The sequence below is a fragment of the Hyla sarda genome, unplaced genomic scaffold (genome assembly GCF_029499605.1).
Source record: "Hyla sarda isolate aHylSar1 unplaced genomic scaffold, aHylSar1.hap1 scaffold_1692, whole genome shotgun sequence".
Taxonomy (NCBI): Eukaryota; Metazoa; Chordata; class Amphibia; order Anura; family Hylidae; genus Hyla; species Hyla sarda.
In genome coordinates this window covers 1-72089 of record NW_026608333.1, presented here as the reverse complement: position 1 = coordinate 72089, position 72089 = coordinate 1, and the positions used below count along the sequence as shown (strand labels likewise).

Below are 72089 nucleotides of genomic sequence, written 5' to 3'. Positions count from 1 at the left end.
CCTGTATTGTTGTGGTGCACGCCTCCTGTATTGTAGTGGGGGGCACGCCTCCTGTATTGTAGTGGGGGGCACGCCTCCTGTATTGTAGTGGTGCACGCCTCCTGTATTGTAGTGGGGGGCACGCCTCCTGTATTGTAGTGGTGCACGCCTCCTGTATTGTAGTGGGGGCACGCCTCCTGTATTGTAGGGGGGGCACGCCTCCTGTATTGTAGGGGGGCACGCCTCCTGTATTGTAGTGGGGGGCACGCCTCCTGTATTGTAGGGGGGCACGCCTCCTGTATTGTAGTGGGGGGCACGCCTCCTGTATTGTAGGGGGGCACGCCTCCTGTATTGTAGGGGGGGGCACGCCTCCTGTATTGTAGGGGGGGGCACGCCTCCTGTATTGTAGTGGTGCACGCCTCCTGTATTGTAGTGGTGCACGCCTCCTGTATTGTAGTGGGGGGCACGCCTCCTGTATTGTAGGGGGGGCACGCCTCCTGTATTGTAGGGGGGCACGCCTCCTGTATTGTAGTGGTGCACGCCTCCTGTATTGTAGTGGTGCACGCCTCCTGTATTGTAGTGGTGCACGCCTCCTGTATTGTAGTGGGGGGCACGCCTCCTGTATTGTAGTGGTGCACGCCTCCTGTATTGTAGTGGGGGGCACGCCTCCTGTATTGTAGTGGGGGCACGCCTCCTGTATTGTAGGGGGGCACGCCTCCTGTATTGTAGTGGGGGGCACGCCTCCTGTATTGTTGTGGTGCACGCCTCCTGTATTGTAGTGGGGGGCACGCCTCCTGTATTGTAGTGGTGCACGCCTCCTGTATTGTAGTGGGGGCACGCCTCCTGTATTGTAGGGGGGGCACGCCTCCTGTATTGTAGGGGGGGCACGTCCTCCTGTATTGTAGTGGTGCACGCCTCCTGTATTGTAGTGGGGGCACGCCTCCTGTATTGTAGTGGGGGGCACGCCTCCTGTATTGTAGTGGGGGCACGCCTCCTGTATTGTAGGGGGGGCACGCCTCCTGTATTGTAGTGGTGCACGCCTCCTGTATTGTAGTGGTGCACGCCTCCTGTATTGTAGTGGGGGGCACGCCTCCTGTATTGTAGGGGGGCACGCCTCCTGTATTGTAGTGGGGGGCACGCCTCCTGTATTGTAGTGGGGGCACGCCTCCTGTATTGTAGTGGGGGCACGCCTCCTGTATTGTAGTGGGGGCACGCCTCCTGTATTGTAGTGGTGCACGCCTCCTATATTGTAGGGGGGGGCACGCCTCCTGTATTGTAGGGGGGCACGCCTCCTGTATTGTAGTGGGGGCACGCCTCCTGTATTGTAGTGGTGCACGCCTCCTGTATTGTAGTGGTGCACGCCTCCTGTATTGTAGTGGGGGGCACGCCTCCTGTATTGTAGGGGGGCACGCCTCCTGTATTGTAGGGGGGCACGCCTCCTGTATTGTAGTGGTGCACGCCTCCTGTATTGTAGTGGTGCACGCCTCCTGTATTGTAGTGGTGCACGCCTCCTGTATTGTAGTGGTGCACGCCTCCTGTATTGTAGTGGTGCACGCCTCCTGTATTGTAGTGGTGCACGCCTCCTGTATTGTAGTGGTGCACGCCTCCTGTATTGTAGTGGGGGGCACGCCTCCTGTATTGTAGGGGGGGCACGCCTCCTGTATTGTAGGGGGGCACGCCTCCTGTATTGTAGTGGTGCACGCCTCCTGTATTGTAGTGGTGCACGCCTCCTGTATTGTAGGGGGGGGCACGCCTCCTGTATTGTAGGGGGGGCACGCCTCCTGTATTGTAGGGGGGGGCACGCCTCCTGTATTGTAGTGGGGGGCATGCCTCCTGTATTGTAGTGGTGCACGCCTCCTATATTGTAGTGGTGCACGCCTCCTATATTGTAGTGGTGCACGCCTCCTGTATTGTAGTGGTGCACGCCTCCTGTATTGTAGTGGTGCACGCCTCCTGTATTGTAGGGGGGGGCACGCCTCCTGTATTGTAGGGGGGGCACGCCTCCTGTATTGTAGGGGGGGGCACGCCTCCTGTATTGTAGTGGGGGGCACGCCTCCTGTATTGTAGTGGTGCACGCCTCCTATATTGTAGTGGTGCACGCCTCCTATATTGTAGTGGTGCACGCCTCCTGTATTGTAGTGGTGCACGCCTCCTGTATTGTAGTGGTGCACGCCTCCTGTATTGTAGTGGGGGGCACGCCTCCTGTATTGTAGTGGGGGGCACGCCTCCTGTATTGTAGTGGTGCACGCCTCCTGTATTGTAGTGGTGCACGCCTCCTGTATTGTAGGGGGGGCACGCCTCCTGTATTGTAGTGGTGCACGCCTCCTGTATTGTAGTGGGGGCACGCCTCCTGTATTGTAGTGGGGCACGCCTCCTGTATTGTAGGGGGGGCACGCCTCCTGTATTGTAGGGGGGGGCACGCCTCCTGTATTGTAGTGGGGGGCACTCCTCCTGTATTGTAGTGGTGCACGCCTCCTGTATTGTAGGGGGGGGCACGCCTCCTGTATTGTAGTGGGGGGCACGCCTCCTGTATTGTAGTGGTGCACGCCTCCTGTATTGTAGGGGGGGGCACGCCTCCTGTATTGTAGGGGGGGCACGCCTCCTGTATTGTAGTGGGGGGCACGCCTCCTGTATTGTAGTGGTGCACGCCTCCTGTATTGTAGGGGGGTGCACGCCTCTTGTATTGTAGTGGGGGGCACGCCTCCTGTATTGTAGTGGGGGGCACGCCTCCTGTATTGTAGTGGTGCACGCCTCCTGTATTGTAGGGGGGGCACGCCTCCTGTATTGTAGTGGTGCACGCCTCCTGTATTGTAGGGGGGGCACGCCTCCTGTATTGTAGTGGGGGGGCACGCCTCCTGTATTGTAGGGGGGGCACGCCTCCTGTATTGTAGTGGTGCACGCCTCCTGTATTGTAGGGGGTGCACGCCTCCTGTATTGTAGTGGGGGGCACGCCTCCTGTATTGTAGTGGTGCACGCCTCCTGTATTGTAGGGGGGGCACGCCTCCTGTATTGTAGGGGGGGCACGCCTCCTGTATTGTAGGGGGGGCACGCCTCCTGTATTGTAGTGGTGCACGCCTCCTGTATTGTAGTGGTGCACGCCTCCTGTATTGTAGTGGTGCACGCCTCCTGTATTGTAGTGGTGCACGCCTCCTGTATTGTAGTGGTGCACGCCTCCTGTATTGTAGGGGGGGCACGCCTCCTGTATTGTAGGGGGGGCACGCCTCCTGTATTGTAGGGGGGGCACGCCTCCTGTATTGTAGTGGTGCACGCCTCCTGTATTGTAGTGGGTGCACGCCTCCTGTATTGTAGTGGTGCACGCCTCCTGTATTGTAGGGGGGGCACGCCTCCTGTATTGTAGGGGGGCACGCCTCCTGTATTGTAGTGGGGGGCACGCCTCCTGTATTGTAGTGGTGCACGCCTCCTGTATTGTAGGGGGGCACGCCTCCTGTATTGTAGGGGGGGGCACGCCTCCTGTATTGTAGTGGTGCACGCCTCCTGTATTGTAGTGGTGCACGCCTCCTGTATTGTAGTGGGTGCACGCCTCCTGTATTGTAGTGGTGCACGCCTCCTGTATTGTAGGGGGGGCACGCCTCCTGTATTGTAGGGGGGCACGCCTCCTGTATTGTAGTGGGGGGCACGCCTCCTGTATTGTAGTGGTGCACGCCTCCTGTATTGTAGTGGTGCACGCCTCCTGTATTGTAGGGGGGGGCACGCCTCCTGTGTGTGTGTGTGTGGGGGGTGCGACTCCTGTATTGTGGGGGGGGGGGGGGTGCGACTCCTGTATTGTGGGGGGGGGGGCGCGACTCCTGTATTGTGGGGGGGGGGGGGGGTGCGACTCCTGTATTGTGGGGGGGGGGGGCGCGACTCCTGTATTGTGGGGGGGGGGGGGTGCGACTCCTGTATTGTGTGTGTGGGGTACACCTCCTGTATTGTAGTGGTGCACGCCTCCTGTATTGTAGGGGGGGGCACGCCACCTGTATTGTAGGGGGGGGCACGCCTCCTGTATTGTAGTGGGGGGCACGCCTCCTGTATTGTAGTGGGGGGCACGCCTCCTGTATTGTAGTGGTGCACGCCTCCTGTATTGTAGTGGTGCACGCCTCCTGTATTGTAGTGGGGGGCACGCCTCCTGTATTGTAGTGGGCGGGCACGCCTCCTGTATTGTAGGGGGTGCACGCCTCCTGTATTGTAGTGGGGGCACGCCTCCTGTATTGTAGTTGTGCACGCCTCCTGTATTGTAGTGGGGGGCACGCCTCCTGTATTGTAGTGGGGGCACGCCTCCTGTATTGTAGTGGGGGGCACGCCTCCTGTATTGTAGTGGTGCACGCCTCCTGTATTGTAGGGGGGGCACGCCTCCTGTATTGTAGGGGGGGGGGGGCACGCCTCCTGTATTGTAGTGGTGCACGCCTCCTATATTGTAGTGGGGCACGCCTCCTGTATTGTAGGGGGGGCACGCCTCCTGTATTGTAGTGGTGCACGCCTCCTGTATTGTAGTGGGGGGCACGCCTCCTGTATTGTAGTGGTGCACGCCTCCTGTATTGTAGTGGGGGGGCACGCCTCCTGTATTGTAGTGGTGCACGCCTCCTGTATTGTAGTGGTGCACGCCTCCTGTATTGTAGTGATGCACGCCTCCTGTATTGTAGGGGGGGGCACGCCTCCTGTATTGTAGGGGGGGCACGCCTCCTGTATTGTAGTGGGGGGCACGCCTCCTGTATTGTAGGGGGGGGGGCACGCCTCCTGTATTGTAGTGGGGGGCACGCCTCCTGTATTGTAGGGGGGGGCACGCCTCCTGTATTGTAGTGGTGCACGCCTCCTGTATTGTAGTGGTGCACGCCTCCTGTATTGTAGTGGTGCACGCCTCCTGTATTGTAGTGGTGCACGCCTCCTGTATTGTAGGGGGTGCACGCCTCCTGTATTGTAGGGGGGCACGCCTCCTGTATTGTAGTGGTGCACGCCTCCTGTATTGTAGGGGGGGCACGCCTCCTGTATTGTAGTGGTGCACGCCTCCTGTATTGTAGTGGGGGGGCACGCCTCCTGTATTGTAGGGGGGGCACGCCTCCTGTATTGTAGTGGGGGGCACGCCTCCTGTATTGTAGTGGGGGGCACGCCTCCTGTATTGTAGGGGGGGCACGCCTCCTGTATTGTAGTGGTGCACGCCTCCTGTATTGTAGGGGGGGCACGCCTCCTGTATTGTAGGGGGGGCACGCCTCCTGTATTGTAGGGGGGGGCACGCCTCCTGTATTGTAGTGGTGCACGCCTCCTGTATTGTAGGGGGGCACGCCTCCTGTATTGTAGTGGTGCACGCCTCCTGTATTGTAGGGGGGGCACGCCTCCTGTATTGTAGTGGTGCACGCCTCCTGTATTGTAGTGGTGCACGCCTCCTGTATTGTAGTGGTGCACGCCTCCTGTATTGTAGTGGTGCACGCCTCCTGTATTGTAGGGGGGGGCACGCCTCCTGTATTGTAGGGGGTGCACGCCTCCTGTATTGTAGTGGGGGCACGCCTCCTGTATTGTAGTGGGGTGCACGCCTCCTGTATTGTAGTGGGGGCACGCCTCCTGTATTGTAGTGGGGGGCACGCCTCCTGTATTGTAGTGGGGGGCACGCCTCCTGTATTGTAGTGGGGGGGCACGCCTCCTGTATTGTAGTGGGGGGCACGCCTCCTGTATTGTAGTGGGGGCACGCCTCCTGTATTGTAGGGGGGGCACGCCTCCTGTATTGTAGTGGTGCACGCCTCCTGTATTGTAGGGGGGGCACGCCTCCTGTATTGTAGGGGGGGCACGCCTCCTGTATTGTAGGGGGGGCACGCCTCCTGTATTGTAGGGGGGGCACGCCTCCTGTATTGTAGGGGGGGCACGCCTCCTGTATTGTAGTGGGGGGCACGCCTCCTGTATTGTAGTGGTGCACGCCTCCTGTATTGTAGTGGTGCACGCCTCCTGTATTGTAGTGGGGGGCACGCCACCTGTATTGTAGTGGGGGGCACGCCTCCTGTATTGTAGGGGGGGGCACGCCTCCTGTATTGTAGGGGGGGCACGCCTCCTGTATTGTAGTGGGGGCACGCCTCCTGTATTGTAGGGGGGGGGGCACGCCTCGTGTATTGTAGGGGGGGGCACGCCTCCTGTATTGTAGTGGTGCACGCCTCCTGTATTGTAGTGGTGCACGCCTCCTGTATTGTAGTGGTGCACGCCTCCTGTATTGTAGTGGGGGGGCACGCCTCCTGTATTGTAGGGGGGGGCACGCCTCCTGTATTGTAGTGGTGCACGCCTCCTGTATTGTAGTGGTGCACGCCTCCTGTATTGTAGTGGTGCACGCCTCCTGTATTGTAGTGGTGCACGCCTCCTGTATTGTAGTGGTGCACGCCTCCTGTATTGTAGGGGGGGCACGCCTCCTGTATTGTAGGGGGGGCACGCCTCCTGTATTGTAGTGGTGCACGCCTCCTGTATTGTAGGGGGGGCACGCCTCCTGTATTGTAGGGGGGGCACGCCTCCTGTATTGTAGTGGGGGGGGGCACGCCTCCTGTATTGTAGTGGTGCACGCCTCCTATATTGTAGTGGGGGGCACGCCTCCTGTATTGTAGTGGTGCACGCCTCCTTTATTGTAGTGGGGGGCACGCCTCCTGTATTGTAGTGGGGGGCACGCCTCCTGTATTGTAGGGGGGCACGCCTCCTGTATTGTAGTGGGGGGCACGCCTCCTGTATTGTAGTGGTGCACGCCTCCTGTATTGTAGTGGTGCACGCCTCCTGTATTGTAGGGGGGGCACGCCTCCTGTATTGTAGTGGTGCACGCCTCCTGTATTGTAGGGGGGGGCACGCCTCCTGTATTGTAGTGGGGGCACGCCTCCTGTATTGTAGTGGGGGGCACGCCTCCTGTATTGTAGTGGGGGGCACGCCTCCTGTATTGTAGTGGTGCACGCCTCCTGTATTGTAGGGGGGGCACGCCTCCTGTATTGTAGGGGGGGGGCACGCCTCCTATATTGTAGTGGGGGCACGCCTCCTATATTGTAGTGGGGCACGCCTCCTGTATTGTAGGGGGGGCACGCCTCCTGTATTGTAGTGGTGCACGCCTCCTGTATTGTAGGGGGGGGCACGCCTCCTGTATTGTAGGGGGGGCACGCCTCCTGTATTGTAGTGGTGCACGCCTCCTGTATTGTAGTGGGGGGCACGCCTCCTGTATTGTAGTGGGGGGGCACGCCTCCTGTATTGTAGTGGTGCACGCCTCCTGTATTGTAGTGGTGCACGCCTCCTGTATTGTAGTGGGGGGCACGCCTCCTGTATTGTAGTGGTGCACGCCTCCTGTATTGTAGTGGTGCACGCCTCCTGTATTGTAGGGGGGGGCACGCCTCCTGTATTGTAGGGGGGGCACGCCTCCTGTATTGTAGTGGGGGGTACGCCTCCTGTATTGTAGGGGGGGGGCACGCCTCCTGTATTGTAGTGGTGCACGCCTCCTGTATTGTAGTGGTGCACGCCTCCTGTATTGTAGTGGTGCACGCCTCCTGTATTGTAGGGGGGGCACGCCTCCTGTATTGTAGTGGTGCACGCCTCCTGTATTGTAGTGGTGCACGCCTCCTGTATTGTAGGGGGGGGGCACGCCTCCTGTATTGTAGTGGTGCACGCCTCCTGTATTGTAGTGGTGCACGCCTCCTGTATTGTAGTGGGGGCACGCCTCCTGTATTGTAGTGGGGGCACGCCTCCTGTCTTGTAGTGGGGGGCACGCCTCCTGTATTGTAGTGGGGGGGCACGCCTCCTGTATTGTAGTGGGGGGCACGCCTCCTGTATTGTAGTGGGGGGCACGCCTCCTGTATTGTAGGGGGGGCACGCCTCCTGTATTGTAGTGGTGCACGCCTCCTGTATTGTAGGGGGGGCACGCCTCCTGTATTGTAGGGGGGGCACGCCTCCTGTATTGTAGTGGTGCACGCCTCCTGTATTGTAGGGGGTGCACGCCTCCTGTATTGTAGTGGGGGCACGCCTCCTGTATTGTAGTGGTGCACGCCTCCTGTATTGTAGGGGGGGCACGCCTCCTGTATTGTAGGGGGGGCACGCCTCCTGTATTGTAGGGGGGCACGCCTCCTGTATTGTAGTGGGGGGCACGCCTCCTGTATTGTAGGGGGGGCACGCCTCCTGTATTGTAGGGGGGCACGCCTCCTGTATTGTAGTGGGGGGCACGCCTCCTGTATTGTAGGGGGGGGCACGCCTCCTGTATTGTAGGGGGGGCACGCCTCCTGTATTGTAGGGGGGGCACGCCTCCTGTATTGTAGGGGGGGCACGCCTCCTGTATTGTAGTGGTGCACGCCTCCTGTATTGTAGTGGGGGGCATGCCTCCTGTATTGTAGTGGGGGGCACGCCTCCTGTATTGTAGTGGTGCACGCCTCCTATATTGTAGTGGGGGGCACACCTCCTGTATTGTAGTGGTGCACGCCTCCTGTATTGTAGGGGGGCACGCCTCCTGTATTGTAGGGGGGGGCACGCCTCCTGTATTGTAGGGGGGGGGCACGCCTCGTGTGTGTGTGTGTGTGTGTGTGGTGCACGCCTCCTGTATTGTAGTGGGGGGCACGCCTCCTGTATTGTAGTGGGGGCACGCCTCCTGTATTGTAGTGGGGGCACGCCTCCTGTATTGTAGTGGTGCACGCCTCCTGTATTGTAGTGGGGGGGCACGCCTCCTGTATTGTAGGGGGGGCACGCCTCCTGTATTGTAGTGGTGCACGCCTCCTGTATTGTAGTGGGGGGCACGCCTCCTGTATTGTAGTGGTGCACGCCTCCTGTATTGTAGTGGGGGGCACGCCTCCTGTATTGTAGGGGGGGCACGCCTCCTGTATTGTAGTGGGGGGGGCACGCCTCCTGTATTGTAGTGGGGGGGGCACGCCTCCTGTATTGTAGTGGGGGGGGCACGCCTCCTGTATTGTAGTGGGGGGCACGCCTCCTGTATTGTAGTGGTGCACGCCTCCTGTATTGTAGTGGGGGCACGCCTCCTGTATTGTAGTGGGGGCACGCCTCCTGTATTGTAGTGGGGGGCACGCCTCCTGTATTGTAGTGGTGCACGCCTCCTGTATTGTAGGGGGGGGCACTCCTCCTGTATTGTAGGGGGGGCACGCCTCCTGTATTGTAGGGGGGGCACGCCTCCTGTATTGTAGTGGGTGGCACGCCTCCTGTATTGTAGTGGGGGGCACGCCTCCTGTATTGTAGTGGGGGCACGCCTCCTGTATTGTAGTGGGGGGCACGCCTCCTGTATTGTAGTGGGTGGCACGCCTCCTGTATTGTAGTGGGTGGCACGCCTCCTGTATTGTAGTGGGGGGCACGCCTCCTGTATTGTAGTGGGGGGCACGCCTCCTGTATTGTAGTGGGGGGCACGCCTCCTGTATTGTAGTGGTGCACGCCTCCTGTATTGTAGTGGGGGCACGCCTCCTGTATTGTAGTGGGGGCACGCCTCCTGTATTGTAGTGGGGGGCACGCCTCCTGTATTGTAGTGGTGCACGCCTCCTGTATTGTAGGGGGGGGCACTCCTCCTGTATTGTAGGGGGGGCACGCCTCCTGTATTGTAGGGGGGGCACGCCTCCTGTATTGTAGTGGTGCACGCCTCCTGTATTGTAGTGGGGGCACGCCACCTGTATTGTAGTGGTGCACGCCTCCTGTATTGTAGTGGGGGGGCACGCCTCCTGTATTGTAGGGGGGGCACGCCTCCTGTATTGTAGTGGTGCACGCCTCCTGTATTGTAGGGGTGCACGCCTCCTGTATTGTAGTGGGGGCACGCCTCCTGTATTGTAGTGGGGGCACGCCACCTGTATTGTAGTGGTGCACGCCTCCTGTATTGTAGTGGGTGGGCACGCCTCCTGTATTGTAGGGGGGGGCACGCCTCCTGTATTGTAGTGGGGGCACGCCACCTGTATTGTAGTGGTGCACGCCTCCTGTATTGTAGTGGGGGGGCACGCCTCCTGTATTGTAGGGGGGGCACGCCTCCTGTATTGTAGTGGTGCACGCCTCCTGTATTGTAGGGGTGCACGCCTCCTGTATTGTAGTGGTGCACGCCTCCTGTATTGTAGTGGGGGGCACGCCTCCTGTATTGTAGTGGGGGGCACGCCTCCTGTATTGTAGTGGGGGGCACGCCTCCTGTATTGTAGTGGGGGGCACGCCTCCTGTATTGTAGTGGGGGGCACGCCTCCTGTATTGTAGTGGGGGGCACGCCTCCTGTATTGTAGGGGGGGCACGCCTCCTGTATTGTAGGGGGGGCACGCCTCCTGTATTGTAGTGGGAGGGGCACGCCTCCTGTATTGTAGTGGGTGCACGCCTCCTATATTGTAGTGGGGGGCACGCCTCCTGTATTGTAGTGGTGCACGCCTCCTATATTGTAGTGGGGGGCACGCCTCCTGTATTGTAGGGGGGGCACGCCTCCTGTATTGTAGTGGTGCACGCCTCCTGTATTGTAGGGGGGGCACGCCTCCTGTATTGTAGTGGTGCACGCCTCCTGTATTGTAGGGGGGGGCACGCCTCCTGTATTGTAGTGGGGGCACGCCTCCTGTATTGTAGTGGTGCACGCCTCCTGTATTGTAGTGAGGGGCACGCCTCCTGTATTGTAGTGGGGGGCACGCCTCCTGTATTGTAGTGGTGCACGCCTCCTGTATTGTAGGGGGGGGCACGCCTCCTGTATTGTAGTGGGGGGCACGCCTCCTGTATTGTAGTGGGGGGCACGCCTCCTGTATTGTAGTGGTGCACGCCTCCTGTATTGTAGGGGGGGCACGCCTCCTGTATTGTAGGGGGGGCACGCCTCCTGTATTGTAGTGGTGCACGCCTCCTGTATTGTAGTGGTGCACGCCTCCTGTATTGTAGTGGGGGGCACGCCTCCTGTATTGTAGGGGGGCACGCCTCCTGTATTGTAGGGGGGGCACGCCTCCTGTATTGTAGTGGTGCACGCCTCCTGTATTGTAGTGGTGCACGCCTCCTGTATTGTAGGGGGGGGCACGCCTCCTGTATTGTAGGGGGGGCACGCCTCCTGTATTGTAGTGGGGGGCACGCCTCCTGTATTGTAGGGGGGGGCACGCCTCCTGTATTGTAGTGGTGCACGCCTCCTGTATTGTAGTGGTGCACGCCTCCTGTATTGTAGTGGGGGGCACGCCTCCTGTATTGTAGGGGGGGCACGCCTCCTGTATTGTAGTGGTGCACGCCTCCTGTATTGTAGGGGGGCACGCCTCCTGTATTGTAGTGGTGCACGCCTCCTGTATTGTAGGGGGGGCACGCCTCCTGTATTGTAGTGGTGCACGCCTCCTGTATTGTAGGGGGGCACGCCTCCTGTATTGTAGGGGGGGCACTCCTCCTGTATTGTAGTGGTGCACGCCTCCTATATTGTAGTGGGGGGCACGCCTCCTGTATTGTAGGGGGGGCACGCCTCCTGTATTGTAGTGGTGCACGCCTCCTGTATTGTAGTGGGGGGCACGCCTCCTGTATTGTAGTGGGGGGCACGCCTCCTGTATTGTAGGGGGGGCACGCCTCCTGTATTGTAGTGGTGCACGCCTCCTGTATTGTAGGGGGGGCACGCCTCCTGTATTGTAGGGGGGGCACGCCTCCTGTATTGTAGTGGTGCACGCCTCCTGTATTGTAGGGGGTGCACGCCTCCTGTATTGTAGTGGTGCACGCCTCCTGTATTGTAGTGGTGCACGCCTCCTGTATTGTAGGGGGGGCACGCCTCCTGTATTGTAGGGGGGCACGCCTCCTGTATTGTAGTGGGGGGGGCACGCCTCCTGTATTGTAGTGGTGCACGCCTCCTATATTGTAGTGGGGGCACGCCTCCTGTATTGTAGTGGTGCACGCCTCCTATATTGTAGTGGGGGGCACGCCTCCTGTATTGTAGGGGGGGCACGCCTCCTGTATTGTAGGGGGGGGCACGCCTCCTGTATTGTAGTGGTGCACGCCTCCTGTATTGTAGGGGGGGCACGCCTCCTGTATTGTAGTGGTGCACGCCTCCTGTATTGTAGGGGGTGCACGCCTCCTGTATTGTAGTGGTGCACGCCTCCTGTATTGTAGGGGGGGCACGCCTCCTGTATTGTAGGGGGGGGCATGCCTCCTGTATTGTAGTGGTGCACGCCTCCTGTATTGTAGGGGGGCACGCCTCCTGTATTGTAGGGGGGGGCACGCCTCCTGTATTGTAGTGGTGCACGCCTCCTATATTGTAGTGGGGGGCACGCCTCCTGTATTGTAGGGGGGCACGCCTCCTGTATTGTAGTGGGGGGCACGCCTCCTGTATTGTAGTGGGGCACGCCTCCTGTATTGTAGTGGTGCACGCCTCCTGTATTGTAGTGGGGGGCACGCCTCCTGTATTGTAGTGGTGCACGCCTCCTGTATTGTAGTGGGGGGCACGCCTCCTGTATTGTAGGGGGGGCACGCCTCCTGTATTGTAGGGGGGCACGTCTCCTGTATTGTAGTGGTGCACGCCTCCTGTATTGTAGTGGGGGCACGCCTCCTGTATTGTAGTGGGGGGCACGCCTCCTGTATTGTAGTGGGGGCACGCCTCCTGTATTGTAGGGGGGGCACGCTTCCTGTATTGTAGTGGTGCACGCCTCCTGTATTGTAGTGGTGCACGCCTCCTGTATTGTAGTGGGGGCACGCCTCCTGTATTGTAGTGGGGGGCACGCCTCCTGTATTGTAGTGGGGGCACGCCTCCTGTATTGTAGTGGGGGCACGCCTCCTGTATTGTAGTGGTGCACGCCTCCTATATTGTAGTGGGGGGCACGCCTCCTGTATTGTAGTGGTGCACGCCTCCTGTATTGTAGTGGTGCACGCCTCCTGTATTGTAGTGGTGCACGCCTCCTGTATTGTAGTGGTGCACGCCTCCTGTATTGTAGTGGGGGGCACGCCTCCTGTATTGTAGGGGGGCACTCCTCCTGTATTGTAGTGGTGCACGCCTCCTGTATTGTAGTGGTGCACGCCTCCTGTATTGTAGGGGGGGCACGCCTCCTGTATTGTAGTGGTGCACGCCTCCTGTATTGTAGGGGGGGCACGCCTCCTGTATTGTAGTGGTGCACGCCTCCTGTATTGTAGTGGTGCACGCCTCCTGTATTGTAGTGGTGCACGCCTCCTGTATTGTAGTGGTGCACGCCTCCTGTATTGTAGGGGGGCACGCCTCCTGTATTGTAGGGGGGCACGCCTCCTGTATTGTAGTGGTGCACGCCTCCTGTATTGTAGGGGGGCACGCCTCCTGTATTGTAGTGGTGCACGCCTCCTGTATTGTAGGGGGGGCACGCCTCCTGTATTGTAGTGGTGCACGCCTCCTGTATTGTAGGGGGGGCACGCCTCCTGTATTGTAGGGGGGGGCACGCCTCCTGTATTGTAGGGGGGGCACGCCTCCTGTATTGTAGGGGGGGGGCACGCCTCCTGTATTGTAGTGGGGGGCACGCCTCCTGTATTGTAGTGGTGCACGCCTCCTGTATTGTAGTGGTGCACGCCTCCTGTATTGTAGTGGGGGGCACGCCTCCTGTATTGTAGTGGGGGGCACGCCTCCTGTATTGTAGTGGTGCACGCCTCCTGTATTGTAGTGGTGCACGCCTCCTGTATTGTAGGGGGGGCACGCCTCCTGTATTGTAGTGGTGCACGCCTCCTGTATTGTAGTGGTGCACGCCTCCTGTATTGTAGGGGGGGCACGCCTCCTGTATTGTAGTGGTGCACGCCTCCTGTATTGTAGTGGTGCACGCCTCCTGTATTGTAGGGGGGTGCACGCCTCCTGTATTGTAGTGGGGGGCACGCCTCCTGTATTGTAGTGGGGGGCACGCCTCCTGTATTGTAGTGGTGCATGCCTCCTGTATTGTAGGGGGGGCACGCCTCCTGTATTGTAGTGGTGCACGCCTCCTGTATTGTAGGGGGGGCACGCCTCCTGTATTGTAGTGGGGGGGCACGCCTCCTGTATTGTAGGGGGGGCACGCCTCCTGTATTGTAGTGGTGCACGCCTCCTGTATTGTAGGGGGTGCACGCCTCCTGTATTGTAGTGGGGGGCACGCCTCCTGTATTGTAGTGGTGCACGCCTCCTGTATTGTAGGGGGGGCACGCCTCCTGTATTGTAGGGGGGGCACGCCTCCTGTATTGTAGTGGTGCACGCCTCCTGTATTGTAGGGGGGGGGCACGCCTCCTGTATTGTAGTGGGGGCACGCCTCCTGTATTGTAGGGGGGGCACGCCTCCTGTATTGTAGGGGGGGCACGCCTCCTGTATTGTAGTGGTGCACGCCTCCTGTATTGTAGTGGTGCACGCCTCCTGTATTGTAGGGGGGGGCACGCCTCCTGTATTGTAGGGGGGCACGCCTCCTGTATTGTAGTGGTGCACGCCTCCTGTATTGTAGTGGGGGGCACGCCTCCTGTATTGTAGTGGTGCACGCCTCCTGTATTGTAGGGGGGCACGCCTCCTGTATTGTAGGGGGGGGCACGCCTCCTGTATTGTAGGGGGGGGCACGCCTCCTGTATTGTAGGGGGGGGCACGCCTCCTGTATTGTAGTGGTGCACGCCTCCTGTATTGTAGTGGTGCACGCCTCCTGTATTGTAGTGGTGCACGCCTCCTGTATTGTAGGGGGGGGCACGCCTCCTGTGTGTGTGTGTGTGGGGGGTGCGACTCCTGTATTGTGGGGGGGGGGGGGGTGCGACTCCTGTATTGTGGGGGGGGGGGCGCGACTCCTGTATTGTGGGGGGGGGGGGGGGGGTGCGACTCCTGTATTGTGTGGGGGGGGGCACGCCTCGTGTGTGTGTGTGTGTGTGTGTGTGTGGGGTACACCTCCTGTATTGTAGTGGTGCACGCCTCCTGTATTGTAGGGGGGGCACGCCTCCTGTATTGTAGGGGGGGGCACGCCTCCTGTATTGTAGTGGTGCACGCCTCCTGTATTGTAGTGGGGGCACGCCTCCTGTATTGTAGTGGGCGGGCACGCCTCCTGTATTGTAGGGGGTGCACGCCTCCTGTATTGTAGTGGGGGCACGCCTCCTGTATTGTAGGGGGGGCACGCCTCCTGTATTGTAGTGGTGCACGCCTCCTGTATTGTAGTGGGGGGCACGCCTCCTGTATTGTAGTGGGGGGCACGCCTCCTGTATTGTAGTGGGGGGCACGCCTCCTGTATTGTAGTGGTGCACGCCTCCTGTATTGTAGGGGGGGCACGCCTCCTGTATTGTAGGGGGGGGGCACGCCTCCTGTATTGTAGTGGTGCACGCCTCCTGTATTGTAGGGGGGGCACGCCTCCTGTATTGTAGGGGGGGGGGCACGCCTCCTGTATTGTAGGCGGGGCACGCCTCCTGTATTGTAGGGGGGGCACGCCTCCTGTATTGTAGTGGTGCACGCCTCCTGTATTGTAGTGGGGGGCACGCCTCCTGTATTGTAGTGGGGGCACGCCTCCTGTATTGTAGTGGGGGGCACGCCTCCTGTATTGTAGTGGTGCACGCCTCCTGTATTGTAGTGGTGCACGCCTCCTGTATTGTAGTGGTGCACGCCTCCTGTATTGTAGTGGTGCACGCCTCCTGTATTGTAGTGGTGCACGCCTCCTGTATTGTAGTGGGGGCACGCCTCCTGTATTGTAGTGGGGGGCACGCCTCCTGTATTGTAGGGGGGGCACGCCTCCTGTATTGTAGTGGTGCACGCCTCCTGTATTGTAGTGGTGCACGCCTCCTGTATTGTAGTGGTGCACGCCTCCTGTATTGTAGGGGGGGCACGCCTCCTGTATTGTAGGGGGGGCACGCCTCCTGTATTGTAGTGGTGCACGCCTCCTGTATTGTAGTGGTGCACGCCTCCTGTATTGTAGTGGTGCACGCCTCCTGTATTGTAGTGGTGCACGCCTCCTGTATTGTAGGGGGGGGCACGCCTCCTGTATTGTAGGGGGGGCACGCCTCCTGTATTGTAGTGGGGGGCACGCCTCCTGTATTGTAGGGGGGGGGCACGCCTCCTGTATTGTAGTGGTGCACGCCTCCTGTATTGTAGTGGGGGGCACACCTCCTGTATTGTAGGGGGGGGCACGCCTCCTGTATTGTAGTGGTGCACGCCTCCTGTATTGTGTGGGGGGGGGGCACGCCTCGTGTGTGTGTGTGTGTGTGGGGGGTACACCTCCTGTATTGTAGTGGTGCACGCCTCCTGTATTGTAGTGGGTGCACGCCTCCTGTATTGTAGGGGGGGCACGCCTCCTGTATTGTAGTGGTGCACGCCTCCTGTATTGTAGTGGTGCACGCCTCCTGTATTGTAGTGGTGCACGCCTCCTGTATTGTAGGGGGGGCACGCCTCCTGTATTGTAGTGGTGCACGCCTCCTGTATTGTAGGGGGGGCACGCCTCCTGTATTGTAGGGGGGGCACGCCTCCTGTATTGTAGGGGGGGCACGCCTCCTGTATTGTAGGGGGGGCACGCCTCCTGTATTGTAGGGGGGGCACGCCTCCTGTATTGTAGTGGTGCACGCCTCCTGTATTGTAGGGGGGCACGCCTCCTGTATTGTAGTGGTGCACGCCTCCTGTATTGTAGGGGGGGCACTCCTCCTGTATTGTAGTGGTGCACGCCTCCTGTATTGTAGTGGGGGGGCACGCCTCCTGTATTGTAGTGGTGCACGCCTCCTGTATTGTAGTGGTGCACGCCTCCTGTATTGTAGGGGGGGCACGCCTCCTGTATTGTAGTGGTGCACGCCTCCTGTATTGTAGTGGTGCACGCCTCCTGTATTGTAGGGGGGGGCACGCCTCCTGTATTGTAGGGGGTGCACGCCTCCTGTATTGTAGTGGGGGCACGCCTCCTGTATTGTAGTGGGGTGCACGCCTCCTGTATTGTAGTGGGGGCACGCCTCCTGTCTTGTAGTGGGGGGGCACGCCTCCTGTCTTGTAGTGGGGGGCACGCCTCCTGTATTGTAGGGGGGGCACGCCTCCTGTATTGTAGTGGGGTGCACGCCTCCTGTATTGTAGTGGGGGCACGCCTCCTGTCTTGTAGTGGGGGGGCACGCCTCCTGTCTTGTAGTGGGGGGCACGCCTCCTGTATTGTAGGGGGGGGCACGCCTCCTGTATTGTAGTTGGGGGCACGCCTCCTGTATTGTAGGGGGGGCACGCCTCCTGTATTGTAGTGGTGCACGCCTCCTGTATTGTAGGGGGGGCACGCCTCCTGTATTGTAGGGGGGGCACGCCTCCTGTATTGTAGTGGTGCACGCCTCCTGTATTGTAGTGGTGCACGCCTCCTGTATTGTAGTGGTGCACGCCTCCTGTATTGTAGTGGTGCACGCCTCCTGTATTGTAGGGGGGGGCACTCCTCCTGTATTGTAGGGGGGGCACGCCTCCTGTATTGTAGGGGGGGCACGCCTCCTGTATTGTAGTGGTGCACGCCTCCTGTATTGTAGTGGTGCACGCCTCCTGTATTGTAGGGGGGGCACGCCTCCTGTATTGTAGGGGGGGGCACGCCTCCTGTATTGTAGTGGGGGGGGGCACGCCTCCTGTATTGTAGTGGTGCACGCCTCCTATATTGTAGTGGGGGGCACGCCTCCTGTATTGTAGTGGTGCACGCCTCCTATATTGTAGTGGGGGGCACGCCTCCTGTATTGTAGTGGGGGGCACGCCTCCTGTATTGTAGTGGGGGGGGGCACGCCTCCTGTATTGTAGTGGGGGGGGGCACGCCTCCTGTATTGTAGTGGGGGGGGGCACGCCTCCTGTATTGTAGTGGTGCACGCCTCCTGTATTGTAGTGGGGGGGGGCACGCCTCCTGTATTGTAGTGGTGCACGCCTCCTATATTGTAGTGGGGGGCACGCCTCCTGTATTGTAGTGGTGCACGCCTCCTATATTGTAGTGGGGGGCACGCCTCCTGTATTGTAGTGGTGCACGCCTCCTGTATTGTAGTGGTGCACGCCTCCTGTATTGTAGGGGGGGCACGCCTCCTGTATTGTAGTGGTGCACGCCTCCTGTATTATAGGGGGGGGCACGCCTCCTGTATTGTAGTGGGGGCACGCCTCCTGTATTGTAGTGGGGGGCACGCCTCCTGTATTGTAGGGGGGGCACGCCTCCTGTATTGTAGTGGTGCACGCCTCCTGTATTGTAGGGGGGGCACGCCTCCTGTATTGTAGTGGTGCACGCCTCCTGTATTGTAGTGGTGCACGCCACCTGTATTGTAGGGGGGGCACGCCTCCTGTATTGTAGGGGGGGGGCACGCCTCCTGTATTGTAGTGGTGCACGCCTCCTATATTGTAGTGGGGCACGCCTCCTGTATTGTAGGGGGGGCACGCCTCCTGTATTGTAGTGGTGCACGCCTCCTGTATTGTAGTGGGGGGCACGCCTCCTGTATTGTAGTGGTGCACGCCTCCTGTATTGTAGGGGGGGCACGCCTCCTGTATTGTAGTGGGGGGCACGCCTCCTGTATTGTAGTGGTGCACGCCTCCTGTATTGTAGTGGTGCACGCCTCCTGTATTGTAGTGGTGCACGCCTCCTGTATTGTAGGGGGGGCACGCCTCCTGTATTGTAGTGGTGCACGCCTCCTGTATTGTAGTGGGGGCACGCCTCCTGTATTGTAGGGGGGGCACGCCTCCTGTATTGTAGTGGTGCACGCCTCCTGTATTGTAGGGGGGGCACGCCTCCTGTATTGTAGGGGGGGGCACGCCTCCTGTATTGTAGGGGGGGGCACGCCTCCTGTATTGTAGGGGGGGCACGCCTCCTGTATTGTAGTGGGGGGCACGCCTCCTGTATTGTAGGGGGGGGGGCACGCCTCCTGTATTGTAGTGGTGCACGCCTCCTGTATTGTAGTGGTGCACGCCTCCTGTATTGTAGTGGTGCACGCCTCCTGTATTGTAGTGGGGGCACGCCTCCTGTATTGTAGGGGGGGGCACGCCTCCTGTATTGTAGGGGGGGCACGCCTCCTGTATTGTAGTGGTGCACGCCTCCTGTATTGTAGTGGTGCACGCCTCCTGTATTGTAGTGGGGGCACGCCTCCTGTATTGTAGTGGGGGCACGCCTCCTGTCTTGTAGTGGGGGGCACGCCTCCTGTATTGTAGTGGTGGGGCACGCCTCCTGTATTGTAGTGGGGGGCACGCCTCCTGTATTGTAGTGGGGGGCACGCCTCCTGTATTGTAGGGGGGGCACGCCTCCTGTATTGTAGTGGTGCACGCCTCCTGTATTGTAGGGGGGGCACGCCTCCTGTATTGTAGGGGGGGCACGCCTCCTGTATTGTAGTGGTGCACGCCTCCTGTATTGTAGGGGGTGCACGCCTCCTGTATTGTAGTGGGGGCACGCCTCCTGTATTGTAGTGGTGCACGCCTCCTGTATTGTAGGGGGGGGGCACGCCTCCTGTATTGTAGGGGGGGCACGCCTCCTGTATTGTAGGGGGGCACGCCTCCTGTATTGTAGTGGGGGGCACTCCTCCTGTATTGTAGGGGGGGGCACGCCTCCTGTATTGTAGTGGTGCACGCCTCCTGTATTGTAGTGGTGCACGCCTCCTGTATTGTAGTGGTGCACGCCTCCTGTATTGTAGTGGTGCACGCCTCCTGTATTGTAGGGGGGGCACGCCTCCTGTATTGTAGGGGGGGGCACGCCTCCTGTATTGTAGGGGGGGGCACGCCTCCTGTATTGTAGGGGGGGCACGCCTCCTGTATTGTAGTGGGGGGCACGCCTCCTGTATTGTAGGGGGGGGGCACGCCTCCTGTATTGTAGTGGTGCACGCCTCCTGTATTGTAGTGGTGCACGCCTCCTGTATTGTAGGGGGGGGGCACGCCTCCTGTATTGTAGTGGTGCACGCCTCCTGTATTGTAGTGGTGCACGCCTCCTGTATTGTAGTGGGGGCACGCCTCCTGTATTGTAGTGGGGGCACGCCTCCTGTCTTGTAGTGGGGGGCACGCCTCCTGTATTGTAGTGGGGGGGCACGCCTCCTGTATTGTAGTGGGGGGCACGCCTCCTGTATTGTAGTGGGGGGCACGCCTCCTGTATTGTAGGGGGGCACGCCTCCTGTATTGTAGTGGTGCACGCCTCCTGTATTGTAGGGGGTGCACGCCTCCTGTATTGTAGTGGGGGCACGCCTCCTGTATTGTAGTGGTGCACGCCTCCTGTATTGTAGGGGGGGCACGCCTCCTGTATTGTAGGGGGGGCACGCCTCCTGTATTGTAGGGGGGCACGCCTCCTGTATTGTAGTAGGGGGCACTCCTCCTGTATTGTAGGGGGGGGCACGCCTCCTGTATTGTAGTGGGGCACGCCTCCTGTATTGTAGTGGTGCACGCCTCCTGTATTGTAGTGGTGCACGCCTCCTGTATTGTAGTGGTGCACGCCTCCTGTATTGTAGGGGGGGCACGCCTCCTGTATTGTAGGGGGGCACGCCTCCTGTATTGTAGTGGGGGGCACGCCTCCTGTATTGTAGGGGGGGGGCACGCCTCCTGTATTGTAGGGGGGGGCACGCCTCGTGTGTGTGTGTGTGTGTGTGGGGTACACCTCCTGTATTGTAGTGGTGCACGCCTCCTGTATTGTAGTGGGGGGGCACGCCTCCTGTATTGTAGGGGGGGCACGCCTCCTGTATTGTAGTGGTGCACGCCTCCTGTATTGTAGTGGGGGGCACGCCTCCTGTATTGTAGGGGGGCACGCCTCCTGTATTGTAGGGGGGCACGCCTCCTGTATTGTAGGGGGGGCATGCCTCCTGTATTGTAGTGGGGGGCACGCCTCCTGTATTGTAGGGGGGGCACGCCTCCTGTATTGTAGTGGTGCACGCCTCCTGTATTGTAGTGGGGGGCACGCCTCCTGTATTGTAGTGGTGCACGCCTCCTATATTGTAGTGGGGGGCACACCTCCTGTATTGTAGTGGTGCACGCCTCCTGTATTGTAGGGGGGCACGCCTCCTGTATTGTAGGGGGGGGCACGCCTCCTGTATTGTAGGGGGGGGGCACGCCTCGTGTGTGTGTGTGTGTGTGTGGGGTACACCTCCTGTATTGTAGTGGTGCACGCCTCCTGTATTGTAGTGGGGGGGCACGCCTCCTGTATTGTAGGGGGGGCACGCCTCCTGTATTGTAGTGGTGCACGCCTCCTGTATTGTAGTGGGGGGCACGCCTCCTGTATTGTAGTGGTGCACGCCTCCTGTATTGTAGTGGGGGGGCACGCCTCCTGTATTGTAGGGGGGCACGCCTCCTGTATTGTAGTGGGGGGGGCACGCCTCCTGTATTGTAGTGGGGGGGGCACGCCTCCTGTATTGTAGTGGGGGGGGCACGCCTCCTGTATTGTAGTGGGGGGCACGCCTCCTGTATTGTAGTGGTGCACGCCTCCTGTATTGTAGTGGGGGGCACGCCTCCTGTATTGTAGTGGTGCACGCCTCCTGTATTGTAGTGGTGCACGCCTCCTGTATTGTAGTGGGGGGCACGCCTCCTGTATTGTAGGGGGGCACGCCTCCTGTATTGTAGTGGTGCACGCCTCCTGTATTGTAGGGGGGGCACGCCTCCTGTATTGTAGTGGTGCATGCCTCCTGTATTGTAGGGGGGGCACGCCTCCTGTATTGTAGGGGGGGCACGCCTCCTGTATTGTAGTGGGGGGCACGCCTCCTGTATTGTAGTGGTGCACGCCTCCTGTATTGTAGTGGGGGCACGCCACCTGTATTGTAGTGGTGCACGCCTCCTGTATTGTAGTGGGGGGGCACGCCTCCTGTATTGTAGTGGTTCACGCCTCCTGTATTGTAGTGGTGCACGCCTCCTGTATTGTAGTGGTGCACGCCTCCTGTATTGTAGGGGGGGCACGCCTCCTGTATTGTAGTGGTGCACGCCTCCTGTATTGTAGTGGTGCACGCCTCCTGTATTGTAGGGGTGCACGCCTCCTGTATTGTAGTGGGGGGGCACGCCTCCTGTATTGTAGGGGGGGGCACGCCTCCTGTATTGTAGTGGGGGGCACGCCTCCTGTATTGTAGGGGGGGCACGCCTCCTGTATTGTAGTGGTGCACGCCTCCTGTATTGTAGGGGGGGCACGCCTCCTGTATTGTAGTGGTGCACGCCTCCTGTATTGTAGGGGGGGCACGCCTCCTGTATTGTAGTGGTGCACGCCTCCTGTATTGTAGGGGGGGCACGCCTCCTGTATTGTAGGGGGGGCACTCCTCCTGTATTGTAGTGGGAGGGGCACGCCTCCTGTATTGTAGTGGTGCACGCCTCCTGTATTGTAGTGGGGGGCACGCCTCCTGTATTGTAGTGGGGGGCACGCCTCCTGTATTGTAGTGGTGCACGCCTCCTATATTGTAGTGGGGGGCACGCCTCCTGTATTGTAGGGGGGGCACGCCTCCTGTATTGTAGTGGTGCACGCCTCCTGTATTGTAGGGGGGGCACGCCTCCTGTATTGTAGTGGTGCACGCCTCCTGTATTGTAGGGGGGGGCACGCCTCCTGTATTGTAGTGGGGGCACGCCTCCTGTATTGTAGTGGTGCACGCCTCCTGTATTGTAGTGGGGGGCACGCCTCCTGTATTGTAGTGGGGGGCACGCCTCCTGTATTGTAGGGGGGGGCACGCCTCCTGTATTGTAGTGGTGCACGCCTCCTGTATTGTAGGGGGGGCACGCCTCCTGTATTGTAGTGGTGCACGCCTCCTGTATTGTAGGGGGGCACGCCTCCTGTATTGTAGGGGGGGCACTCCTCCTGTATTGTAGTGGTGCACGCCTCCTATATTGTAGTGGTGCACGCCTCCTATATTGTAGTGGGGGGCACGCCTCCTGTATTGTAGGGGGGGCACGCCTCCTGTATTGTAGTGGTGCACGCCTCCTGTATTGTAGTGGGGGGCACGCCTCCTGTATTGTAGTGGGGGGCACGCCTCCTGTATTGTAGGGGGGGCACGCCTCCTGTATTGTAGTGGTGCACGCCTCCTGTATTGTAGGGGGGGCACGCCTCCTGTATTGTAGGGGGGGGCACGCCTCCTGTATTGTAGTGGTGCACTCCTCCTGTATTGTAGTGGGGGCACGCCTCCTGTATTGTAGGGGGGGCACGCCTCCTGTATTGTAGTGGTGCACGCCTCCTGTATTGTAGGGGGTGCACTCCTCCTGTATTGTAGTGGGGGCACGCCTCCTGCATTGTAGTGGTGCACGCCTCCTGTATTGTAGTGGTGCACGCCTCCTGTATTGTAGGGGGGGCACGCCTCCTGTATTGTAGGGGGGGCACGCCTCCTGTATTGTAGGGGGGGCACGCCTCCTGTATTGTAGTGGGGGCACGCCTCCTGTATTGTAGGGGGGGCACGCCTCCTGTATTGTAGTGGTGCACGCCTCCTGTATTGTAGGGGGGGGCACGCCTCCTATATTGTAGTGGGGGGCACGCCTCCTGTATTGTAGTGGTGCACGCCTCCTGTATTGTAGTGGTGCACGCCTCCTGTATTGTAGTGGTGCACGCCTCCTATATTGTAGTGGGGGGCACGCCTCCTGTATTGTAGTGGTGCACGCCTCCTGTATTGTAGGGGGGCACGCCTCCTGTATTGTAGTGGGGGGCACGCCTCCTGTATTGTAGGGGGGGGCACGCCTCCTGTATTGTAGGGGGGGGGCACGCCTCGTGTGTGTGTGTGTGTGTGTGTGGGGCACGCCTCCTGTATTGTAGTGGGGGGGCACGCCTCCTGTATTGTAGGGGGGGCACGCCTCCTGTATTGTAGTGGGGGGCACGCCTCCTGTATTGTAGTGGTGCACGCCTCCTGTATTGTAGTGGTGCACGCCTCCTGTATTGTAGTGGGGGGCACGCCTCCTGTATTGTAGGGGGGGCACGCCTCCTGTATTGTAGGGGGGGCACGCCTCCTGTATTGTAGTGGGGGGGGCACGCCTCCTGTATTGTAGTGGGGGGGGCACGCCTCCTGTATTGTAGTGGTGCATGCCTCCTGTATTGTAGGGGGGGCACTCCTCCTGTATTGTAGGGGGGGCACGCCTCCTGTATTGTAGGGGGGGCACGCCTCCTGTATTGTAGGGGGGCACGCCTCCTGTATTGTAGGGGGGGGCACGCCTCCTGTATTGTAGGGGGGGCACGCCTCCTGTATTGTAGTGGGGGGGGCACGCCTCCTGTATTGTAGTGGTGCACGCCTCCTATATTGTAGTGGGGGGCACGCCTCCTGTATTGTAGTGGTGCACGCCTCCTATATTGTAGTGGGGGGCACGCCTCCTGTATTGTAGTGGTGCACGCCTCCTGTATTGTAGGGGGGGCACGCCTCCTGTATTGTAGTGGTGCACGCCTCCTATATTGTAGTGGGGGGCACGCCTCCTGTATTGTAGGGGGGCACGCCTCCTGTATTGTAGTGGGGGGCACGCCTCCTGTATTGGAGGGGGGGGCACGCCTCCTGTATTGTAGGGGGGGGCACGCCTCCTGTATTGTAGTGGTGCACGCCTCCTGTATTGTAGGGGGGGCACGCCTCCTGTATTGTAGTGGTGCACGCCTCCTGTATTGTAGTGGTGCACGCCTCCTGTATTGTAGGGGGGGGCACGCCTCCTGTATTGTAGGGGGGGCACGCCTCCTGTATTGTAGTGGTGCACGCCTCCTGTATTGTAGTGGTGCACGCCTCCTGTATTGTAGTGGTGCACGCCTCCTGTATTGTAGTGGTGCACGCCTCCTGTATTGTAGGGGGGGCACGCCTCCTGTATTGTAGGGGGGGCACGCCTCCTGTATTGTAGGGGGGGCACGCCTCCTGTATTGTAGTGGGGGCACGCCTCCTGTATTGTAGGGGGGGCACGCCTCCTGTATTGTAGTGGTGCACGCCTCCTGTATTGTAGGGGGGGCACGCCTCCTGTATTGTAGTGGGGGGCACGCCTCCTGTATTGTAGTGGTGCACGCCTCCTGTATTGTAGTGGGGGCACGCCTCCTGTATTGTAGTGGTGCACGCCTCCTGTATTGTAGTGGGGGCACGCCTCCTGTATTGTAGTGGTGCACGCCTCCTGTATTGTAGGGGGGGCACGCCTCCTGTATTGTAGGGGGGGCACGCCTCCTGTATTGTAGTGGTGCACGCCTCCTGTATTGTAGTGGGGGGCACGCCTCCTGTATTGTAGTGGTGCACGCCTCCTATATTGTAGTGGGGGGCACGCCTCCTGTATTGTAGGGGGGCACGCCTCCTGTATTGTAGTGGGGGCACGCCTCCTGTATTGTAGGGGGGGCACGCCTCCTGTATTGTAGTGGGGGGCACGCCTCCTGTATTGTAGTGGTGCACGCCTCCTGTATTGTAGGGGGGGCACGCCTCCTGTATTGTAGTGGGGGGCACGCCTCCTATATTGTAGTGGGGGGCACGCCTCCTGTATTGTAGTGGTGCACGCCTCCTATATTGTAGTGGTGCACGCCTCCTATATTGTAGTGGGGGGCACGCCTCCTGTATTGTAGTGGTGCACGCCTCCTATATTGTAGGGGGGGCACGCCTCCTGTCTTGTAGTGGTGCACGCCTCCTGTATTGTAGTGGGGGGGCACGCCTCCTGTATTGTAGTGGTGCACGCCTCCTGTATTGTAGGGGGGGCACGCCTCCTGTATTCTAGTGGTGCACGCCTCCTATATTGTAGTGGGGGGCACGCCTCCTGTATTGTAGGGGGGGCACGCCTCCTGTATTGTAGGGGGGCACGCCTCCTGTATTGTAGTGGGGGGCACGCCTCCTGTATTGTAGGGGGGGGCACGCCTCCTGTATTGTAGGGGGGGCACGCCTCCTGTATTGTAGTGGTGCACGCCTCCTGTATTGTAGGGGGGGGCACGCCTCCTGTATTGTAGTGGTGAACGCCTCCTGTATTGTAGGGGGGGCACGCCTCCTGTATTGTAGGGGGGGCACGCCTCCTGTATTGTAGGGGGGGGCACGCCTCCTGTATTGTAGTGGGGGCACGCCTCCTGTATTGTAGGGGGGGCACGCCTCCTGTATTGTAGTGGTGCACGCCTCCTGTATTGTAGGGGGGGCACGCCTCCTGTATTGTAGGGGGGGCACGCCTCCTGTATTGTAGTGGTGCACGCCTCCTGTATTGTAGGGGGGGGCACGCCTCCTGTATTGTAGTGGTGCATGCCTCCTGTATTGTAGGGGGGCACGCCTCCTGTATTGTAGGGGGGGCACGCCTCCTGTATTGTAGGGGGGGCACGCCTCCTGTATTGTAGTGGTGCACGCCTCCTGTATTGTAGTGGGGGCACGCCTCCTGTATTGTAGGGGGGGCACGCCTCCTGTATTGTAGTGGGGGCACGCCTCCTGTATTGTAGGGGGGGGCACGCCTCCTGTATTGTAGTGGGGGCACGCCTCCTGTATTGTAGTGGTGCACGCCTCCTGTATTGTAGTGGGGGCACGCCTCCTGTATTGTAGTGGTGCACGCCTCCTGTATTGTAGTGGTGCACGCCTCCTGTATTGTAGTGGTGCACGCCTCCTGTATTGTAGGGGGGGCACGCCTCCTGTATTGTAGTGGTGCACGCCTCCTGTATTGTAGTGGGGGCACGCCTCCTGTATTGTAGTGGGGGCACGCCTCCTGTATTGTAGTGGTGCACGCCTCCTGTATTGTAGTGGTGCACGCCTCCTGTATTGTAGGGGGGGCACGCCTCCTGTATTGTAGGGGGGGCACGCCTCCTGTATTGTAGGGGGGGCACGCCTCCTGTATTGTAGGGGGGGCACGCCTCCTGTATTGTAGTGGTGCACGCCTCCTGTATTGTAGTGGTGCACGCCTCCTGTATTGTAGGGGGTGCACGCCTCCTGTATTGTAGGGGGGGCACGCCTCCTGTATTGTAGTGGGGGGCACGCCTCCTGTATTGTAGTGGGGCACGCCTCCTGTATTGTAGTGGTGCACGCCTCCTGTATTGTAGTGGTGCACGCCTCCTGTATTGTAGTGGTGCACGCCTCCTGTATTGTAGTGGTGCACGCCTCCTGTATTGTAGTGGTGCACGCCTCCTGTATTGTAGTGGTGCACGCCTCCTGTATTGTAGTGGTGCACGCCTCCTGTATTGTAGTGGTGCACGCCTCCTGTATTGTAGTGGGGGGCACGCCTCCTGTATTGTAGTGGTGCACGCCTCCTGTATTGTAGTGGTGCACGCCTCCTGTATTGTAGTGGTGCACGCCTCCTGTATTGTAGTGGGGGGGGCACGCCTCCTGTATTGTAGTGGGGGCACGCCTCCTGTATTGTAGTGGTGCACGCCTCCTGTATTGTAGTGGTGCACGCCTCCTGTATTGTAGTGGTGCACGCCTCCTGTATTGTAGTGGTGCACGCCTCCTGTATTGTAGTGGTGCACGCCTCCTGTATTGTATGGGTGCACGCCTCCTGTATTGTAGGGGGGGCACGCCTCCTGTATTGTAGGGGGGCACGCCTCCTGTATTGTAGGGGGGGCACGCCTCCTGTATTGTAGTGGTGCACGCCTCCTGTATTGTAGTGGTGCACGCCTCCTGTATTGTAGGGGGGGCACGCCTCCTGTATTGTAGTGGGGGGCACGCCTCCTTTATTGTAGGGGGGGACACGCCTCCTGTATTGTAGTGGTGCACGCCTCCTGTATTGTAGTGGGGGGCACGCCTCCTGTATTGTAGTGGGGGGCACGCCTCCTGTATTGTAGTGGGGTGCACGCCTCCTGTATTGTAGTGGTGCACGCCTCCTGTATTGTAGTGGGGGGCACGCCTCCTGTATTGTAGTGGGGGGCACGCCTCCTGTATTGTAGTGGTGCACGCCTCCTGTATTGTAGTGGGGGCACGCCTCCTGTATTGTAGTGGGGGGCACGCCTCCTGTATTGTAGTGGTGCACGCCTCCTGTATTGTAGTGGGGGCACGCCTCCTGTATTGTAGGGGGGGCACTCCTCCTGTATTCTAGTGGTGCACGCCTCCTATATTGTAGTGGGGGGCACGCCTCCTGTATTGTAGGGGGGGCACGCCTCCTGTATTGTAGGGGGGCACGCCTCCTGTATTGTAGTGGGGGGCACGCCTCCTGTATTGTAGGGGGGGCACGCCTCCTGTATTGTAGGGGGGGCACGCCTCCTGTATTGTAGTGGTGCACGCCTCCTGTATTGTAGGGGGGGGCACGCCTCCTGTATTGTAGGGGGGGGCACGCCTCCTGTATTGTAGTGGTGAACGCCTCCTGTATTGTAGGGGGGGCACGCCTCCTGTATTGTAGGGGGGGCACGCCTCCTGTATTGTAGGGGGGGGCACGCCTCCTGTATTGTAGTGGGGGCACGCCTCCTGTATTGTAGGGGGGGCACGCCTCCTGTATTGTAGTGGTGCACGCCTCCTGTATTGTAGGGGGGGCACGCCTCCTGTATTGTAGGGGGGGCACGCCTCCTGTATTGTAGTGGTGCACGCCTCCTGTATTGTAGGGGGGGGCACGCCTCCTGTATTGTAGTGGTGCATGCCTCCTGTATTGTAGGGGGGCACGCCTCCTGTATTGTAGGGGGGGCACGCCTCCTGTATTGTAGGGGGGGCACGCCTCCTGTATTGTAGTGGTGCACGCCTCCTGTATTGTAGTGGGGGGCACGCCTCCTGTATTGTAGGGGGGGCACGCCTCCTGTATTGTAGTGGGGGCACGCCTCCTGTATTGTAGGGGGGGGCACGCCTCCTGTATTGTAGTGGGGGCACGCCTCCTGTATTGTAGTGGTGCACGCCTCCTGTATTGTAGTGGTGCACGCCTCCTGTATTGTAGTGGTGCACGCCTCCTGTATTGTAGGGGGGGCACGCCTCCTGTATTGTAGGGGGGGCACGCCTCCTGTATTGTAGGGGGGGCACGCCTCCTGTATTGTAGTGGTGCACGCCTCCTGTATTGTAGTGGTGCACGCCTCCTGTATTGTAGGGGGTGCACGCCTCCTGTATTGTAGGGGGGGGCACGCCTCCTGTATTGTAGTGGGGGGCACGCCTCCTGTATTGTAGTGGGGCACGCCTCCTGTATTGTAGTGGTGCACGCCTCCTGTATTGTAGTGGTGCACGCCTCCTGTATTGTAGTGGTGCACGCCTCCTGTATTGTAGTGGTGCACGCCTCCTGTATTGTAGTGGTGCACGCCTCCTGTATTGTAGTGGTGCACGCCTCCTGTATTGTAGTGGTGCACGCCTCCTGTATTGTAGTGGTGCACGCCTCCTGTATTGTAGTGGGGGGCACGCCTCCTGTATTGTAGTGGTGCACGCCTCCTGTATTGTAGTGGTGCACGCCTCCTGTATTGTAGTGGTGCACGCCTCCTGTATTGTAGTGGGGGGGGCACGCCTCCTGTATTGTAGTGGGGGCACGCCTCCTGTATTGTAGTGGTGCACGCCTCCTGTATTGTAGTGGTGCACGCCTCCTGTATTGTAGTGGTGCACGCCTCCTGTATTGTAGTGGTGCACGCCTCCTGTATTGTAGTGGTGCACGCCTCCTGTATTGTAGGGGGGGCACGCCTCCTGTATTGTAGTGGTGCACGCCTCCTGTATTGTAGGGGGGGCACGCCTCCTGTATTGTAGTGGGTGCACGCCTCCTGTATTGTAGTGGGGGGGCACGCCTCCTGTATTGTAGGGGGGGCACGCCTCCTGTATTGTAGGGGGGGCACGCCTCCTGTATTGTAGTGGTGCACGCCTCCTGTATTGTAGTGGTGCACGCCTCCTGTATTGTAGGGGGGGCACGCCTCCTGTATTGTAGTGGGGGGCACGCCTCCTTTATTGTAGGGGGGGACACGCCTCCTGTATTGTAGTGGTGCACGCCTCCTGTATTGTAGTGGGGGGCACGCCTCCTGTATTGTAGTGGGGGGCACGCCTCCTGTATTGTAGTGGGGTGCACGCCTCCTGTATTGTAGTGGTGCACGCCTCCTGTATTGTAGTGGGGGGGCACGCCTCCTGTATTGTAGTGGGGGGCACGCCTCCTGTATTGTAGTGGTGCACGCCTCCTGTATTGTAGTGGGGGCACGCCTCCTGTATTGTAGTGGGGGGCACGCCTCCTGTATTGTAGTGGTGCACGCCTCCTGTATTGTAGTGGGGGCACGCCTCCTGTATTGTAGGGGGGGCACTCCTCCTGTATTGTAGTGGTGCACGCCTCCTGTATTGTAGTGGGGGGCACGCCTCCTGTATTGTAGTGGGGGGCACGCCTCCTGTATTGTAGTGGGGGGCACGCCTCCTGTATTGTAGTGGGGGGCACGCCTCCTGTATTGTAGTGGGGGGCACGCCTCCTGTATTGTAGTGGGGGGCACGCCTCCTGTATTGTAGTGGGGGGCACGCCTCCTGTATTGTAGTGGGGGCACGCCTCCTGTATTGTAGTGGGGGGCACGCCTCCTGTATTGTAGTGGGGGGCACTCCTCCTGTATTGTAGTGGGGGGCACGCCTCCTGTATTGTAGAGGGGGGGCACGCCTCCTTTATTGTAGGGGGGGACACGCCTCCTGTATTGTAGTGGGGGGCACGCCTCCTGTATTGTAGTGGGGGCACGCCTCCTGTATTGTAGTGGGGGCACGCCTCCTGTATTGTAGGGGGGGCACGCCTCCTGTATTGTAGGGGGGGCACGCCTCCTGTATTGTAGGGGGGGCACGCCTCCTGTATTGTGGGGGGGGGCACGCCTCCTGTATTGGGGGGGGCTCCTGTATTGGGGGGACATATCTCCTGTATATTGCTCGTCCACAGTATACAGCTCCCCGTATACTTGTAGTGATGTATGACTGGACCCTGTGGTTCTGTTTGGCCATTTTCACCACTTTTCACAGTCTAGAGATAATCCACATGAAGGTCTGGATGTTGTCTGCTGTTATGGTGGTCCTCTGCCTCTATCAGACTCAGTAACCTCACATTGTTTTCTTTCAGCCGTTCCCTCCGCCCTGTCGCCCGCACTCGCTGCAGAGAGGCTACGGTTCGGATCGGCTCCTCTCTGCTCCTGCTGGCGGTGGCCATTGCCTTCGTCCTGTATGAACTAGAATATGGTCTAGAACCTTCAGCGCCACCCAAGGTTTATGGCCGCCTGGGCCAATCCGGGAACATCAGCACCTTGGAAAGCTTCTCAATTATACCCAACCATGATGGCGACCATCAGCACTCTGAAGAGGAACACGAGGACCACCAGCACTCTGAAGAGGAACACGAGGACCACCAGCACTCTGAAGTGGAGCACGAGGACCACCAGCACTCTGAAGTGGAGCACGAGGACCATCAGCACTCTGAAGAGGAACATGAGGACCATCAGCGCGACGATCATGGACATAGTCACTCCGCAGGCACATACCACCATGCCGCTGCTGTCACAGACTCTGGTGAGTACATGGACCACAGGGTCCCGGGCCTCTCATCTCCTCCTCGTGTCTTTAGAATTCACCAGACATTAGAGACCCAGAGACATCCAGGTGTCATGGTGTCCTGACATCACATGGGTGTAAGAGAGCCTTTATCCCCAAACTGGGTAGCTTTGTGTTGTTCCGAGATCATGTGATCCTTATATCCCCTCGGAGAAGACACCAGAACCATGTGATCCATATGTCTCCTCAGAGAAGACACCAGAACCATGTGATCCATATGTCTCCTCAGAGAAGACACCAGAACCATGTGATCATTATGTCCTCTCAGAGAAGACACCAGAACCATGTGATCATTATGTCCTCTCAGAGAAGACACCAGAACCATGTGATCCTTATATCCCCTCAGAGAAGACACCAGAACCATGTGATCATTATGTCCTCTCAGAGAAGACACCAGAACCATGTGATCATTATGTCCTCTCAGAGAAGACACCAGAACCATGTGATCATTATGTCCCCTCAGAGAAGACACCAGAACCATGTGATCATTATGTCCCCTCAGAGAAGACACCAGAACCATGTGATCATTATGTCCCCTCAGAGAAGACACCAGAACCATGTGATCATTATGTCCCCTCAGAGAAGACACCAGAACCATGGGATCATTATGTCCCCTCAGAGAAGACACCAGAACCATGTGATCATTATGTCCTCTCAGAGAAGACCCCAGAACCATGTGATCATTATGTCCTCTCAGAGAAGACACCAGAACCATGTGATCATTATGTCCTCTCAGAGAAGACCCCAGAACCATGTGATCCTTATATCCCCTCAGAGAAGACACCAGAACCATGTGATCATTATGTCCCCTCAGAGAAGACCCCAGAACCATGTGATCATTATGTCCTCAGAGAAGACACCAGAACCATGTGATCCATATGTCTCCTCAGAGAAGACACCAGAACCATGTGATCATTATGCCCCCTCAGAGAAGACACCAGAACCATGTGATCATTATGTCCCCTCAGAGAAGACACCAGAACCATGTGATCATTATGTCCCCTCAGAGAAGACACCAGAACCATGTGATCCTTATGTCCTCTCAGAGAAGACACCAAAACCATGTGATCCTTATGTCCTCTCAGATAAGACACCAAAACCATGTGATCCTTATGTCCTCTCAGAGAAGACACCAGAACCATGTGATCATTATGTCCTCTCAGAGATGACACCAGAACCATGTGATCATTATGTCCTCTCAGAGAAGACACAAGAACCATGTGATCATTTTGTCCCCTCAGAGAAGACACCAGAACCATGTGATCATTATGTCCCCTCAGAGAAGACACCAGAACCATGTGATCATTATGTCCTCAGAGAAGACACCAGAACCATGTGATCATTATGTCCTCTCAGAGAAGACACCAGAACCATGTGATCCATATGTCTCCTCAGAGAAGACACCAGAACCATGTGATCATTATGTCCCCTCAGAGAAGACACCAGAACCATGTGATCATTATGTCCCCTCAGAGATGACACCAGAACCATGTGATCATTATGTCCTCTCAGAGAAGACACCAGAACCATGTGATCATTATGTCCTCTCAGAGAAGACACCAGAACCATGTGATCATTATGTCCTCTCAGAGAAGACACCAGAACCATGTGATCATTATGTCCTCTCAGAGAAGACACCAGAACCATGTGATCCATATGTCTCCTCAGAGAAGACACCAGAACCATGTGATCATTATGTCCTCTCAGAGATGACACCAGAACCATGTGATCATTATGTCCCCTCAGAGAAGACACCAGAACCATGTGATCATTATGTCCCCTCAGAGATGACACCAGAACCATGTGATCATTATGTCCTCTCAGAGAAGACACCAGAACCATGTGATCATTATGTCCTCTCAGAGAAGACACCAGAACCATGTGATCATTATGTCCTCTCAGAGAAGACACCAGAACCATGTGATCATTATGTCCTCTCAGAGAAGACACCAGAACCATGTGATCCATATGTCTCCTCAGAGAAGACACCAGAACCATGTGATCATTATGTCCTCTCAGAGAAGACACCAGAACCATGTGATCATTATGTCCCCTCAGAGAAGACACCAGAACCATGTGATCATTATGTCCTCAGAGAAGACACCAGAACCATGTGATCATTATGTCCTCTCAGAGAAGACACCAGAACCATGTGATCATTATGTCCTCTCAGAGAAGACACTAGAACCATGTGATCATTATGTCCCCTCAGAGAAGACCCCAGAACCATGTGATCATTATGTCCTCAGAGAAGACACCAGAACCATGTGATCATTATGTCCTCTCAGAGAAGACACCAGAACCATGTGATCATTATGTCCTCTCAGAGAAGACACCAGAACCATGTGATCCATATGTCTCCTCAGAGAAGACACCAGAACCATGTGATCATTATGTCCTCTCATAGAGACATGACGCAGGGGTCCAGACATAACGTGGGGCCCCTGATATGATGAGGGGGCCCGGCCACTACTTCAGACCACTCTTTTTGTGTCTCCTCTTATAGTCAGGACTGTGGTTCAGTCTCTTATCTCTTTCTTGGTCACACAGAGTCCTGTTCCGGAGCGGCTCGGGATGTCTTGGGGATTGGTGGCTCCGTGGTGGACGCTGGCGTGGCTGCCGTCCTGTGTCTCGCTGTCGTGCACCCGCACACTGTATCTTTAGGTAAGTTACACTCGGGATCCTGTTACGTAGAGGGAGATGACAAATGTGGAGAGAAAAAGCGGAATGTAGCGATGTGCACAACGTGCTGTTAGAGATGTGTGCGGTGAATGAAGAAGGTTCGCTCCCCTTGTGATCGCACAACATCATAGATCATTTACCACACGCAGTGGCGTATGGAGGAGCGCAGGTCTCGTGGGAGAGGAATCAGTGCAGGGAGCGTCGCTTTCCAGATCGGTTATATTATTAACAGGTAACCGGCAAGAAACGGACTTGGTAAAGAACAAAGCTTTATTGGCTATTCATATACTAACAGACTACGCGTTTGGAGGGGCGGGACCCCCTCTTCATCAGGTCCTCTGATTGGATGCTGGGTGCAATATCCTTTTTATTTCCACCCGATCCCGCAGAAATAACATGACAATAATAAAAATAACACGAATACAATAACCTGTAAAATTACGTTCTTCCACATGAAAAGGGTCGAGAACAGAGGATCATTCACATTTATACACGTAAAATACTTAATACAACTAGTAACATCTTCTAATTGTAATACTGAGCGGTATACAGCGGAGGACGTGTCAGTGTGTGCAGTCACCGGTGAGCGCTGCGGAGTAGGTGCCGCTCTCTACACATGGATGAGACGGATGGTTCCTATTTACAGACCGTATAGAGCGAGGACTGTCAGGAGCGCTCGGAGGTAGATAGAAGAAATCCGGGAGAAAACGCAAATCCATATTGTAATGTATATGGGAAGACGGATAATTCTGTAGAACAAATCCATATTGTAATGTATATGGGAAGACGGATAATTCTGTAGAACAAATCCATATTGTAATGTATATGAAATATATGACCAATATCATGTATACATTCATATACATTACAATATGGATTTGTTTCTATAGAATTATCCGTCTTCTCTAGATTTATCATGGACGTCTGATCTGTACATTCATATACATTACAATATGGATTTGTTTCTATAGAATTATCCGTCTTCTCTAGATTTATCATGGACGTCTGATCTGTACATTCATATACATTACAATATGGATTTGTTTCTATAGAATTATCCGTCTTCTCTAGATTTATCATGGATGTCTGATCTGTACATTCATATACATTACAATATGGATTTGTTTCTATAGAATTATCCGTCTTCTCTAGATTTATCATGGTCGTCTGATCTGTACATTCATATACATTACAATATGGATTTGTTTCTATAGAATTATCCGTCTTCTCTAGATTTATCATGGACGTCTGATCTGTACATTCATATACATTACAATATGGATTTGTTTCTATAGAATTATCCGTCTTCTCTAGATTTATCATGGACGTCTGATCTGTACATTCATATATATTACAATATGGATTTGTTTCTATAGAATTATCCGTCTTCTCTAGATTTATCATGGACGTCTGATCTGTACATTCATATACATTACAATATGGATTTGTTTCTATAGAATTATCCGTCTTCTCTAGATTTATCATGGATGTCTGATCTGTACATTCATATACATTACAATATGGATTTGTTTCTATAGAATTATCCGTCTTCTCTAGATTTATCATGGACGTCTGATCTGTACATTCATATACATTACAATATGGATTAGTTTCTATAGAATTATCCGTCTTCTCTAGATTTATCATGGTCGTCTGATCTGTACATTCATATACATTACAATATGGATTTGTTTCTATGGAATTATCCGTCTTCTCTAGATTTATCATGGACGTCTGATCTGTACATTCATATACATTACAATATGGATTTGTTTCTATGGAATTATCCGTCTTCTCTAGATTTATCATGGATGTCTGATCTGTACATTTATATACATTACAATATGGATTTGTTTCTATAGAATTATCCGTCTTCTCTAGATTTATCATGGACGTCTGATCTGTACATTCATATACGATACAATATGGATTTGTTTCTATAGAATTATCCGTCTTCTCTAGATTTATCATGGTCGTCTGATCTGTACATTCATATACATTACAATATGGATTTGTTTCTATAGAATTATCCGTCTTCTCTAGATTTATCATGGACGTCTGATCTGTACATTCATATACATTACAATATGGATTTGCGTTTTCTCCCGGATTTCTTCTATCTACCTCCGAGCGCTCCTGACAGTCCTCGCTCTATATGGTCTGTAAATAGGAACCATCCGTCTCATCCATGTGTAGAGAGCGGCACCTACTCCGCAGCGCTCACCGGTGACTGCACACACTGACACGTCCTCCGCTGTATACCGCTCAGTATTAATGAGAAGATGTTACTAGTTGTATTAAGTATTTTACGTGTATAAATGTGAATGATCCTCTGTTCTCGTCCCTTTTCATGTGGAAGAACGTTATTTTACAGGTTATTGTATTGTACTCGTGGTGTTTCTATTATTGTCGTGTTATTTCTATTATTGTCATGTTATTTCTGCCAGATCGGGAGGATATAAAAAGGATATCGCACCCAGCGTCCAATCAGAGGACCTGACGAAGAGGGAGTCCCGCCCCTCCAAACGCGTAGTCTGTTAGCATATGAATAGCCAATAAAGCTTTGTACTTTATGAAGTCCGTTTCTTGCCGGTTAATAATATAACGGATCTGGAGAGCGCCGCTCCCTGCACCGATTCCTCTCCCATTTCTACATTATAGAGGGAGATGAGGGGAGTGAAGAGCCATCCTCATCTTACAATATTCCTTGTCATTACAGGTGGAACTTTCTCCTCTATTTATTTTAATGGAACATCCCAGAATGCATCAGTGTTGAGCACCATCCCCATGGAGCCGTCCCCCACCTCGTACGGGATCCCCACCGTGCTCCAGGGTCTGTGGTCGCTTCACCGGGAGCACGGTAGGAAGCGCTGGTCCGAGCTCTTCAGCCACGCCATTATTCTGGCCCGTCAGGGGTTCTTGGTGGACCACAGCCTGCACGCTGCTCTGGAGGAGAACGGGATGAAAGCTTCGTCCTCTCAGGGACTGCGCGGTCTCTTCTATGACCAGAATGTCCTCAGGAAGGTTGGAGATAAAGTAAGAAACATGCAGCTGGGAAACACTCTGGAGATGGCCCAAACCATGAGGGATTCTTCGCTCCCCAGTGGCCTCGTCCACAACCTGTTGAGTGACATTGAGGTGACAGACAGAGAGTCGTTCCACAAGGCCCTTTCCAGGGTAGACCCCAGGAGTGAAGAGCCAACAGGGCTTCACCTTGATGGACTGACCCTGTACAGCTCCTCTGCCCCCACAGCGGGGGTAATTCTCACAAATTCTGTCCAGGGGGTGTATGAGAGCCACGGGGACAAGGCTCCTGCCACCATCTCTGACCATCTCATCAGTGTCTCCAAGACCATGTACACGCTGGCCAGTATGTGGCCCCCAGACATCCACCTGGCCAGGGTACGGGGCCCATGGGATTCAGCCCCTGTGGGAAGCAGTGTTCTAGTGGCCGACACCAGTGGAGATGTCCTCGTGATCTCCCTGACACTGAACAGCACTTTCGGTTCTGGATTTGTGGCCCCCTCCACAGGAATCCTTCTTAGTGACTTTGTCCATGGGGTGGCTGATGTGGCCCCCGCCAGCCTCTCATTTTGGGCCTGTCCATCAGTATTATTATATGAAGCAGATAATGATGTCATGGGCTTAGGGGGGCGAGGAGGGAGTTCTCTGCCCTTTTCAGTGGCTCGTGTCCTCTTACACCACGTTCTGCTGCAGATGGACCTCACAGAGTCCATGAATGGGACAGACCTAACGCCCGCAGCCCCTGACCCCTGGCTTAGGTACTTTGGTGCACTAGTTGGCGCCCCACAGAATGTTATGGCCATAGAGGTGCGAGCAGAGCATGTACACGTGGCCTCAGCCCAGGATGGCTCCTGTCACCCGGCAGGACTCTAGAAGTGAAGCTGAAGAAATACAAAGGTGGCTATGATGGACCTACCTTCTGGTCACTTATCTATTGCACTGTGTGTGGTACAATCACTCCCATTCATTTTCACTGATTCTGGTGCCACAAGGCCACGACTGAAAAAAAGTGGGGATCTGATTGGAATTCTGTCTGTAGTTCCCTGACCAGCACAATATCCATAAAGTGTGTCTGCCTGTGGTGTCCACGTGTGATGGTCGGATAGTGTCTGCCTGTGGTGTCCACGTGTGATCTTGTCTCTGTTCAGTGTGATGGTCGGATAGTGTCTGCCTGTGGTGTCCACGTGTGATCTCGTCTGTTCAGTGTGATGGTCAGATAGTGTCTGCCTGTGGTGTCCACGTGTGATGGTCGGATAGTGTCTGCCTGTGGTGTCCACGTGTGATGGTCGGATAGTGTCTGCCTGTGGTGTCCACGTGTGATGGTCGGATAGTGTCTGCCTGTGGTGTCCACGTGTGATGGTCGGATAGTGTCTGCCTGTGGTATCCACATGTGATCTCGTCTGTTCAGTGTGATGGTCGGATAGTGTCTGCCTGTGGTGTCCACGTGTGATCTCGTCTGTTCTGTGTGTTGGTCGGATAGTGTCTGCCTGTGGTGTCCACGTGTGTTGGTCGGATAGTGTCTGCCTGTGGTGTCCACGTGTGATCTCATCTGTTCAGTGTGATAGTGTCTGCCTGTGGTGTCCACGTGTGATCTCGTCTGTTCTGTGTGTTGGTCGGATAGTGTCTGCCTGTGGTGTCCACGTGTGATGGTCGGATAGTGTCTGCCTGTGGTGTCCACGTGTGATCTTGTCTGTTCAGTATGATGGTTGGATAGTGTCTGCCTGTGGTGTCCACGTGTGATCTCATCTCTGTTCAGTGTGATGGTCAGATAGTGTCTGCCTGTGGTGTCCACATGTGATCTCATCTGTTCAGTGTGATAGTTGGATAGTGTCTGCCTGTGGTGTCCACGTGTGATCTCGTCTGTTCAGTGTGATGGTCGGATAGTGTCTGCCTGTGGTGTCCACGTGTGTTGGTCGGATAGTGTCTGCCTGTGGTGTCCACGTGTGATCTCATCTGTTCAGTGTGATAGTGTCTGCCTGTGGTGTCCACGTGTGATCTCGTCTGTTCTGTGTGTTGGTCGGATAGTGTCTGCCTGTGGTGTCCACGTGTGTTGGTCGGATAGTGTCTGCCTGTGGTGTCCACGTGTGATCTTGTCTGTTCAGTGTGATGGTTGGATAGTGTCTGCCTGTGGTGTCCACGTGTGATCTCATCTCTGTTCAGTGTGATGGTCAGATAGTGTCTGCCTGTGGTGTCCACATGTGATCTCATCTGTTCAGTGTGATAGTTGGATAGTGTCTGCCTGTGGTGTCCACGTGTGATCTCGTCTGTTCAGTGTGATGGTCGGATAGTGTCTGCCTGTGGTGTCCACATGTGATCTCATCTGTTCAGTGTGATAGTTGGATAGTGTCTGCCTGTGGTGTCCACGTGTGATCTCGTCTGTTCAGTGTGATGGTCGGATAGTGTCTGCCTGTGGTGTCCACATGTGATCTCATCTGTTCAGTGTGATAGTTGGATAGTGTCTGCCTGTGGTGTCCCCATGTGATCTCGTCTGTTCAGTATGATGGTCGGATAGTGTCTGCCTGTGGTGTCCACGTGTGATCTTGTCTCTGTTCAGTGTGATGGTTGGATAGTGTCTGCCTGTGGTGTCCACGTGTGATCTCATCTGTTCAGTGTGATAGTTGGATAGTGTCTGCCTGTGGTGTCCCCATGTGATCTCGTCTGTTCTGTGTGATGGTTGGATAGTGTCTGCCTGTGGTGTCCACGTGTGATCTCGTCTGTTCAGTGTGATGGTTGGATAGTGTCTGCCTGTGGTGTCCACGTGTGATCTTGTCTCTGTTCAGTGTGATGGTTGGATAGTGTCTGCCTGTGGTGTCCACGTGTGATCTCATCTGTTCAGTGTGATAGTTGGATAGTGTCTGCCTGTGGTGTCCCCATGTGATCTCGTCTGTTCTGTGTGATGGTTGGATAGTGTCTGCCTGTGGTGTCCACGTGTGATCTCGTCTGTTCAGTGTGATGGTTGGATAGTGTCTGCCTGTGGTGTCCACGTGTGATCTCATCTGTTCAGTGTGATAGTTGGATAGTGTCTGCCTGTGGTGTCCCCATGTGATCTCGTCTGTTCTGTGTGATGGTTGGATAGTGTCTGCCTGTGGTGTCCACGTGTGATCTCGTCTGTTCAGTGTGATGGTCGGATAGTGTCTGCCTGTGGTGTCCACGTGTGATCTCGTCTGTTCAGTGTGATGGTCGGATAGTGTCTGCCTGTGGTGTCCACGTGTGATCTCGTCTGTTCAGTGTGATGGTCGGATAGTGTCTGCCTGTGGTGTCCACGTGTGATGGTCGGATAGTGTCTGCATGTGGTGTCCACGTTTGATCTCGTCTGTTCAGTGTGATAGTGTCTGCCTGTGGTGTCCACGTGTGATTTCATCTGTTCAGTGTGATGGTTGGATAGTGTCTGCCTGTGGTGTCCACTTGTGATCTCATCTGTTCAGTATGATGGTTGGATAGTGTCTGCCTGTGGTGTCCACGTGTGATCTTGTCTGTTCAGTGTGATGGTGGGATAGTGTCTGCCTGTGGTGTCCACGTGTGAGCTTGTCTCTGTTCAGTGTGATGGTCGGATAGTGTCTGCCTGTGGTGTCCACGTGTGATCTTGTCTGTTCAGTGTGATGGTGGGATAGTGTCTGCCTGTGGTGTCCACGTGTGAGCTTGTCTCTGTTCAGTGTGATGGTCAGATAGTGTCTGCCTGTGGTGTCCACGTGTTATGGTCATATAGTTTCTGCCTGTGGTGTCCATGTGTTATATCATCTCTGTTCAGTTTAATGGTTGGCTAGTGTCTGCCTGTGGTGTCCATGTGTGATGGTTGGATAGTGTCTGCCTGTGGTGTCCACGTGTGATCTCGTCTGTTCAGTGTGATGGTCGGATAGTGTCTGCCTGTGGTTTCCCCATGTGATCTCGTCTCTGTTCAGTGTGATGGTTGGATAGTATCTGCCTGTGGTGTCCACGTGTGATCTTGTCTGTTCAATGGGATGGTCGGATAGTGTCTGCCTGTGGTGTCCACGTGTGATCTCATCTCTGTTCAGTGTGATGGTCGGATAGTGTCTGCCTGTGGTGTCCACGTGTGATCTTGTCTGTTCAGTATGATGGTCGGATAGTGTCTGCCTGTGGTGTCCCCGTGTGATCTCATCTCTGTTCAGTGTGATGGTCAGATAGTGTCTGCCTGTGGTGTCCACGTGTGATCTTGTCTGTTCAGTTTAATAGTTGGCTGGTGTCTGCCTGTGGTGTCCATGTGTGATCTCGTCTGTTCAGTGTGATGGTCGTATAGTGTCTGCCTGTAGTGTCCACGTGTGATCTCGTCTCTGTTCAGTGTGATGGTCGTATAGTGTCTGCCTGTAGTGTCCACGTGTGATCTCGTCTCTGTTCAGTGTGATGGTCGGATAGTGTCTGCCTGTAGTGTCCACGTGTGATCTTGTCTCTGTTCAGTGTGATGGTCGGATAGTGTCTGCGTGTAGTGTCCACGTGTGATCTTGTCTCTGTTCAGTGTGATGGTCGGATAGTGTCTGCCTGTGGTGTCCACGTGTGATGGTTGGATAGTGTCTGCCTGTGGTGTCCACGTGTGATCTCGTCTGTTCAGTGTGATGGTCGGAGAGTGTCTGCCTGTAGTGTTCACGTGTGTTGGTCGGATAGTGTCTGCCTGTGATGTCCACGTGTGATCTCGTCTCTGTTCAGTGTGATGGTCGGATAGTGTCTGCCTGTGGTGTTCACGTGTGATGGTCGGATAGTGTCTGCCTGTGGTGTCCACATGTGATCTCGTCTGTTCAGTGTGATGGTCAGATAGTGTCTGCCTGTGGTGTTCACGTGTGATGGTCGGATAGTGTCTGCCTGTGGTGTCCCCGTGTGATCTCGTCTCTGTTCAGTGTGATGGTCGGATAGTGTCTGCCTGTGGTGTCCACGTGTGATCTCGTCTGTTCAGTGTGATGGTCGGAGAGTGTCTGCCTGTGGTGTCCACGTGTGATCTCGTCTCTGTTCAGTGTGATGGTTGGATAGTGTCTGCCTGTGGTGTCCACGTGTGATCTCGTCTCTGTTCAGTGTGATGGTCGGATAGTGTCTGCCTGTGGTGTCCACGTGTGATCTCGTCTCTGTTCAGTGTGATGGTCGGATAGTGTCTGCCTGTGGTGTCCACGTGTGATGGTCGGATAGTGTCTGCCTGTGGTGTCCCCGTGTGATCTCGTCTCTGTTCAGTGTGATGGTCGGATAGTGTCTGCCTGTGGTGTCCCCGTGTGATCTCGTCTCTGTTCAGTGTGATGGTCGGATAGTGTCTGCCTGTAGTGTCCACGTGTGATCTCGTCTGTTCAGTGTGATGGTCGGATAGTGTCTGCCTGTGGTGTCCACGTGTGATCTTGTCTGTTCAATGGGATGGTCGGATAGTGTCTGCCTGTGGTGTCCACGTGTGATGGTCGGATAGTGTCTGCCTGTGGTGTCCACGTGTGATCTCGTCTCTGTTCAGGGTGATGGTTGGATAGTGTCTGCCTGTAGTGTCCACGTGTGATCTTGTCTCTGTTCAGTGTGATGGTCTGATAGTGTCTGCCTGTGGTGTCCACGTGTGATCTCGTCTCTGTTCAGTGTGATGGTTGGATAGTGTCTGCCTGTGGTGTCCACGTGTGATGGTTGGATAGTGTCTGCCTTTGGTGTCCACGTGTGATCTCGTCTCTGTTCAGTGTGATGGTTGGATAGTGTCTGCCTGTGATGTCCACGTGTGATCTCGTCTCTGTTCAGTGTGATGGTTGGATAGTGTCTGCCTGTGATGTCCACGTGTGATCTTGTCTCTGTTCAGTGTGATGGTCTGATAGTGTCTGCCTGTGGTGTCCACGTGTGATCTCGTCTCTGTTCAGTGTGATGGTCGGATAGTGTCTGCCTGTGGTGTCCACGTGTGATGATCTGGGTTTCTCCAGACAAGGTATGGTCATGTTGGGATCACTCATGACCTGTGTGGGGTTTGGTGGCTCTTCTCACAGACAACCATTCAGCAGATGTTGGGTAGAGGGTCTTCAGTGGCCCATACACCCTATATTAAAGTGGATGATTTCAACCTAAACAATTGTAACAAATATAACAATGTACAATGGTTTTTGGGCGGTGAGACTGCTATTGTGTGAAATAAAGTCAGCCATGTGGATCTATTCAGCCCACGATCAGACAGAAATTCCTGCAATATTATTCTCAGAAGGTTCGTGGTCTCCTGGGGTCACTGATAGTGTATGGTCGAGCTCAGGAACTGTATGTGTCCGGCTGTGTGAGAGGATTTGTCAGCCAAAATTGTATCACATGTATGGCCGACCTGTGGTCAGGTTCACACAATGTATTTCTGCCCATTTTATTTACTATCCCGGGGTAAGAGAGGGGGCTGTGTCCTATCACTGCACCTGGTGGTCACCTCTGATCCCTGGGGTAAGAGAGGAGGCTGTGTCCCATCACTGCACCTGATGGTCACCTCTGGTCCCTGGGGTAAGAGAGGAGGCTGTGTCCCATCACTGCACCTGATGGTCACCTCTGGTCCCCTGAGCCAGTGACCTATCACTGCACCTTGGGGTCATCTCTGGTCTCCTGCTCCCCCGGGTAAGAGAGGAGGCTGTGTCTTATCACTGCACCTGGTGATCACCTCTGGTCCCCTGAGCAGCTGCGGTGACACCAGACTCTGTCCCCTATTACCTGCTGGGACCTGTAGTGATGCAGCCGGTTTACCCCCCCCCCCCTCCTCCATATTACTGGTGGCATTTCTTACACTTTTGGTGTTTTATTGTAAAATGTAAACATTGCCCTCAGCATGCTCCTTGAGTCCCCATCAGACCACGTCCGGCATGGGGGGGGGGCGCGGTGTATCAGTGTGCGGTATGTGAAGACAGGAGGAGGCGGCCGTGCGCCCAGGAGTCTGTGAGCGACTATTCAAGTAAATCTGGAAGAAAATCAGAAGAAGTGGTGTGACCTGGTTTGGGGTGAGGGGCCACAGCCCTGCTTGGTCCCACCAGTCTATTATATGTGGCCCATACAGGTCGTTCCTCCCACCACCCATTGTCCAAGTGTCCTTGACACCCAGGCACATCCTGAATGAGGTAATACTGATCCGACTGGTACTGGATCTGGGGGCAGTGTTGGCGTCAATGCTCTCCAACCACCGATGCCCCTCACATTCGTGGATGTCTTTCCTCTTACGTGGCTTTTGTGTCAACTGGTGCAGATGCTGTTTATGGAGACGGAGCCCGGATCTACCAGTCCCAGCTCCTCCTGCTCATTGACACACAGCTGGTACCCACAACCCTTCCTACGCGCCAGTGGGGCCACCCTTCCGTCAGGCTTGGCACGTGGTGGGAGAAGAAAGCCTACGCTGCCCGCGATCAACATGTGCCATATACTGTGGATATAAAAGTAGTTCTCCTCAGTCTCCACAAATGCGTATAGAGCAACGGCAGAGCTGGCGATCAGGGTGCCCGGGCACAGGTAGAAGAGCCAGCGCTTCCAGGTCGGTGGGTAACAGTGACGCCTCCGGATAGTGCGGAAAGTCTGAAAAAGAAAAGTGCACGTTACAGGCCGGAGCACGCCACGGATCAGACCTCATCAGGATCAAATGCCCCACCAAACCTTAGTCCTGCTGGTCTGCAGGGGTCTGAGTCTGGGGCCAGGCACCTGGAGGCTTTTTTAGTGGCCCCACACAGCACTCCAGGGGGCTTCTGGTGACTGTAGATACTTAGCATTGGGACTGGAGGGGCCTCTGGGATGTCTAGGTGTTTAATACATATTGTGGCCCTGCACAGCACTCTGGGGGCTTCTAGTGGCTGTATATACTTAGTATTGGGACTGGAGGGGCCCCTGGGGTCTTTAGGTGTTTCATCCATATTTTGGTCCCACGTGGCACTCTGGGGGCTTGTCGTAGCTGTAGATACTTAGACGTAGAGACCCCAGAGGCCCCTCTTGTCCTAATACTTTCAGCTATATTACGGCCCCCACACTGCACTCCAGGGCCAATAGATACTTAGTATCAGGACATCTGATCATGGATGAGAAATGTGGTTTACTCACCCAGGCAATGGCCATGATGCCCACAGCAAACAAACTTGGCCCCAGGAGGTTCCACAAGCCGTGCCGATCCAGCTGCAGCGCCATGGACAGCAACATGGCCCCCAGAAGGTACAAGACCTGCGACAACAGACGACACAACAATAATCTTCCTATAGCACCAACATATTCCACAGCAGTGTACAAGCTATGTACAGACAAGGTGATAAACATATCCAATAGTGGAACTCCTCCTCCTACTGTGCTCACGAGAACCGTCACTACTCCTCCTACTGTGCTCACGAGAATTGTCACTACTCCTCCTACTGTGCTCACGAGAACCGTCACTACTCCTCCTACTGTGCTCACGAGAACCGTCACTACTCCTCCTACTGTGCTCACGAGAACCGTCACTCCTCCTCCTACTGTGCTCACAAGAACCGTCACTACTACTCCTCCTACTGTGCTCACGAGAACCGTCACTACTCCTCCTACTGTGCTCACGAGAACCGTCACTACTACTCCTCCTCCTACTGTGCTCACGAGAACCGTCACTACTCCTCCTACTGTGCTCACGAGAACCGTCACTACTACTCCTCCTCCTACTGTGCTCACGAGAACCGTCACTACTACTCCTCCTACTGTGCTCACGAGAACCGTCACTACTCCTCCTACTGTGCTCACGAGAACCGTCACTACTCCTCCTACTGTGCTCACGAGAACCGTCACTACTCCTCCTACTGTGCTCACGAGAACCGTCACTACTACTCCTCCTACTGTGCTCACGAGAACCGTCACTACTCCTCCTACTGTGCTCAAGAGAACCGTCACTCCTCCTCCTACTGTGCTCACGAGAACCGTCACTCCTCCTCCTACTGTGATCAAGAGAACCGTCACTACTCCTCCTACTGTGCTCACGAGAACCGTCACTCCTCCTCCTACTGTGCTCACGAGAACCGTCACTCCTCCTCCTACTGTGATCACGAGAACCGTCACTCCTCCTCCTACTGTGATCAAGAGAACTGTCACTACTCCTCCTACTGTGCTCACGAGAACCGTCACTACTACTCCTACTGTGCTCACGAGAACCATCACTACTCCCTCCTACTGTGCTCGCGAGAACCGTCACTACTACTACTGTGCTCACGAGAACCGTCACTACTCCTCCTACTGTGCTCACAAGAACCATCACTACTCCTCCTACAGTGCTCACGAGAACTGTCACTACTCCTCCTACTGTGCTCACGAGAACCGTCACTACTCCTCCTAATGTGCTCACGAGAACCGTCACTACTACTCCTACTGTGGTCACGAGAAACGTCACTACTCCTCCTACTGTGCTCACGAGAACCGTCACTACTCCTACTGTGGTCACGAGAACCGTCACTACTCCTCCTACTGTGCTCACGAGAACCGTCACTACTCCTCCTACTGTGGTCACGAGAACCGTCACTACTCCTCCTACTGTGCTCACGAGAACCGTCACTACTCCTCCTACTGTGGTCACGAGAACCGTCACTCCTCCTCCTACTGTGGTCACGAGAACCGTCACTACTACTCCTCCTACTGTGCTCACGAGAACCGTCACTACTCCTCCTACTGTGGTCACGAGAACCGTCACTCCTCCTCCTACTGTGATCACGAGAACCGTCACTACTCCTCCTTCTGTGCTCACGAGAACCGTCACTACTAACCTTGCAGGGGCCTGGTCATTACATGCAGCTTTAGCAGTGCAAGACACCAGCCTCCGGGTAGAAGAGGGCTGAGGGAATGACCTCCACCACAGCCCTACAAGGAGGCAGAGGGAATGACCTTCACCACAGCCCTACAAGGGGGCAGAGGGAATGACTTCCACCACAGCCCTACAAGGGGGCCAAGGGAATGACCTTCACCACAGCCCTACAAGGGGGCAGAGGGAATGACCTCCACCACAGCCCTACAAGGGGGCCGAGGGAATGACCTCCACCACAGCCCTACAAGGGGGCCGAGGGAATGACCTCCACCACAGCCCTACAAGGGGGCCGAGGGAATGACCTCCACCACAGCCCTACAAGGGGGCAGAGGGAATGACCTCCACCACAGCCCTACAAGGAGGCAGAGGGAATGACCTCCACCACAGCCCTACAAGGGGGCAGAGGGAATGACCTCCACCACAGCCCTACAAGGAGGCAGAGGGAATGACCTCCACCACAGCCCTACAAGGGGGCTGAGGGAATGACCTCCACCACAGCCCTACAAGGGGGCAGAGGGAATGACCTCCACCACAGCCCTACAAGGGGGCCGAGGGAATGACCTCCACCACAGCCCTACAAGGGGGCCGAGGGAATGACAACGGACAATAATGGAGGACAAGGAGTCAATGTCGGCATTTCCAAAGATCCCAGGTTAGGGTCACATGACAGAGTTCACAGAATTGTTCAAAAATACATTAATATAAAAAAAACTAGAGGAACAACAAGACTGAGGCTACTTATATGTTTACGTCAGAAGAAAAAGGGTTAATACCATAAGGTTCTCTGGGTATCTTAAAGGGAAGACATCATTTTCTAAGTATTTTTTTTTATCAACATCTTCTTTCCTTTATGTCTTTCTCTTCCTTTCCCTCCCCTCCTCTTCCCTCCCCTTTTCTTTTCCCTCCTCTTTCCTCCCCCCTTTTCCTCCCCCCCTTTCCTCCCCCCCCCTCTTTCCTCCCCCCCCCCTTCATTCCCCCCTTTTCCTCCCCCTCCTCTTTCCTCCCCTTTTCCTCCCCCCCCCTCTTCCTCCTCCCCCCCTTTCCTCCCCCTCCTCTTTCCTCCCCCCCTTTCCTCCCCCCCCTCTTTCCTCCCTCCCCTTCCTCCCCCCCTTTTCCTCCCCCTCCTCTTTCCTCCCCTTTTCCTCCCCCCCTCTTTCCTCCCCTTTTCCTCCCCCTCCTCTTTCCTCCCCTTTTCCTCCCCCTCCTCTTTCCCCCCCCTCTTTCCTCCCCCCCCTTTTCCTCCCCCTCCTCTTTCCTCCCCCCTTCCTCCCCCTCCTCTTTCCCCCCCTTTTCCTCCCCCCTCTCTTTCCTCCCCCCTTTTCCTCCCCCTCCTCTTTCCTCCCCTTTTCCTCCCCCCCTCTTTCCTCCACCCCCCCTTTCCCCCCCCCTCTTTCCTCCCCCCCCTTTTCCTCCCCCTCCTCTTTCCTCCCCCCCCTTTTTCCTCCCCCTCCTCTTCCCTCTCCCCCCTCTTTCTCCCCCCCTCTTTCCTCCCCTTTTCCTCCCCTTTTCCTCCCCCTCCCCCCTTTCCTCCCCCCCCTCTCTCCTCCCCTTTTCCTCCCCCTCCTCTTTCCTCCCCCCCCCGCCTTTCCTCCCCCCCCGCCTTTCCTCCCCCTCCTCTTTCCTCCTCTCCCCCCTTTTCCTCCCCCCCCCTCCTCTTTCCTCTCCCCCTTTTCCTCCCCCCCCTTTCCCCCCCCCTCCTCTTTCCTCTCCCCCCTTTTCCTCCCCCTCCTCTTTCCTCCCCTTTTCCTCCCCCTCCTCTTTCCTCCCCTCCTCTTTCCTCCCCCTCCTCTTCCCTCCCCTTTTCCTCCCCCCTCCTCTTCTTCTTTTTCCTTTCCCTGTCCTCCCCTTCCCCTGTAGGCTACTTATATGTTTACGTTAGAAGAAAAAGGGTTAATACCATAAGGTTCTCTGGGTATCTTAAAGGGAAGACATCATTTTCTAAGTATTTTTTTTATCAACATCTTCTTTCCTTTATGTCTTTCTCTTCCTTTCCCTCCCCTCCTCTTCCCTCCCCTTTTCTTTTCCCTCCTCTTTTCCCTCCTCTTTCCTCCCCCCCTTTCCTCCCCCCCCTTTCCTCCCCCCCCCTCTTTCCTCCCTCCCCCCCTTTTCCTCCCCCTCCTCTTTCCTCCCCCCCTCTTTCCTCCCTCCCCTTCCTCCCCCCCTTTTCCTCCCCCTCCTCTTTCCTCCCCTTTTCCTCCCCCTCCTCTTTCCTCCCCTTTTCCTCCCCCTCCTCTTTCCCCCCCTCTTTCCTCCCCCCCTTTTCCTCCCCCTCCTCTCTCCTCCCCTTTTCCTCCCCTCCTCTTTCCTCCCCCCCCGCCTTTCCTCCCCCCCCGCCTTTCCTCCCCCTCCTCTTTCCTCCTCTCCCCCCTTTTCCTCCCCCCCCTCCTCTTTCCTCTCCCCCTTTTCCTCCCCCCCCCCCTTTCCCCCCCTCCTCTTTCCTCTCCCCCCTTTTCCTCCCCCTCCTCTTTCCTCCCCTTTTCCTCCCCCTCCTCTTTCCTCCCCCTCCTCTTTCCTCCCCTTTTCCTCCCCCTCCTCTTTCCTCCCCCTCCTCTTTCCTCCCCTCCTCTTTCCTCCCCCTCCTCTTCCCTCCCCTTTTCCTCCCCCCTCCTCTTCTTCTTTTTCCTTTCCCTGTCCTCCCCTTCCCCTGTAGGCTACTTATATGTTTACGTTAGAAGAAAAAGGGTTAATACCATAAGGTTCTCTGGGTATCTTAAAGGGAAGACATCATTTTCTAAGTATTTTTTTTTATCAACATCTTCTTTCCTTTATGTCTTTCTCTTCCTTTCCCTCCCCTCCTCTTCCCTCCCCTTTTCTTTTCCCTCCTCTTTCCTCCCCCTCCTCTTTCCTCCCCCCCTTCCCCCCCCCTCTTTCCTCCCCCCCTTCCTCCCCCCTTTTCCTCCCCCCCTCTTTCCTCCCCCCCCTTTTCCTCCCCCCCCTCTTCCTCCCCCTCCTCTTTCCTCCCCCCTTTCCTCCCCCTCCTCTTTCCTCCCCCCCTTTCCTCCCCCCCCTTTCCTCCCCCGCCCTCTTTCCTCCCCCCCCTCTTTCCTCCCCCCCCCTTCCTCCCCCCCTTTCCTCCCCCCCCTTCCTCCCCCCCCTTTCCTCCCCCCCCCCCTTCCTCCCCCCCTTTCCTCCCCCCCCCTTCCTCCCCCCCCTTCCTCCCCCCCCTCTTTCCTCCCCCCCCCTTCCTCCCCCCCCCTTCCTCCCCCCCTTTCCTCCCCCCCCCTTCCTCCCCCCCTTTCCTCCCCCCCCCCCTTCCTCCCCCCCCCTTCCTCCCCCCCCTTTCCTCCCCCCCCCCTTCCCCCCCCCCCCTTCCTCCCCCCTCCTCTTTCCTCCCCCCTCCTCTTTCCTCCCCTTTTCCTCCCCCTCCTCTTTCCTCCCCTTTTCCTCCCCCACCTCTTTCCCCCCCTCTTTCCTCTCCCCCCTTTTCCTCCCTCTCCTCTTCCCTCCCCTTTTCCTCCCCCCTCCTCTTCTTCTTTTTCCTTTCCCTGTCCTCCCCTTCCCCTGTGGTAGCTGTGTGCTCTCTGTTAGCAGCCCCCACCTGTTTGATGATTGGCTGCAGCCGTGCCATGCTGATCACCGTCACCCACACAGACATGAGGGAGCCCAGGAAATCACAGAACTGCAGCACGTCGTACTCCATGATACAGAAGACCACGATACCGGGCTGGTCACAGGCGTGATAGAACTGAGGAGAGACAGGGTCATGTGACCTCCACAGACACACAGGAGGGGAGAGACAGGGTCATGTGATCTCCATAGACACACAGGAGAGAGAAGAGACAGGGTCATGTGACCTCCACAGACACACAGGAGAGGAGAGACAGGGTCATGTGACCTCCACAGACACACAGGAGAGAGAAGAGACAGGGTCATGTGACCTCCACAGACAAACAGGAGAAGAGAGACAGGGTCATGTGACCTCCACAGAAAAACAGGAGAAGAGAGACAGGGTCATGTGACCTCCACAGACACGAAGAAGAAGAGAGACAGGGTCATGTGACCTCCACAGACACACAGAAGAAGAGAGACAGGGTCAGGTGACCTTCACAGACACACAGGAGAGAGAAGAGACAGGGTCAGGTGACCTTCACAGACACACAGGAGAAGAGAGACAGGGTCATGTGACCTCCACAGACACACAGGAGAAGAGAGACAGGGTCATGTGACCTCCACAGACACACAGGAGAAGAGACCGCCAGCTCTGGGGACACTCACCGTGGAGAAGAACATGGTGAAGATGTAGACGGAGGCCTCCAGGAGGTAGCGGCTGCGGAGAGCGATGAGGACGGGCGGCAGGAACATGAGGTTACTGAGACACAAGAGGAGGGTGGAGAGAAGCTGGAAGCCATAAGTAAAGGCCTGAGCGTTATCTGTACAACCCCAGCCGCTCCAGCCTGAGAGGAAACGACAGCATGGTGAGACTGCCTGCCTTCCTGTCTGTCACATCCTGGACACTGCCCGCCCACCGGCTGTCACTGCCTACCCCCCAATTGTCACTGCCCGGCCCCCACCTGTAACACCTCAGACACTGCCCGCCCCCTGCCTCTCACTGCCCACCCCCCGCCTGTCACATCTCAGACACTGCCCGCCCCCTGCCTCTCACTGCCCACCCCCTGCCTGTCACACCTCAGACACTGCCCGCCCCCTGCCTCTCACTGCCCACCCCCTGCCTGTCACACCTCAGACACTGCCCGCCCCCTGCCTCTCACTGCCCACCCCCCGCCTGTCACACCTCAGACACTGCCCGCCCCCTGCCTCTCACTGCCCACCCCCTGCCTGTCACACCTCAGACACTGCCCGCCCCCTGCCTCTCACTGCCCACCCCCTGCCTGTCACACCTCAGACACTGCCCGCCCCCTGCCTCTCACTGCCCACCCCCCGCCTGTCACACCTCAGACACTGCCCGCCCCCTGCCTCTCACTGCCCACCCCTCGCCTGTCACACCTCAGACACTGCCCGCCCCCTGCCTCTCACTGCCCACCCCCTGCCTGTCACACCTCAGACACTGCCCGCCCCCTGCCTCTCACTGCCCACCCCCTGCCTGTCACACCTCAGACACTGCCCGCCCCCTGCCTCTCACTGCCCACCCCCCGCCTGTCACACCTCAGACACTGCCCGCCCCCTGCCTCTCACTGCCCACCCCCTGCCTGTCACACCTCAGACACTGCCCGCCCCCTGCCTCTCACTGCCCACCCCCTGCCTGTCACACCTCAGACACTGCCCGCCCCCTGCCTCTCACTGCCCACCCCCTGCCTGTCACATCTCAGACACTGCCCGCCCCCTGCCTCTCACTGCCCACCCCCCGCCTGTCACATCTCAGACACTGCCCGCCCCCTGCCTCTCACTGCCCACCCCCTGCCTGTCACACCTCAGACACTGCCCGCCCCCTGCCTCTCACTGCCCACCCCCTGCCTGTCACACCTCAGACACTGCCCGCCCCCTGCCTCTCACTGCCCACCCCCTGCCTGTCACACCTCAGACACTGCCCGCCCCCTGCCTCTCACTGCCCACCCCCTGCCTGTCACACCTCAGACACTGCCCGCCCCCTGCCTCTCACTGCCCACCCCCCGCCTGTCACACCTCAGACACTGCCCGCCCCCTGCCTCTCACTGCCCACCCCCTGCCTGTCACACCTCAGACACTGCCCGCCCCCTGCCTCTCACTGCCCACCCCCTGCCTGTCACACCTCAGACACTGCCCGCCCCCTGCCTCTCACTGCCCACCCCCCGCCTGTCACACCTCAGACACTGCCCGCCCCCTGCCTCTCACTGCCCACCCCCTGCCTGTCACACCTCAGACACTGCCCGCCCCCTGCCCGTCACTGCCCACCCCCTGCCTGTCACACCTCAGACACTGCCTGCCCCCTGCCTCTCACTGCCCACCCCCCGCCTGTCACACCTCAGACACTGCCCTCCCCCTGCCCGTCACTGCCCACCCCCTGCCTGTCACACCTCAGACACTGCCTGCCCCCTGCCTCTCACTGCCCACCCCCCGCCTGTCACATCTCAGACACTGCCCGCCCCCCGCCTGTCACTGCCCACCCCCTGCCTGTCACACCTCAGACACTGCCCTCCCCCTGCCCGTCACTGCCCACCCCCCGCCTGTCACATCTCAGACACTGCCTGCCCCCTGCCTGTCACTGCCCGCCCCCTGCCTGTCACTGCCCATCCCCCGCCTGTCACACCTCAGACACTGCCCGCCCCCCTGCCTGTCACTGCCCGCCCCCTGCCTGTCACTGCCCATCCCCCGCCTGTCACACCTCAGACACTGCCCGCCCCCTGCCTGTCACTGCCCGCCCCCTGCCTGTCACTGCCCATCCCCCGCCTGTCACACCTCAGACACTGCCCGCCCCTGCCTGTCACTGCCCATCCCCCGCCTGTCACACCTCAGACACTGCCCGCCCCTGCCTGTCACTGCCCATCCCCCGCCTGTCACACCTCAGACACTGCCCTCCCCCTGCCCGTCACTGCCCACCCCCCGCCTGTCACATCTCAGACACTGCCTGCCCCCTGCCTGTCACTGCCCGCCCCCTGCCTGTCACTGCCCATCCCCCGCCTGTCACACCTCAGACACTGCCCGCCCCCCTGCCTGTCACTGCCCGCCCCCTGCCTGTCACTGCCCATCCCCCGCCTGTCACACCTCAGACACTGCCCGCCCCCCTGCCTGTCACTGCCCGCCCCCTGCCTGTCACTGCCCATCCCCCGCCTGTCACACCTCAGACACTGCCCGCCCCCTGCCTGTCACTGCCCGCCCCCTGCCTGTCACTGCCCATCCCCCGCCTGTCACACCTCAGACACTGCCCGCCCCTGCCTGTCACTGCCCATCCCCCGCCTGTCACACCTCAGACACTGCCCGCCCCCCACCTGTCACCTCACACACTGCCCCCCACCTGTTCCATCTCGTTCAGTACCTGCTCGGCACTCGCAGGCAGCGTACAGGTAGTTGTTGGTCCGCAGTAGTTTGCACTGTCCATAGGGGCCGCACTCATTGATACAGGGAGACAGGAAGGTGCGCAGGTTGAGCTCTGCACTGAGGTTACTGCACGGCCGCCACCTGAGAACAGAACAGTGGGAGGTACATGATGCGTTATGGGGGGAGGTTCATGTATAACTATATGTAACTATATGTATGACTATATGTACATGTATGACTATATATGTACATGTATGATGGTATGTATGACTATATGTAACTATATGTATGACTATATATGTACATGTATGATGGTATGTATGACTATATGTAACTATATGTATGACTATATGTACATGTATGATGATATGTATGACTATATGTACATGTATGACGATATGTATGACTATATGTACATGTATGATGATATGTATGACTATATATGTACATGTATGATGATATGTATGACTATATATGTACATGTATGACTATATGTACATGTATGATGATATGTATGACTATATGTACATGTATGACGATATGTATGACTATATGTACATGTATGATGATATGTATGACTATTTATGTACATGTATGATGATATGTATGACTATATGTAACTATATGTATGACTATATGTACATGTATGATGATATGTATGACTATATGTACATGTATGATGATATGTATGACTATATGTACATGTATGATGATATGTATGACTATATATGTACATGTATGATGATATGTATGACTATATGTAACTATATGTATGACTATATGTACATGTATGATGATATGTATGACTATATGTACATGTATGATATGTATGACTATATGTACATGTATGATGATATGTATGACTATATGTACATGTATGATGATATGTATGACTATTTATGTACATGTATGATGATATGTATGACTATATATGTACATGTATGATGATATGTATGACTATATATATGTACATGTTTGACTATATGTACATGTATGATGATATGCATGACTATGTACATGTATGATGATATGTATGACTATATATGTACATGTATGATGGTATGTATGACTATATATGTACATGTATGATGAGATGTATGACTATATGTACATGTATGATGATATGCATGACTATGTACATGTATGATGATATGTATGACTATATATGTACATGTATGATGGTATGTATGACTATATGTACATGTATGATGATATGTATGACTATATATGTACATGTATGATGGTATGTATGACTATATGTACATGTATGATGATATGTATGACTATATGTATGACTATATGTACATGTATGATGATATGTATGACTATTTATGTACATGTATGATGATATGTATGACTATATGTACAAGTATGATATGTATGACTATATGTACATGTATGATGATATGTATGACTATGTACATGTATGATGATATGTATGACTATTTATGTACATGTATGATGATATGTATGACTATATATGTACATGTATGATGATATGTATGACTATATATGTACATGTATGACACTATGTGTACATGTATGACGATATGTATGACTATATGTACATGTATGACGATATGTATGACTATATGTACATGTATGACGATATGTATGACTATATGTACATGTATGACGATATGTATGACTATGTACATGTATGACGATATGTATGACTATATGTACATGTATGACGATATGTATGACTATATGTACATGTATGATGATATGTATGACTATATATGTACATGTATGATGATATGTATGACTATATATGTACATGTATGATGATATGTATGACTATATGTACATGTATGACTATATGTAACTATATGTATGACTATATGTACATGTATGATATGTATGACTATATGTACATGTATGATGATATGTATGACTATATGTAACTATATGTATGACTATATGTACATGTATGATGATATGTATGACTATGTACATGTATGATGATATGTATGACTATTTATGTACATGTATGATGATATGTATGACTATATATGTACATGTATGATGATATGTATGACTATATATGTACATGTATGACGATATGTATGACTGTGTACATGTATGACGATATGTATGACTATGTGTACATGTATGACGATATGTATGACTATATGTACATGTATGACGATATGTATGACTATATGTACATGTATGACGATATGTATGACTATATGTACATGTATGACGATATGTATGACGATATGTATGACTATATGTATGACTATGTGTACATGTATGACGATATGTATGACTATGTGTACATGTATGACGATATGTATGACTATATGTACATGTATGATGATATGTATGACTATATATGTACATGTATGATGATATGTATGACTATATATGTACATGTATGATGATATGTATGACTATATATGTACATGTATGATGATATGTATGACTATATATGTACATGTATGATGATATGTATGACTATATATGTACATGTATGATGATATGTATGACTATATATGTACATGTATGATGATATGTATGACTATATATATGTACATGTTTGACTATATGTACATGTATGATGATATGCATGACTATGTACATGTATGATGATATGTATGACTATATATGTACATGTATGATGGTATGTATGACTATATATGTACATGTATGATGATATGTATGACTATATATGTACATGTATGATGATATGTATGACTATATATATGTACATGTTTGACTATATGTACATGTATGATGATATGCATGACTATGTACATGTATGATGATATGTATGACTATATATGTACATGTATGATGGTATGTATGACTATATATGTACATGTATGATGAGATGTATGACTATATGTACATGTATGATGATATGCATGACTATGTACATGTATGATGATATGTATGACTATATATGTACATGTATGATGATATGTATGACTATATATGTACATGTATGATGGTATGTATGACTATATGTACATGTATGATGATATGTATGACTATATGTAACTATATGTATGACTATATGTACATGTATGATGATATGTATGACTATTTATGTACATGTATGATGATATGTATGACTATATGTACATGTATGATATGTATGACTATATGTACATGTATGATGATATGTATGACTATGTACATGTATGATGATATGTATGACTATTTATGTACATGTATGATGATATGTATGACTATATATGTACATGTATGATGATATGTATGACTATATATGTACATGTATGACACTATGTGTACATGTATGACGATATGTATGACTGTGTACATGTATGACGATATGTATGACTATATGTACATGTATGACGATATGTATGACTATATGTACATGTATGACGATATGTATGACTATATGTACATGTATGACGATATGTATGACACTATATGTACATGTATGACGATATGTATGACTGTGTACATGTATGACGATATGTATGACTATGTGTACATGTATGACAATATGTATGACTATATGTACATGTATGACGATATGTATGACTATATGTACATGTATGACGATATGTATGACTATATGTACATGTATGACGATATGTATGACTATATGTACATGTATGATGATATGTATGACTATATGTACATGTATGATATGTATGACTATATGTACATGTATGATGATATGCATGACTATGTACATGTATGATGATATGTATGACTATATATGTACATGTATGATATGTATGACTATATATGTACATGTATGATGATATGTATGACTATATATGTACATGTATGATGATATGTATGACTATATATGTACATGTATGATGATATGTATGACTATATGTACATGTATGATGATATGTATGACTATATATGTACATGTATGATGATATGTATGACTATGTACATGTATGATGATATGTATGACTATATGTAACTATATGTATGACTATATGTACATGTATGATGATATGTATGACTATATGTACATGTATGATGATATGTATGACTATATATGTACATGTATGATGATATGTATGACTATGTACATGTATGATGATATGTATGACTATATGTAACTATATGTATGACTATATGTACATGTATGATGATATGTATGACTATATATGTACATGTATGATGATATGTATGACTATGTACATGTATGATGATATGTATGATTATGTACATGTATGATGATATGTATGACTATATGTACATGTATGATGATATGTATGACTATATGTACATGTATGATGATATGTATGACTATATGTACATGTATGATGATATGTATGACTATATGTACATGTATGATGATATGTATGACTATATTTGTACATGTATGATGATATGTATGACTATGTACATGTATGATGATATGTATGATTATGTACATGTATGATGATATGTATGACGATACACACAGTAGGGGGTCCTCACCCGTGCTCAGAGCTGCAGAGGGAGCGCAGGTTGAGGTACCAGGTCCCGGTCTGGGGGTACGGGATGCGCAGGCGGGTGACACTATTCGTGGTATTTACCGACAAGGAAAAACCAGAGAGCGATTCTGAAGAAAAACATGAAACATCACATGGATGACTGGATCATACGTGACCCCCGGAGCACACGGATCACATGATCATTGTCTGGAACCAACGCCAGGGGGCAGTATCCAGCCTGGGGGAGACGAGGACAGACTGACCTGTATGGGCCTCAGGGGGAAGGGACTGACCTGTATGGGCCTCAGGGGGAAGGGGGATGGGATTGACCTGTATGGGCCTCAGGGGGAAGGGGGATGGGACTGACCTGTATGGGCCTCAGGGAGAAGGGGGATGGGACTGACCTGTATGGGCCTCAGGGGGATGGGACTGACCTGTATGGGCATCAGGGGGGATGGGACTGACCTGTATGGGCATCAGGGAGAAGGGGGATGGGACTGACCTGTATGGGCCTCAGGGAGAAGGGGGATGGGACTGACCTCTATGGTCCTCAGGGGGAAGGGGACTGACCTGTATGGGCCTCAGGGGGAAGGGGGATGGGACTGACCTGTATGGGCCTCAGGGGGAAGGGGGATGGGACTGACCTGTATGGGCTTCAGGGGGAAGGGGGATGGGACTGACCTGTATGGGCTTCAGGGGGAAAGGGGATGGGACTGACCTGTATGGGCCTCAGGGGAAAGGGGGATGGGACTGACCTGTATGGGCTTCAGGGAGAAGGGGGATGGGACTGACCTCTATGGTCCTCAGGGGGAAGGGGACTGACCTGTATGGGCCTCAGGGGGGAAGGGGGATGGGACTGACCTGTATGGGCCTCAGGGGGAAGGGGGATGGGACTGACCTGTATGGGCTTCAGGGGGAAAGGGGATGGGACTGACCTGTATGGGCTTCAGGGGGAAAGGGGATGGGACTGACCTGTATGGGCATCAGGGAGAAGGGGGATGGGACTGACCTGTATGGGCCTCAGGGGGAAGGGGGATGGGACTGACCTGTATGGGCCTCAGGGAGAAGGGGGATGGGACTGACCTGTATGGGCCTCAGGTAGAAGGGGGATGGGACTGACCTGTATGGGCCTCAGGGAGAAGGGGGATGGGACTGACCTCTATGGTCCTCAGGGGGAAGGGGACTGACCTCTATGGGCCTCAGGGAGAAGGGACTGACCTCTATGGTCCTCAGGGGGAAGGGGACTGACCTGTATGGGCCTCAGGGAGAAGGGGGATGGGACTGACCTCTATGGTCCTCAGGGGGAAGGGGACTGACCTCTATGGGCCTCAGGGAGAAGGGACTGACCTCTATGGTCCTCAGGGGGAAGGGGACTGAACTGTATGGGCCTCAGGGGGATGGGACTGACCTGTATGGGCCTCAGGGGGATGGGACTGACCTGTATGGGCCTCAGGGAGAAGGGGGATGGGACTGACCTGTATGGGCCTCAGGTAGAAGGGGGATGGGACTGACCTGTATGGGCCTCAGGGAGAAGGGGGATGGGACTGACCTCTATGGTCCTCAGGGGGAAGGGGACTGACCTCTATGGGCCTCAGGGAGAAGGGACTGACCTCTATGGTCCTCAGGGGGAAGGGGACTGAACTGTATGGGCCTCAGGGGGATGGGACTGACCTGTATGGGCCTCAGGGGGATGGGACTGACCTGTATGGGCCTCAGGGAGAAGGGGGATGGGACTGACCTGTATGGGCCTCAGGGGGAAGGGGGATGGGACTGACCTGTATGGGCCTCAGGGGGAAGGGGGACAGACTGACCTGTATGGGCCTCAGGGGGAAGGGGACTGACCTGTATGGGCATCAGGGGGGAGGGGACTGACCTGTATGGGCATCAGGGGGGAGGGGACTGACCTGTATGGCAGCTGATGGACGCGTTATCTCCAGAGATGAGGGGGGCGCCGTGGTTCAGACACCCGAAGATCGTCACATTCTCTCCCTGGGCGGAAGACTGCAGGACAGAAACAATCAAGACAGACACCCCCAAGACAGATGCCCCCAAGACAGATGCCCCCAAGACAGACGCCCCCAAGACAGATGCCCCCAAGACAGATGCCCCCAAGACAGACGCCCCCAAGACAGATGCCCCCAAGACAGACGCCCCCAAGACAGACACCCCCAAGACAGACACCCCCAAGACAGACACCCCCAATACAGAAACCTCCAAGACAGACACCACCAAGACAGACACCCCCAAGACAGACACCCCCAAGACAGACACCCCCAAGACAGACACCCCCAATACAGAAACCCCCAAGACAGACACCACCAAGACAGACGCCCCCAAGACAGACGCCACCAAGACAGACGCCACCAAGACAGACGCCCCCAAGACAGACGCCCCCAAGACAGACGCCCCCAAGACAGACACCACCAGGACAGACACCCCCAAGACAGACACCCCCAAGACAGACACCCCCAAGACAGACGCCCCCAAGACAGACGCCCCCAAGACAGACGCCACCAAGACAGACGCCACCAAGACAGACGCCCCCAAGACAGACGCCCCCAAGACAGACGCCCCCAAGACAGACACCACCAGGACAGACACCCCCAAGACAGACACCCCCAAGACAGACACCCCCAAGACAGACACCACCAAGTTTCTGTCTTGGTGGTTTCTGTCTTGGTGGTTTCTGTCTAACACACCCCAATTCCACCACCACACCTCTACTCACCCCAGACACACCCCAATCCCACTACCACACCTCTACTCACCCCAGACACACCCCAATCCCACTACCACACCTCTACTTACCCCAGACACACCCCAATCCCACCACCACACCTCTACTTACCCCAGACACACCCCAATCCCACCACCACACCTCTACTCACCCCAGACACACCCCAATCCCACCACCACACCTCTACTCACCCCAGACACACCCCAATCCCACCACCACACCTCTACTCACCCCAGACACACCCCAATCCCACCACCACACCTCTACTCACCCCAGACACACCCCAATCCCACCACCACACCTCTACTCACCCCAGACACACCCCAATCCCACCACCACACCTCTACTTACCCCAGACACACCCCAATCCCACCACCACACCTCTACTCACCCAACACACCCCAATTCCACCACCACACCTCTACTCACCTCAGACACACCCCAATCCCACCACCACACCTCTACTCACCCCAGACACACCCCAATTCCACCACCACACCTCTACTCACCCCAGACACACCCCAATTCCACCACCACACCTCTACTCACCCCAGACACACCCCAATCCCACCACCACTAAGGCCAAGCTTTATCAAACTGTATAAGAAAAAAAGTGGAGGGATTTTCCCACAGCGACCAATCGCAGCCCAGCTAATGAGCTCTGGTAAAGTGAAAGCTGAGCTGTGATTGGTCGCTGTGGGATAATCCTCCACTTTTCCTCTCACACTTTGATAAATCTGGGCCTAAGTCTTTCCTCACCGTGTTGAGTCGCAGCTCGAGGTTCAGCACCCCCCCACTATCCAGCACCGGCAGCAGGTTGATACTGAAGAGCGCCGGACGATCAGGAGGAACCGCCACATTGGGCCCAAAGAAGATGTAGAAGTGAACGGAGAAGGTGTCCAGCTCGTTCCTCAGGGTGGGGCGTATGGGCCAGCAGGAGGGCGAGTCACCCCATGACGTGTTCACAGCTGAGAGAGAAAAACCGGGGGCCGGAAGGGCATCTAAAGAGGAAAGACCCCCCGCGGCTCCAAAGGACTGAGGCATATTGAGAGAAGAGCTGGGGCCCGAGGAGGAGCGAGACAGTCCGGGCCGGGAGCAGTCTACAGAGAGAGGGACAGAGGATTAAAGCCCGACGGTGCGAGACCCTACAGGTGCCCCCCACCCCCCTGCACCCACCTTGGAGCTGAGTCATCAGCTGGAAGTAAACGGCAGCACCCGAAACGCCTGTCCGCTCCACCAGCACATAATACCAATGCTGCCATAACGGCAATGCCAGGAGGAGCTGGCACACTGCGGGCACCGAGCAGTCCTGGCTGGAAGAGTTATGTAGAGGGGGGGCCTTGGCACGGAGTCTCAGGAGAAGAGGGCAACCCTCAACGGAACGCTGACCGATACGACAGCCCAGGAGCCGAACCCGTAACCCTGAGGTGAACTGAGGAACGAAGACCCTGTAAGAAGAGAAGGATCATCATCCATATAATAGTGTCCTATCCCCCATCATACATATAATAGTGTCCTATGTCCCCCATCCTCCATATATTAGTGTCCTATCTCCGATCCTCCATATAATAGTGTCCTATCCCCCATCATCCATATAATAGTGTCCTATGTCCCCATCATCTATATAATAGTGTCCTATGTCCCCATCATCTATATAATAGTGTCCTATCCCCCATCATACATATAATAGTGTCCTATGTCCCGATGATCCATATAATAGTGTCCTATCTCCCCATCATCCATATAATAGTGTCCCATCTCCGATCCTCCATATAATAGTGTCCTATGTCCCCATCATCCATATAATAGTGTCCTATCTCCCCATCATCCATATAATAGTGTCCTATGTCCCCATCATCCATATAATAGTGTCCTATCTCCCCATCATCCATATATTAGTGTCCCATCTCTCGATCCTCCATATAATAGTGTCCTATCTCCCCATCATCCATATAATAGTGTTCTATCTCCCCATCATCCATATAATAGTGTCCTATGTCCCCATCATCCATATAATAGTGTCCTATCTCCCCATCATCCATATAATAGTGTCCCATCTCCCCATCCTCCATATAATAGTATCCTATCTCCGATCCTCCATATAATAGTGTCCTGTCTCCCATCATCCATATAATAGTGTCCTATCCCCCCATCATCCATATAATAGTGTCCTATCTCCGATCCTCCATATAATAGTGTCCTATCTCCCCATCATCCATATAATAGTGTCCTATGTCCCCATCATCCATATAATAGTGTCCTATGTCCCCATCATCCATATAATAGTGTCCTATCTCCCCATCATCCATATAATAGTGTCCTATCTCCCCATCATCCATATAATAGTGTCCTATGTCCCCATCATCCATATAATAGTGTCCTATCTCCGATCGTCCATATAATAGTGTCCTATGTCCCCATCATCCATATAATAGTGTCCTATCTCCCCATCATCCATATAATAGTGTCCCATCTCCGATCCTCCAAATAATAGTGTCCTATCTCCGATCCTTCATATAATAGTGTCCTATCTCCGATCCTCCATATAATAGTGTCCTATCCCCCCATCATCCATATAATAGTGTCCTATCTCCGATCCTCCATATAATAGTGTCCTATGTCCCCATCATCCATATAATAGTGTCCTATCTCCGATCCTCCATATAATAGTGTCCTATCCCCCCATCATCCATATAATAGTGTCCTATCTCCGATCCTCCATATAATAGTGTCCTATCCCCCCATCATCCATATAATAGGACACTATTATATGGAGGATCGGAGATAGGACACTATGTCCCCATCATCCATATAATAGTGTCCTATCTCCGATCATCCATATAATAGTGTCCTATGTCCCCATCATCCATATTATAGTGTCCTATGTACCCATCATCCATATAATAGTGTCCTATCCCCCCATCATCCATATAATAGTGTCCTAGAGGAGACAGGTCACTATTATATGGATGATTGGAGATAGGACTGTCTCCTCTAGGACACTATTATATGGATGATGGGGGGATAGGACACTATTATATGGATGATTGGAGATAGGACTATCTCCCATCATCCATATAAGACACCAAACCACCATATAGTCATCACTCTAGCTACACAAGATGGCGGCACTGACTTGTAGAGTGCGGAGCGGTTGTGAGGCGGCAGCATCTGTTCTGTGACGTATCCCGGGTACAAGACGGGCACCGCCACCGCCCTCTGCACAATGAGCTGCGGCTGGAAGAGATACTGGCACTCATCATGGAGACCCTGAAAGAGACCAAGATGGATGATGGATGTCACCCATGAGAGAGAAGATGGACAGTGTGAATCCTACCCAATATGATGGATTATGGACGTCACCCATGAGAGAGAAGATGTTCAGTGTGAATCCTACACAATATGATGGATGATGGACGTCACCCATGAGAGAGAAGATGGACAGTGTGAATCCTACACAATATGATGGATGATGGACGTCACTCATGAGAGAGAAGATGGACAGTGTGAATCCTACCCAATATGATGGATGATGGACGTCACTCATGAGAGAGAGATGTACTGTGTGTATCCTACTATATATGATGGATGATGGACGTCACTCATGAGAGAGAAGATGTACAGTGTGAATCCTACACAATATGATGGATGATGGACGTCACCCATGAGAGAGAAGATGGACAGTGTGAATTCTACCCAATATGATGGATGATGGACGTCACCCATGAGAGAGAAGATGGACAGTGTGAATCCTACCCAATATGATGGATGATGGACGTCACCCATGAGAGAGAAGATGTTCAGTGTGAATCCTACACAATATGATGGATGATGGACGTCACCCATGAGAGAGAAGATGGACAGTGTGAATCCTACACAATATGATGGATGATGGACGTCACTCATGAGAGAGAAGATGTACAGTGTGAATCCTACATAATATGATGGATGATGGACGTCACTCATGAGAGAGAAGATGTACAGTGTGAATCCTACACAATATGATGGATGATGGACGTCACTCATGAGAGAGGAGATGTACAGTGTGAATCCTACCCAATATGATGGATGATGGACATCACTCATGAGAGAGAAGATGTACAGTGTGAATCCTACCCAATATGATGGATGATGGACGTCACCCATGAGAGAGGAGATGTACAGTGTGAATCCTACACAATATGATGGATGATTGACATCACTCATGAGAGAGATGTACAGTGTGTATCCTACCCAATATGATGGATGATGGACGTCACTCATGAGAGAGAGATGTATTGTGTGTATCCTACTATATATGATGGATGATGGACGTCACTCATGAGTGAGAAGATGTACAGTGTGTATCCTACCCAATATGATGGATGATGGACGTCACCCATGAGAGAGAAGATGGACAGTGTGAATCCTACACAATATGATGGATGATGGACGTCACTCATGAGAGAGAAGATGGACAGTGTGAATCCTACATAATATGATGGATGATGGACGTCACTCATGAGAGAGAAGATGGACAGTGTGAATTCTACCCAATATGATGGATGATGGACGTCACCCATGAGAGAGAAGATGGACAGTGTGAATCCTACACAATATGATGGATGATGGACGTCACTCATGAGAGAGAAGATGGACAGTGTGAATCCTACATAATATGATGGATGATGGACGTCACTCATGAGAGAGAAGATGTACAGTGTGTATCCTACCCAATATGATGGACATCACTCATGAGAGAGAAGATGTACAGTGTGAATCCTACCCAATATGATGGATGATGGACATCACTCATGAGAGAGAAGATGTACAGTGTGAATCCTACACAATATGATGGATGATGGACGTCACTCATGAGAGAGAAGATGGACCGTGTGAATCCTACACAATATGATGGATGATGGACGTCACTCATGAGAGAGAAGATGGACAGTGTGAATCCTACATAATATGATGGATGATGGACGTCACTCATGAGAGAGAAGATGTACAGTGTGAATCCTACACAATATGATGGATGATGGACGTCACTCATGAGAAAGAGATGTACTGTGTGTATCCTACTATATATGATGGATGATGGACGTCACTCATGAGAGAGAAGATGTACAGTGTGAATCCTACACGATATGATGGATGATGGACGTCAACCATGAGAGAGAAGATGGACAGTGTGAATTCTACCCAATATGATGGATGATGGACGTCACTCATGAGAGAGAGATGTACTGTGTGTATCCTACTATATATGATGGATGATGGACGTCACTCATGAGAGAGAAGATGTACAGTGTGAATCCTACCCAATATGATGGATGATGGACGTCACCCATGAGAGAGATGTACAGTGTGAATCCTACCCAATATGATGGATGATGGACGTCACTCATGAGAGAGAGATGTACTGTGTGTATCCTACCAAATATGATGGATGATGGACGTCACTCATGAGAGAGAGATGTACTGTGTGTATCCTACTATATATGATGGATGATGGACGTCATTCGTGAGAGAAGATGGACAGTGTGAATCCTACCCAATATGATGGATGATGGACGTCACCCATGAGAGAGAAGATGGACAGTGTGAATCCTACTATATATGATGGATGATGGACGTCACTCATGAGAGAGAAGATGGACAGTGTGAATCCTACCCAATATGATGGATGATGGACGTCACTCATGAGAGAGAGATGTACTGTGTGTATCCTACCAAATATGATGGATGATGGACGTCACTCATGAGAGAGAGATGTACTGTGTGTATCCTACTATATATGATGGATGATGGACGTCACTCATGAGAGAGAAGATGTACAGTGTGAATCCTACACAATATGATGGATGATGGACATCATTCATGAGAGAGAAGATGGACAGTGTGAATCCTACACAATATGATGGATGATGGACGTCACTCATGAGAGAGAAGATGGACAGTGTGAATCCTACCCAATATGATGGATGATGGACGTCACTCATGAGAGAGAGATGTACTGTGTGTATCCTACCAAATATGATGGATGATGGACGTCACTCATGAGAGAGAGATGTACTGTGTGTATCCTACTATATATGATGGATGATGGACGTCACTCATGAGAGAGAAGATGTACAGTGTGAATCCTACACAATATGATGGATGATGGACATCATTCATGAGAGAGAAGATGGACAGTGTGAATCCTACACAATATGATGGATGATGGACGTCACTCATGAGAGAGAAGATGGACAGTGTGAATCCTACACAATATGATGGATGATGGACGTCACTCATGAGAGAGAAGATGGACAGTGTGAATCCTACATAATATGATGGATGATGGACGTCACTCATGAGAGAGAAGATGTACAGTGTGAATCCTACACAATATGATGGATGATGGACGTCACTCATGAGAGAGATGTACAGTGTGTATCCTACCCAATATGATGGACATCACTCATGAGAGAGAAGATGTACAGTGTGAATCCTACCCAATATGATGGATGATGGACATCACTCATGAGAGAGAAGATGTACAGTGTGAATCCTACACAATATGATGGATGATGGACGTCACTCATGAGAGAGAAGATGTACAGTGTGAATCCTACATAATATGATGGATGATGGACGTCACTCATGAGAGAGAAGATGTACAGTGTGAATCCTACACAATATGATGGATGATGGACGTCACTCATGAGAGAGGAGATGTACAGTGTGAATCCTACCCAATATGATGGACATCACTCATGAGAGAGAAGATGTACAGTGTGAATCCTACCCAATATGATGGATGATGGACATCACTCATGAGAGAGAAGATGTACAGTGTGAATCCTACACAATATGATGGATGATGGACGTCACTCATGAGAGAGAAGATGTACAGTGTGAATCCTACATAATATGATGGATGATGGACGTCACTCATGAGAGAGAAGATGTACAGTGTGAATCCTACACAATATGATGGATGATGGACGTCACTCATGAGAGAGGAGATGTACAGTGTGAATCCTACCCAATATGATGGATGATGGACATCACTCATGAGAGAGAAGATGTACAGTGTGAATCCTACCCAATATGATGGATGATGGACGTCACCCATGAGAGAGGAGATGTACAGTGTGAATCCTACCCAATATGATGGATGATGGACGTCACCCATGAGAGAGGAGATGTACAGTGTGAATCCTACACAATATGATGGATGATTGACATCACTCATGAGAGAGAAGATGTACAGTGTGAATCCTACACAATATGATGGATGATGGACGTCACTCATGAGAGAGAAGATGTACAGTGTGTATCCTACTATATATGATGGATGATGGACATCACTCATGAGAGAGAAGATGGACAGTGTGAATCCTACCCAATATGATGGACATCACTCATGAGAGAGGAGATGTACAGTGTGAATCCTACACAATATGATGGATGATTGACATCACTCATGAGAGAGATGTACAGTGTGTATCCTACCCAATATGATGGATGATGGACGTCACTCATGAGAGAGGAGATGTACAGTGTGAATCCTACACAATATGATGGATGATTGACATCACTCATGAGAGAGATGTACAGTGTGTATCCTACCCAATATGATGGATGATGGACGTCACTCATGAGAGAGAGATGTATTGTGTGTATCCTACTATATATGATGGATGATGGACGTCACTCATGAGAGAGAGATGTATTGTGTGTATCCTACTATATATGATGGATGATGGACGTCACTCATGAGTGAGAAGATGTACAGTGTGTATCCTACCCAATATGATGGATGATGGACGTCACTCATGAGAGAGAAGATGGACAGTGTGAATCCTACCCAATATGATGGATGATGGACGTCACTCATGAGAGAGAAGATGTACTGTGTGTATCCTACACAATATGATGGACGTCACTCATGAGAGAGAAGATGTACAGTGTGAATCCTACCCAATATGATGGATGATGGACGTCACCCATGAGAGAGGAGATGTACAGTGTGAATCCTACACAATATGATGGATGATTGACATCACTCATGAGAGAGATGTACAGTGTGTATCCTACCCAATATGATGGATGATGGACGTCACTCATGAGAGAGAGATGTATTGTGTGTATCCTACTATATATGATGGATGATGGACGTCACTCATGAGTGAGAAGATGTACAGTATGTATCCTACCCAATATGATGGATGATGGACGTCACTCATGAGAGAGAAGATGTACTGTGTGTATCCTACCCAATATGATGGATGATGGACGTCACTCATAAGAGAGAGATGTACAGTGTGTATCCTACCCAATATGATGGATGATGGACGTCACTCATAAGAGAGAGATGTACAGTGTGTATCCTACTATATATGATGGATGATTAACATCACTCATGAGAGAGAAGATGTACAGTGTGTATCCTACCCAATATGATGGATGATGGACGTCACTCATAAGAGAGAGATGTACAGTGTGTATCCTACTATATATGATGGATGATTAACATCACTCATGAGAGAGAAGATGTACAGTGTGTATCCTACCCAATATGATGGACATCACTCATGAGAGAGGAGATGTACAGTGTGTATCCTACCCAATATGATGGATGATGGACGTCACTCATGAGAGAGGAGATGTACAGCGTGAATCCTCCATCATATTGGTCTTTGATGGCTGGGACAGTAGTGGGGACCCAATGGGGCTCACTATAACTCTGAACCCCAGGATCCCCCCTGATGGCGCTGTCCTCTAATACTTCTGCAGGTCTGAATGACTCAACAGGTGCCTCATGAAGGATGATGTCATAACTGAGGGCACCATAATGGGTGATGTCATGACTGAGGGCACCATAATGGGTGATGTCATGACTGAGGGCACCATAATGGGTGATGTCATAACTGAGGGCACCATAATGGGTGATGTCATAACTGAGGGCACTATAATGGGTGATGTCATAACTGAGGGCACCATAATGAGTGATGTCATAACTGAGGGCACCATAATGGGTGATGTCATGACTGAGGGCACTATAATGGGTGATGTCATGACTGAGGGCACCATAATGGGTGATGTCATAACTGAGGGCACCATAATGGGTGATGTCATAACTGAGGGCACCATAATGGGTGATGTCATGACTGAGGGCACTATCATGGGTGATGTCATAACTGAGGGCACCATAATGGGTGATGTCATAACTGAGGGCACTATAATGGGTGATGTCATAACTGAGGGCACTATAATGGGTGAGGTCATAACTGAGGGCACCTTTATGGTTATCTTTCCATTGTCCTTGGGCAGGTGGGCGGCCAGGAACCAGTCTCCAGGCAGAGGACTTGTGACGTTAAACACCCCAGTGGTCCGGTTTGGAAGAGTCCAGGTCAGAGTAAGTGTGAATGACCCCGGAACAGCTGTGTCACGAGGAAAGTGGGTACTTAGAGGGTTAATGACAGGGGGGGCTCCAGGGCGGAAGTAACTGTAAAAAGATAATAAAATAAAGGGTCAATAAAAATGTCATGAACCAACAAAAGTCGTCACGTCCATCGGTAAAAACTCTGCGCCCGGCTCCAGCTGCCCTACCCCCCGACCTCTGTAGGGCCCCTCCCCCCCGACCTCTGTAGGGCCCTCCCTCACCCCCTCCTCTGGGTGGATCTGTAGGGCTCCTCCCCCCCCACCTCTGGGCTCTGTAGGGCTCTCCTCCCCCTGACCTCTGGGCACTGTAGGGCTCCTCCCCCCCACCCTCTGGGGTCTGTAGGGGCTCCTCCCCCCACCTCTGGGCTCTGTAGGGCTCCTCCCCCCCACCTCTGGGGCTCTGTTGGGCTCCTCCCCCCACCTCTGGGCTCTGTAGGGCTCCTCCCCCCCACCTCTGGGCTCTGTAGGGCTCCCTCCCGCCCCCCTGCCCCAACCTCTGGGCTCTGTAGGGCTCCTCCCACCCCCCCACCCTCTGGGCTCTGTAGGGCTCCTCCCCCCCCCCACCTCTGGGCTCTGTAGGGCTCTTCCCCCCACCTCTGGGCTCTGTAGGGCTCTTCCCCCCACCTCTGGGGCTCTGTAGGGCTCCTCCCCCCACCTCTGGGCTCTGTAGGGCTCCTCCCCCCCACCTCTGGGCTCTGTAGGGCTCCTCCCCCCCCACCTCTGGGCTCTGTAGGGCTCCTCCCCCCCACCTCTGGGCTCTGTAGGGCTCCTCCCCCCCACCTCTGGGCTCTGTAGGGCTCCTCTCACCCCACTTACCTCTGGCCTTTGTAGGGCTTCCTCCCGCCCCCCGCCCCCAACCTCTGGGCTCTGTAGGGCTCCTCCCCCCCCCCCCCACCTCTGGGCTCTGTAGGGCTCCTCCCCCCCCCCACCTCTGGGCTCTGTAGGGCCCCCATCCTGCCCTCTCCTGAATCCGATCTGGAGACGTCTTTGGTCCACGTGTCTGGGCCCGGTCTCATCCAGTTACATTACAGACCCCTCCCCCAAACACGGCGGCACTTACACGGTGACGCTGCGGTCAGGACAGTTGTCACCAAACGTTCCGCCTGTTCTTTAGAAGGTGATGAGATTCCACACAGGCGATGACCGTGTCTTCTGGGATGTGGAAGTGGAAGAGTTCAACGCTGCCGACCGAGCGGAAGGGATTCAGCTTCCGGGGGGTCCGAGTGAAGTAATCCGTGACAAAGAGGCCATCTGTAATGTGACACCAGAAGAGGTCAGGGGTCATGTTGCACAGGGACACATCGGTCTCTCATGGAGACAAATAAAAACTAAATAAGGGGACAACAATATGGCCCAGTGTGCAACAACGTCCGGAGGCCGCACCCCCCCCCCCCCCCACAAAGTCCAAAGGCATCCCGCACCCCCACAACGTCCGGAGGCCCCGCACACACCCCCGCCCACAACGTCCGGAGGCCTCGCACACCCCCCCCCTCCCACAATGTCCGAAGGCATCCCGCACCCCCCACAACGTCCGGAGGCCGCAGCCCCCCCCCCAAAGTCCGAAGGCATCCCGCACCCCCACAACGTCCGGAGGCCGCAGCCCCCCCCCACAAAGTCCGAAGGGCAATCCCGCACCCCCACAACGTCCGGAGGCCCCGCACACACCGCCGCCCAACAACGTCCGGAGGCCGCACACCCCCCCCCCCCCCCCTCCCACAATGTCCGAAGGCATCGCGCACCCCCACAATGTCCGGAGGCCACGCTCACACACCCCCCCCCCCCAACAATGTCTGGATTTCCTGCGCACACCCTCAGCACCCCCCCCCCCCCCGCACAACCTCCGGAGGCACCAAACCCCCCCCCCCCCCAACTGTACAAGTTCTCCCCCTTATAAAGATGAGGCTGTAATTATCATCATAAGTTATAACCTCAACTATGAGAGAAAAAAATCCATAAAATCCCATTGTCTGATTGTAATCACAGATATAACCTCAATTATGAGAGGCAGAGGAGATTTATCAAACTGTTTAGACGTCTATATTTTGTCGCAGTCTTTTTAGTTGAGACTTTCGGAGACTATTTTTAGACCGTTCTTTCTCCGCAGACATCGTTAAGAGTCTACAATAGAGGATAAGATGCA

General features: G+C 53.9%; 2 protein-coding genes across 2 annotated transcripts; one reads left to right on the top strand and one right to left on the bottom strand.

Moving 5' to 3' along the window:
- Nucleotides 1–30556: 30556 nt before the first annotated feature.
- On the top strand, nucleotides 30557–38022 carry GGT6 (gamma-glutamyltransferase 6; the record flags this gene model as incomplete). The annotated part of the gene is made up of 3 exons (XM_056552541.1): nucleotides 30557–30999; nucleotides 33592–33705; nucleotides 36443–38022. Coding segments are annotated over 3 exons (1735 nt in total), but the record flags the coding sequence as incomplete, so codon positions are not given.
- Nucleotides 38023–43451: 5429 nt separating this feature from the next.
- Nucleotides 43452–71200, bottom strand: TMEM8B (transmembrane protein 8B; the record flags this gene model as incomplete). Its single annotated transcript, XM_056552540.1, is given in 12 exon segments — nucleotides 43452–44235; nucleotides 44752–44868; nucleotides 49998–50144; nucleotides 50675–50853; nucleotides 53370–53512; nucleotides 57800–57923; nucleotides 59700–59796; nucleotides 61292–61632; nucleotides 61709–61980; nucleotides 63669–63802; nucleotides 69806–70013; nucleotides 71010–71200. Coding segments are annotated over 10 exon segments (1791 nt in total). The 3' UTR covers nucleotides 43452–43899.
- Nucleotides 71201–72089: the final 889 nt, after the last annotated feature.